We start from the raw sequence: 72,089 nt of genomic DNA on the forward strand, positions 1-72,089 counted from the left end.
TATCATTTTCCTTCTTGAATAATCTTTTCACCTCTGTTCAGTTTTGCATATCATTCAAGCACTTCTCTGATGCCACTCTTCACAGAGCATCTTGTTCTTCTGTGGTTACCAGCCAGGATACCCAGGTGTAGCATTGAGGTACCCAGCTTTGAGGCCACAAGCCCAGGCACGCATGACTCATAACCAAGTCCCACCAACCCTGTCACACAGTCAGTCACGGCTGACAGAGGCCTCAGCAGAGCACCAAGCATGAAGGGCGGGTAGTGCGTGGAAGGGTTGAGTGTTCTGTTCTGTGCGTGTGCGTGTGTGTGTGTGTGTGTGTGTGTGTGTGTGTGTGTGTGTGTGTGTGTGTGTGTGTGTGTGTGTGTGTGTGTGTGTGTGTGTGTGTGTGTGTGTGTGTGTGTGTGTGCGTGCGTGCGTGCGTGCGTGCGTGCGTGCGTGCGTGCGTGTGTGTGTGTGTGTGTGCGTGCGTGCGTGCGTGCGTGCGTGTAGGTGTCTGTCTGCGTGTCTGTCTGTCTGTCTGTCTGTCTGTCTGTCTGTCTGTATGCCTGCCATTGCCAGGATACAGTGTGTCAGCCATGATTTGTGCATGCGTGAGTCAGTAAGGGAGTGTGATATCATGCCCTGGAGTGGGTTGAAGCCTCTGGTGTACATTATGTGAGGGTTTGTGTAGCGTGCTATTGAAGTGCACTGGGGTAGTGAGGGAGGTTGCATGACCACTCCCAGCTTGATCAACAATACTGGTCACATGTAATGTCCCTTTCTTTTTCTCACCCTCAATGTATTTGAAATACATATTTGAATTCCTTCTGAGTATTTTGTCATTTGAGTTACACTGGGCTGAACTACACTCCAATGTATTTTGCATTTTCAAAATATTTTGATTTTCAAAATACAAAATACTTTTCTATGCCATTTTTTTATAGCGGTTCACATTTTGTGGCCCCCATTTCACCCTACATTGGTATCAGAAATCTGATAGCACTATGGTGTGATAAGAGTGTCCCCCAAATGAACTAAATATACATGTAAATGCAAAAATGTTGATAAATCCTTTGTTGAGGAACTTGATAGGATGGTGATGTGTTGTTGTCTCACCTAGCTATCTTAAGATGAATGCACTAATTGTAAGTCGCTCTGGATAGGAGTGTCTGCTGAATGATGAAAATGTTCATGTAAATATAAAAATGAACAATAGCAAAGCATGCTGAGTATTATTCTAATGAGCTCCGCCCCAAAACAAGGCCAATAATAATACCCGGTGTGCTTTGCAGTAATTTGGTATGTTAATTTTGGTATGTTAATTTTCGCATTCACTACATTTACATTTTGGTCATTTAGCAGATGCTCTTATCCAGAGTGACTTGCTCAACGAAGGTAGACAAACAGCAACATATCACAGTCACGTTTTTGTAACTGTTACTGAGAATATTGTTGCTGTTCGGGCAGGCTGCTTGCAAATTTATTTTTAATAAAACTCATGACAAAACACAAGTATACAAGCATTTTGTAGTTTCTTTTGATACATTGATCTTTATGGTATTTTGTATGTGTAATTTGTAACTGTATTTAGCAATTTGTACCCATTGCTGTTTCTAACCTTCTTTGCCTTTGCTCTCAAAATCTCTCCCTTCCCCTATCTCCATCTCTCCCTCTCTATCCCTGCAGCCCTCTCTCCCTCTCACTTTGTCATTCATGGAGCCCAGTCATGCGGAGTAGATGATCTGTGATTCTGCCTCAGACTCCATGTTGTGCTGGAATGACCCATTATTCCACACCAGGGCAAGCAGCATGAGTGCATACATATGAACAAGGGACTGCTCCCGCCGACTCTGAGACTGAGAGAGCACTTCTCTCCCTTTCCACCACCCCACCCCTCCTGAAGCAGACCTGATGAGTTCAATCACTAGGGGAAGACAGTACAGATACTGTGAGGAGAGAGAGGGAAAAAGAGAGGGAAAGAGGGGGAGAGATACTGGAAAAGGAGTCCATCAACTGAATGTCATTAAGTTGAAGGAGATGATGTTTCTAATGGCCCAATGTTTCTTGGTTAGACATGGTGGGATAATGCCAATGATTCTGGTTGCAGCTGATTTCTATGCTAATGTGTCTAAATAGCTGTGAGTTATGGCAACAAAATGCTCATGTTTCGCCGCTTATGACGATTCTAATTGGATTGAGAAGAACATAGAAATTGTGCCGTGAATGCAGTCAATAAACATTAAATAGACATCAGGAGGACATCATGTTGCACTGTTCCTCGGGGCAGATAAATACCATGCCATATGCGGGCCGGCAGTGCGGTCATTTAAATTATCACCCCGGATATTAGAATTAACCACAACTAGCAATTACAGAAGGCTAAGGCTATTAGTGAGAAATGTCAATCTAATTATGCATGGGGATGGGAAATTATCAGGTCATTCAGGAGAGAGCCTGGCCCAACGTGGAGACGTTATTGTCCATGCCTGCCACATGCCTTACGTGGAAAATCTACCAGCTGTTACTCTGCAAAGGTCAACCTGCCATGCCTGATAACATTCATGTTCTGCATTCAATTATGATCATCGGCTGCCAAAACAATTACAGAAGGAGCAGGGGAGAGACAGAGGGGGAGAGGGGGAGATCTGAGCCAAGGCTTCATAGCTCTGTTGAGATGGGTAGCCAGTAGCTGAGTCTTGACAGTATTGTGATCAGGCATTGTTAGAGGCATACGTTTAACCTGGGCATGAACACCAACACGCTACTGGTGATCTAAAACCAAAGTGGTGCCTCTGCTATTGATCTTCGAGTCACACTAATAGGGACTATCTTCAATTTCCTCTGACTGCATTCATTGGACCCAATCGGAACCATTTTGGCCGACCAAGTGATTCTTAAATATCATCTCGATCGGAGTGGATTTGCAAAAGGGCCTTGAAATCCCGAGTGGGGCTTGCTGAGTGTTTGGATGCGAATAAATGTCTTGTGTGGATCTGAGATAAACTCTCTCCAAGTGTCTGTCCCTGTGTGTGGGGAAGTCTGGGTAATTGAGTTGGGGAAGAGGCCATGTTTTTAATATTCACAGGGAGTGTCGTGTGTCTTGAGCTGGTAATGGAGCCATTTGTTGCTGCCATTTGTCATTTGAATGTCATTAGAACAGCAGTGCCTACTGTTTGTTGTGAATATTAATCTGTTTTACAACAGACTGAGGACTTAGACTGGAACATGAATTAGACGGAAAAATATCAAGACGCATTTCAGTTACATTTTTAGTCTCCTTTCAAGATTCTCAAATGCGGGTTCTTCAATAGGAGATAAAAGTCAAGTCTTTGTACTGTATCCTTACTCTGGGAAAACATGAATGTCCAAAATCAATGCCAGGCATTCAAATAAGATTCTATTTTTCCAATTCGGGAAATACAGAGAGTGGATAGACAGTGGTAGGGACAAAGACTGAGTGGCCGAGACCAGCCTCAAACTTCTGTTGCCACGGGGCTGTGTGTTGTCCGGAGTCAGGAGCATTAACGCCGCGCCAGACGTCAACACAATAAGACTCATTCTCAGACATTTTTCTTGTCTGGTCTTGTTCAGCGGTCATGTGTGCCCTGGCAGTCTCTGTCTAAGTATGCTGACTGTGACCGATTCTCTAAAACCCCAATTCAAATCAATAGCACCTTTCCACTCCCAGTGTGGTTCTGTGCGGGTCGCATTGGCATAAGAAAACACACTCTTCTTCTATTCATTATTCATTCCCAGACCTCCCCTCAGGTACTCATAACATGGCTGTCCTCGTTGACATTCCGAGATGGGGGTCGGAGCCCCGGCTCTTCCGGCTAGATTGAAGAGCACACTGCGAAGGCACAGGGTGACAGAAGAGAGGATTAAACAAGGGTAAGAGGCAAAGACAGGAGAAGCATCACCTTATTATAACCTGACCCCAGGCCACAGGTCTCACCCAGGGGAGGCACACAGAGCTTCTGTCACACACATACCATAGTACATACTGTTTCAACTCTTGCTTTGAGAATATTGGACATACAGCATGTTCGCATTGGTTAAAAAAACATTTTTTTTTACCTTTATTTACAGTTGAAGTTGGGAGTTTACATACACTTAGGTTGGAGTCATTAAAACTTGTTTTTCAACCACTCCACACATTTCTTGTTAACAAACTATGGTTTTGGCAAGTCGGTTTGGACATCTACTTTGTGCATGACACAAGTAATTTTTCTAACAATTGTTTACAGACAGATTATTTCACTGTATGACAATTCCAATGGGTCAGACGTTTACATACACTAAGTATACTGTGCCTTTCAACAACTTAGAAAATTCCAGAAAATGATGTCATGGCTTTAGAATCTTCTGATAGGCTAATTGACATAATTTGAGTCAATTGGAGGTGTACCTGTGGATGTATTTCAAGGCCTACCTTCAAACTCAGTGCCTCTTCGCTTGACATCATGGGAAAATCAAAAGAAATCAGCCAAGACCTCAGAAAAAAATTATAGACCTCCACAAGTCTGGTTCATCCATGGGAGCAATTTCCAAATGCCTGAAGGTACCATGTTCATCTGTACAAACAATAGTACGCAAGTATTAACACCATGGGTCCACGCAGCCGTCTTACCGCTCAGGAAGGAGATGCGTTCTGTCTCCTAGAGATGAACGTACTTTGGTGTGCAAAGCGCAAATCAATCCCAGAACAACAGCAAAGGACCTTGTGAAGATGCTGGAGGAAACAGGTACAAAAGTATCTACAGTGGGGAGAACAAGTATTTGATACACTGCCAATTTTGCAGGTTTTCCTACTTACAAAGCATGTAGAGGTCTGAAAAAGAAAAAAAAATACAGAAAATCACATTGTATGATTTTTAAGTAATTAATTTGCATTTTATTGCATGACATAAGTATTTGATACATCAGAAAAGCAGAACTTAATATTTGGTACAGAAACATTTGTTTGCCATTACAGAGATCATACGTTTCCTGTAGTTTTTGACCAGGTTTGCACACACTGCAGCAGGGATTTTGGCCCACTCCTCCATACAGACCTTCTCCAGATCCTTCAGGTTTCGGGGCTGTCGCTGGGCAATACGGACTTTCAGCTCCCTCCAAAGATTTTCTATTGGGTTCAGGTCTGGAGACTGGCTAGGCCACTCCAGGACCTTGAGATGCTTCTTACGGAGCCACTCCTTAGTTGCCTTGGCTGTGTGTTTCGGGTCGTTGTCATGCTGGAAGACCCAGCCACGACCCATCTTCAATGCTCTTACTGAGGGAAGGAACTTGTTGGCCAAGAATTCGCGATACATGGCCCAATCCATCCTCCCCTCAATACGGTGCAGTCGTCCTGTCCCCTTTGCAGAAAAGCATCCCCAAAGAATGATGTTTCCACCTCCATGCTTCACGGTTGGGATGGTGTTCTTGGGGTTGTACTCATCCTTCTTCTTCCTCCAAACACGGCGAGTGGAGTTTAGACCAAAAAGTTCGATTTATGTCTCATCAGACCACATGACCTTCTCCCATTCCTCCTCTGGATCATCCAGATGGTCATTGGCAAACTTCAAACGGGCCTGGACATGCGCTGGCTGGAGCATGGGGACCTTGCGTGCGCTGCAGAATTGTAATCCTTGACGGTGTAATGTGTTACTAATGGTTTTCTTTGAGACTGTGGTCCCAGCTCTCTTCAGGTCATTGACCAGGTCCTGCCGTGTAGTTCTGGGCTGATCCCTCACCTTCCTCATGATCATTGATGCCCCACGACGTGAGATCTTGCATGGAGCCCCAGACCGAGGGTGATTGACCGTCATCTTGAACTTCTTCTATTTTCTAATAATTGCGCCAACAGTTGTTGCCTTCTCACCAAGCTGCTTGCCTATTGTCCTGTAGCCCATCCCAGCCTTGTGCAAGTCTACAATTTTATCCCTGATGTCCTTACACAGCTCTCTGGTCTTGGCCATTGTGGAGAGATTGGTGTCTGTTTGATTGAGTGTGTGGACAGGTGTCTTTTATACAGGTAACGAGTTCAAACAGGTGCAGTTAATACAGGTAATGAGTGGAGAACAGGAGGGCTTCTTAAAGAAAAACTAACGGGTCTGTGAGAGCCGGAATTCTTACTGGTTGGTAGGTGATCAAATACTTATGTCATGCAATAAAATGCAAATTAATTACTTAAAAATCATACAATGTGATTTTCTGGATTTTTGTTTTAGATTCCGTCTCTCACAGTTGAAGTGTACCTATGATAAAAAATTACAGACCTCTACATGCTTTGTAAGTAGGAAACACTGCCGATTTTGCAGGTTATCAAATACTTGTTCTCCCCACTGTATATCCACAGTAAAATGAGTCCTATATCGACATAACCTGAAAGGCCGCTCAGCAAGGAAGAAGCCACTGCTCCAAAACCACCATAAAAAAGCCAGACTACGGTTTGCAACTGCACATGGGGACAAAGGTCGTACTTTTTGGAGAAATTTCCTCTGGTCTGATGAAACAAAAATAGAACTGTTTGGCCATAATGACCATTGTTATGTTTGGAAGAAAAAGCGGGTTGCTTGCAAGCCGATGAACACCATCCCAACCGTAGCAGCATCATGTTGTGGGGGTGCTTTGCTGCAGGAGGGACTGGTGCACTTCACAAAATAATCATCAGGCAGGAAAATGATGTGGATATATTGAAGCAACATCTCAAGACATCAGTCAGGAAGTTAAAGCTTGGTCTCAAATGGGTCTTCCAAATGGACAATGACCCCAAGCATACTTCCAAAGTTGTGGCAAAATGGCTTAAGGACAACAAAGTCAAGGTATCGGAGTGGCCATCACAAAGCCCTGACCTCTATCCTATAGAAAAATTTGTTGGCAGAACTGAAAAACCGTGTGCGAGCAAGGAGGCCTATAAACCTGACTCAGTTACACCAGCTCTGTCAGGAGGAATGGGCCAAAATTCACCCAACTTATTGTGGGAAGCTTGTGGAAGACTTCTTGAAACATTTGACCCAAGTTAAACAATTTAAAGGCAATGCTACCAAATACTAATTGAGTGTATGTAAACTTCTGACCCCCTGGGAATGTGATGAAAGAAATAAAAGCTGAAATAAATAATTTTCTCCACTATTATTCTGACATTTCACATTCTTAAAATAAAGTGGTGATCCTAACTGACCTAAGACAGGGAATTTTTACTAGGATTAAATGTCAGGAATTGTGAAAAACTGAGTTTAAATGTATTTGGCTAAGGTGTATGTAAACTTCTGACTTCACTGTATTCGTCATTATCCTTCTTACCTGACCCCATCTTTTTCTAAAGTCCCTATGTGTGAATGTGTCACAAGGTGGAAGGTGACATGTTCTGGGTCTGGGTTAAGCAGGCAGAGTGAAGCAGAGGCAGACAACGAAGGACCGTTTTTAACATTTATTAATTAAGGCATGGTTTTCTATATTTACGTTTCAAACACATTCCAGTCTCTCATTTCCATTCAATTGCATTGTTTCCATAAATATAATTTATTTTAACTCTAAAACCATGCTACTCAAAATCATCTCAAGACTCAAAATCATCTCAAGACCATTTCATCTCACTAAAACTACCTCCATTAGCCATGCACTGACCAAACGAAAGCCCCACATGCACTAGCAAAACCTGGGATCCGCCATGCTATGGACTGCATTCACTTCCTGTGGGTGGCCGCTTAGAACAGAAAAACAGGAGGGTTTAAATACACAGAATCCAAATCACTTGACTCATCAATTATCCAAAATAAATTCTTCATCTAGATTTCATGCAAATAGATCACACAAATGACATCAAGCGAGCGAGCGTGCTTCGGTAAGAAGCGTCTTTGGACCCAGAGGCCCCTTTATCTCTGGATGAAGCAGACCACCATTGTCCCTGTTCCTAAGAACTCAATGGTAACTTGCCTAAATGACTATCGTCCCATAACACTCACATCTGTAACCATGAAATGCTTTGAAAGGCTGGCCATGGCTCACATCAACACTATCATCCCAGACACCCTGGACCCACACCAATTCGCATACCGCCCCAACAGATCCACAAACAATGCAATCGCTACTGAACTCCACAATGTTCTTTCTCACCTGGACAAGAGAAATACCTATGTGAGAATGCTGTTCATTGGCTACAGCTCAGCATTCAACACCATAGTCCCCTCCAAGCTCATCACCAAGCTTCGGACCCCGGGACTGAACAACTCCTTCTGCAACTGGATCCGGGACTTTGATGGGCCAGCTCCAGGTGGCGAGGGTAGGTAATGTCATGACTGGCCTGTTAGGGTCAGGTTACCCTGGACCACACTCCTACAAAAGACATTTGTCACATCCGCCAGAGGGGGAGAGATCGAGAGGTATGGAGGTGGGAGTTTTATGACACCTCCCGCCCATTGTAAATCTTAAGGTAGCAGACAAAATCCCTTTGTCCTCTCAGTATGGAGGAATGGAATGTATGATGGGCCTATGGAGAACCCACCTCAGAACAGTAACATGCAATAAATGGACTTTGGGACAGTATGTTTCATCAGCCAAAATGGTAGTAATGACGATAGATGCAATATGAAAATGAATGTCGTTTTTGTTATGTTATTAAAAGTTAAATGACGACGTTATAACGAAAACATTGTAACTTGAAGAGTTTTCACAATATGTACCTGATGTTTGCATACTGTACATTGTGGGGAAACTTTCCAGATTTTATAAAATGGCCAGATTTTGTAAAATGTGCAGATTTTGTAAAGATGAAATGTGAAGTTAGTTGTCTGAATTGGATCTGTATAAAATCCAGACCTTGCCACGTAACTAGTTACGCCCAGAAAACTTGCCCTGAAGGCGAAAACGGCAATTTCTGACCCGAGAGTTATAAAACATGTTGAGTTAAGAATTAACATCATGACTAGGTGACCAAGCGCTGCAGCCAAGGTCTGAGTAGTCAACAACCCCAAAACGCAACATGAGGTTAAAGATGACAAAGGAACCTTTTAACAATCTATGCTATGGATGAGTAGCTGTGTCTAAGAGGGTGAATTCAAGCAGGACCACCTGGTTATTCTCTCCAAGGAATCGTGTGTCTACACTGCTTTCGTTCCCACTCTGGAACCGCCTATATGGCTGATTAGCCGTCCTCAGAAAACCCCTCTTTCAGAACAAGTGCGAGGAAACAGACCACTAAGAGAAAGGACACTGACATCAAGTGGACAATCAGAGAGTTACACCCGGTAACAACAGAAGTGTCGCAATCAGAGGAGAAGTTGAAACTCGGTCCACGAGGAGATGCCTCATTGGAGACCTTCAACACGTAATTACATCATTATATTCTGACCCATAAGAGCGGCAGTTTGGGGCAAGGTTAGGGTTAAACTAAGCATAGTTTACAAATGTAACCAAGTGTGGTTTTCTCCCGTGCTCTCTCTCTCTTTCGCCCTCTTTTTAAATCCCCGTTTTGTGTAACACGTGTCATCTTGTGTTGGCCCGCTAGGGACGGCTTTCATTGTACTAAGTTCTAATCAATAGCTCAGACTGTGTGTATGTGTATCTTATATAATCATTTTAGCTTGTTAATAAATAAATAATCAACTCAATTGGTGTGGTACGGACTTATTTAGTTGGACTCGGGTTTGGGCAGATTCCCGGATGATGCGATGTTCAGAATGAGACTGTAGAGGAAATTAATGAATTAGTGACTGTTGTAATATCGGTATTCTGATATTCTTCGAGTTTGGGAATTTGGGAAAGAGAAACTCAATAAAGCCAAACTTTCCCATGGTACCCCAGGTTACTGAGTTAATAATTACATGGTTCATTTAATCACGTAATTATAAACAGTTAATCATTTGATGAACAGCAGTCGTCAACAACAATCCAACGTCACGACAGTAACAACACATCTCATCTGCAAACACGGGGGCCCCTCAGGGGTGTGTGCTTAGTCCCCTCCTGTACTCCCTGTTCATCCACAACTGTGTGGCCACGCACGACTCCAACACCATCATCAAGTTTGCTGCTGATGCGATGGTGGTAGATCTGATCACCAGAAAAAGTCCCACCTGTCTCTAAAAACGAGCTCTCTGAGAAATGCAGAGTGTGCCAAATCTTCAAACAGAGCCAGATTACCCATCGCTCATATGATTTACCATTATCGCCGTTTTTTGGTTTCACTTTCACATATACCTCTAACTTAACAAATGACTGTGCTTTATATGGATTATTATCGTAACAAATTCACTGATGTTGTCAAATTATATAGCATGCCAATATATGTGGCATGAATTCACAGTGACATCGAACAAATAATTTAATTATTAGCTTAAAGAAGGATTTTTAAGACTTGAGACAATTGAGAAATGGATTGTGTATGTCTGCCATTAAGAGGGTGAATGGTCAAGAGAAAATATTTGTGTCTTTGAACGGGGCATGGTAGAAGGTGCCAGGCGCACCGGATTGAGTGTCAATAACTGCAACCCTGCTGGGGTTTTCACGCTCAACAGTTTCCCGTGTGTATCAAGAATGCTCCACCACCCAAAGGACATCCAGACAATTTGACACTGTGGAGTAGAAGCATGCCTGTGGAATGCTTTCGACACCTTCTAGTCCATGCCCTGACGAACTGAGACTGTTCTGAGGGCAAAAGGGAAGGTGTTCCTAATGTTTTGTACACTCAGTGTATTTTTCCTATTCTACTCTTGACAAGCAGTTCCCTTATTCCACCACTTGGCTCTGTGCGTACGCCTGGTCAAGGCTGTGCGCAAACTTACGCACACTCTCAAGCAAACATTCATGTTGATAAATCTCACACTTTGCATGGCAATGACGCATTGTTTACACACAGATTTGTGCCTTAGGAGGATTAATACATGAGGCTCCTGGCACCAGACAACACTACATCATTTTTATTATTCTCTCAAAGCCCAAGATGACTGAGGTATGTGTTCACAGGTAGCATACACTCTGAATATAAACATGAGGCAAACATTAATTTCCTCATGAAAGCACATACATTTAATATGATGATGTGAAATGTACATGTTCGAATACATCACATGCATTCACTGTTACATCTCCATTAATGTACACTAGAAAACATATTCTGGCTTATTCCTATCATCTACCCTGCAGTTATATAAAATGAAAACCTCTGATTTAAAAAGAGTAAGAATCTGAAGACTCAGGAGCGAGAAGGTTGCATTTACCTTTTTTGAAAAGGTTCCCTTCCCCCTTCCTTCCTTACAAACATATTACCTCATCAAATTCTGGAAACATACTCCACTTCTCACTCAATCACAACCCTTCTCTCATGATCTTCAAGGAGGTAATAGTGACTCTATTTCAACTTTTACAAGCGTAATGAGAGATTCTTCTCATTTCCGACCCTGCTTTTAAGTGTTAATACACACTTAGAATACAGCAGAACAAATTCAATGTCTTGATTATGACTCATGTAATGGGTTGGGAGATGGCAGGCAGACGGAAACTGTGCAGACTGTGGGTTAGCCCAACCAGGGGTAGAGAGACCCAGCAGACACAAGGCTCAGCCAGGACCTCGGATGTGGAGACCTGCTTCATGAGGTGCTTCATGAGGTGTTGCTGGACAGGGACAACAGGCTTTCGCTCATGAGGTCATCCGTTTTTCATTTCTCTGACATGGCCGTGAAACATGAGTGGATGTCATCGGCCTGTCAGGGACACGTTGTGGCTCTGAACTGCTCTGGTCGGGTAAATGGGGCAGAAAGGACGTCACATTTTCCCCTCTCTGCCATGACATGACCACTAACAAGTCTGAAATGACCCTGTAAGGACATAACAGGGTTTTTCCTTAAACACCATTTATGTCATTTCCCTGCATGCCCTCCACGGCTCTTTCCAACTTAGACCAAACAGTTTCCAAAAGTAAATGGTTTACTGTCAACAAGTGTCTAATGTGTTTTGGTGATGTGTGATGGCACAAAAATGTGGACATTTCACAGCTAATAAATACTATTGAATTTTCCTCTTGCTCTATAATGGCATTTTAGGACAAAGAAGATTGTTCTTCTACTGTAAAGGACATGGACACAACCAGGGGCACAACTGTCACTGGGGACAGGGGGGACATGTCCACATTCTGGAATTGCATTTTTCCCCCCCACCCATTGGAAAATGATACAAAATGAGGCAACGGTTTGCTTTAGGACCATGCGGATGCCTCCGAGCGGTTGGGTAGGCTGTTTGGAGTGTTAATCCGACTCAATCAAAACTAATAATAATTATGTACCCCCCCCCCCACTTCTAAAATCAAAGTTGCGCCCCTGGACACAGCAAATGACTAATGAGGACCGCTATACATTTTTATGTTTCTACCCAGACCATGACATTTTTGATATCATAAATATATAAACAGAATATAATGACCTACACTGAGTGTAGAAAACATTAGGAATACCTGCTCTTTCCATGACATAGGCTGACCAGGTGTATCCAGGTGAAAGCTATTGATGTCACCTGTTAAATCCACTTCAATCAGTGTAGATGAAGGGGAGGAGACAGGTTAAAGAAGGATTTTTAAGCCTTGAGACAAACTGAGACATGGATTGTGTATTTGTGCCATTCAAAGGGTGAAGAGGCAGTGGTGTAAAGTCCTTAAGTAAAAATACTTTAAAGTACTACTTAAGTAGCTTTTTGTTGTATCTGTACTTTACCTTACTATTTATATTCATGCCAACTTTTACTTTTACTCCACTACATTCCTAAAGAAAAGTATATGTTGTACTTTTTACTCGTTACATTTACCCTGACACCCAAAAGTACTCGTTACATTATGAATGCTTAGCAGGACAGGAAAATTGTCCAATTCACACACTTATCAAGAGAACATCCCTGGTCATCCCTACTGCCTTTGATCTGACAGACTCTCTAAACACAAATGCTTAGTTTGTAAATGATGTCTGAGTGTTGGAGTGTGCCCCTGGCTATCCATAAATAAATAAAAAAACAAGAAAATTGTGCTGTCTGGTTTGCTTAATATATAAGGAATTTGAAATAATGTATACTTTTACTTTTGATACATATGTACATTTTTGCGTTTACATTTACTTTTGACACTTAAGTATATTTCATACCAAATACTTTTAGACTTTTACTCAAGTAGTATTTTACTGGGTGACTTTCACTTTTACTTGAGTCATTTTTTATCAAGGTATCTTTACTTTTATTCAAGTATGACAATTCGGTACTTTTTCCACCACTGTGAATGGGCAGGACAAAATACTTAAGCTTTGAACGGGGCATGGTAGAAGGTCCCATCCGCTACAAGACCATGGTGCTTGCCTACGGAGCTGTGAGGGGAACGGCACCTCAGTACCTTCAGGCTCTGATCAGGCCCTACACCCAAACAAGGGCACTGCGTTCATCCACCTCTGGCCTGCTCGCCTCCCTACCACTGAGGAAGTACAGTTCCCGCTCAGCCCAATCAAAACTGTTCGCTGCTCTGGCACCCCAATGGTGGAACAAACTCCCTCACGACGCCAGGACAGCGGAGTCAATCACCACCTTCCGGAGACACCTGAAACCCCACCTCTTCAAGGAATACCTAGGATAGGATAAAGCAATCCTTCTGCCCCCCCCCCCCCCCCTTAAAAGATGTAGATGCACTATTGTAAAGTGGCTGTTCCACTGGATGTCATTAGGTGAATGCACCAATTTGTAAGTCGCTCTGGATAAGAGCGTCTGCTAAATGACTTAAATGTAATGTAAATGTAATGTAATGTCCCAGGCGAACCGTTTTGAGTGTGTCAAGAACTGCAACACTGCTGGGTTTTCATGCTCAGTAGTTTCCAGTGTGTATCAGGAATGGTCCACCACCCAAATGACATCCAGGAAGGAAAGGAACAAAAAGACATTAAGGGACAAAGACTGGACACTGGAAAATTTGAAAAACTTTGCCTGATCTGATGAATCCCGGTTCCTGTTGTTTCACGGTGATGGGAGTGAGGACTAGGGTATGGAGAAAACAACACGAGTACATGCATCCATCATGCCGTGTATCAACATTGCAGGCTGGTGGTGATGGTGTGATGGTGTAGGGTGTGTTTTCATGGCACACCATTGGGCCCCTTGATAAAAGTGGAGCAACGTTTGAATACCACAGGATACATGAACATCATTGCCAATCCGGTGCATCCCTTTATGGCAGCAGTGTATCCATCTGCAAATGCATCTTTTAGCAGGATAATGCCACATGCCACAAGGCTAGGATTGTCCAGGAATGGTTCCACGAACATGACAGCGAATTCAGCTTACTGCAGTGGCCTGCCCAGTCACCAGATCTCAATCCAATTGAGCATCTATGGGATGAAATGGAACAAGCTATTCGGAGTAGAGAAACACTACCAGCTAACTTGACATAACTGTGGGAAGCATTGGAGTCAACATAGGCCAGCTTCCCTGTGGAATGCTTTCGACACCTTGTAGAGTCCATGCTCCAAAGAATAGAGGCTGTTCTGAGGGCAAAAGGGGGTGCAACTCAATATTATGAAGGTGTTCCTAATGTTTTGTACACTCAGTGTATATAGTCCTAATAAGGGCAGCTATAAACAAAAGGATGTCAGATTGTACGAAAGTCAATTTTCAATTTATTTAGAATCAAATTCAGCTGTCTAACTCAGCACAAGAAAAAAAGTGACCTATTTTGACACAACTGTTTCTGTACTGTAGGCTATTCAAGTCAAATCAATCAGTTGAAGCTCTGGTGTGCATTCAAAGATCCCCAAGGGCATTCAATTAGACAAGTATAAAGCAGAGTACAAATACAGTGTGGCACATTTAGAATACATGCAGGGTAAACCCAACCATGTGAAAATGGGAAAGCACATGAAAGATAAGAAACAAACTTCCAATTAATATAATTGGGCGGTTTATGTTGCTTGGTTAATTTGTATATTCTTAATACACTTATTAATCAATGACCTCTCATTTATATTTCAGCCAAATAGTGTATAATTGTAATTCATTCAAATTAAACTGGTGACAAAATCTTAAAACTTTGAACCTAGAGCGTTTATAACAAGTTCTTTCTTTTGGGGGGCTGAAGACAAAAGCTCTTTTCAAATATGATGCCAAAATTGGAGGGGAAAATGTTATTTTAGGGAACAGAATACTGCAGAGACAGAACAGAGTAATTCAGTCCATTCTGGCTAATGCTCTAATGCTGTCACTCCTACATTAGGAGTACAGACATATGTGTGTGCCTCTCTATCCCACTCTTTAAGCATCCCTGCTAAGGGTCATTGGACTAGCAACTTGGTCATTTGCTCATTCAATTTGGACAATGGTTTATTGTCCATCTACATTCAGAGCAACAACATGAGCAAACCATCTGCATAATCACAGCCAAGTGGTTCGGAAGTCTTTATATAACCTTACAGGGGTAGGTAGATTTTAAAAAATTAAGTAATAAATTCTAAATGCTATATTTTGACTATTTTCCTCTCATTATCAGAAGTGTGAATCAATATGAAATGGAGAAACATTGGGTTGATTCACTCAAACAGCAGGACACACAGTATCTGTCAAATCCAATCATTTTCCTATTTCTATGAAAACACTATCAAAATACAGAGCAGGGCAATCTATTCCCTGGAGGAAGAATCACAGAGAGGGGCTACAGAGTCCAGTATTCCACAGCACTTTAGTGTCCTAGCCTCGCACAGTCAACAAATCTCAAGCAGCCCATCACTACAGGAGAACAGGAGTCAGCCAGCGAGCAGGCCAAACATCACATTACTCACATTCACTATAGCATAAAGATGTGTCCTACAAACAAAACATCACATCTGTCAACCCCGGCAATGCTTTGTGGAGATTGTCATAACAGTCTGTAGAAGGATAGCGGTCCACAATTCAGTTTCAGCTGGTTGATCTAAGGACAGGGCCGGTATCCACAAAGCATCTCCCAAAAGGTCCTAGGAATCCTGTTAAAACCTGTTTTAAGACAAAAGAAACTCCCAGCCCGGACTAGGTTTTAGGATGATATTAAGACACTGCCCAGACAATGTCTGAGCCAGGAGTAAAATCAACTCATAAAAGTTTTTCTCAGCTGGTAATCACGACAGTTTGAGATACCGCAAAGGAAAAAATAGTGATGACGCTCATTGACATTGTTGCAAATAATGGGGAATAACTAATCGCGATGCGGTATCGCCAGTTGTGAACTCTATAGAGTCTAGGGTTGCAAAATTCCAGTAACTTTCACCAAATTCCCTGGTTTTCCAAAAATCCTAGTCGTAGGATTCCCAGATTTCCTGCTGATTCCCTCGTTATTCCAGGAATCTTCCAACCAGGAATTTGGGGATAGTTACTGGAATTTTGCAACCCTAATAGAGTTTATAGCAAGCTTCAAACAACCAAGGTGAATGTGACTGTACATCAAATGTTGTAATGGTAACACGTTTGATATCATTTCCGCCTGGCACGACCACTTTGCCTACTCTTAATTCTTGCCTTGTATGTTGCCATGCATAATTTAATACATTCTGATATTTTGATTTGATGGTTGTTAGAAGCGGAATTTTGACAATATACCGTTATATCAACACACTCAACGTCTCCTGTTTAACAACTCTAAATCTTCTTGGCGTGGTAGGAATCAAGTCAATTGCAGATAATGCTGCATAACACGTTTGAAAGGTCTATCATCAACACAATCAAAGCTACAGCCCCCATTCAGTCTATGTAATTACATTTTGAAATCATCATTGTATGTATAATAAATCACTTTGTTTAATGAAAATAACAAAAAATATATATGTTTATATATCTTTTATTTCCCTGAGCCTCCTTTGCCCGTTGAAATGCTCAATCTCATCATGTGGGCGTTGGGAAACAAATTTGAAGATATTTGCATACACAGCCCTGGTTGGCTGATAGGATGGTCTAGAGCCCACCCCTTTACCTAGATGAACAGTCATTGGTCTATCATAATCAGATCACATTCTGAAGTCATGATGTGGGCCAAAAGTTCCATCGCACCTGAACAGGCTGAAATTCCAGGCATTCTTTTCAAAAAAGCTCTTACGTGAAAAGTATTATCATCATTTTCACAATTTAAGAGTGTTGTTTCGACCTCATAGTGTGGAAATATAAAAACAAAAAAAAAGAAAATCACATTTGAATTGCACTGCACTCAGCTGTTATGATCCGTTTTCTATTCTGAGATGCTTTGTGGATACGGCCCCAGGATAGCGCACTGACTTGTTGTGTGTTTAATTACTTCCCCTCTCCTCTAACCATCAGGTTTGTCTTTCTAATCAAGCATGGCTTCTTTCTCCATCAGAGCAGGAGTGTAATGCTGTAATGCCTACCCCAGATCAATACCAAGGCAACATGTGGTTGATGTTGTTTAGTAGTACACAGATGGCCCAGTGGAGTTGCGGAGAAGGCAATCAAATTAGTTAAGATTGATAATGAGTCAATTGGGACTCTTAGCTCCTAAATTGCCCTGTTATATTCCATTCCGCTGGGCAGATGGATCTCTTCAAGGCCTGCTCTCAGATCAGTCCGCATCTGGTGTAAGTGTGTTGAAAATGACATATGGTTGTCTTTATGGTCCTGGCCTAGAATCAGTCGGTGTGCCGTATTGGCTAATGATAGTGTATATTGCACCTTCAGAAGCTGGACTGAGATCAGATAGTCTATAATCTGAACACGATGGAATCGTTATCAGGTACTGGAGATAGGAAAGGAGAGCTCTCAGGCATAAGTCAATGAAAAGTCAAAGAAAGAATAGTCTCAGCTTTCATATGTTGTTGAGATTCTATTTAGTTTTTCCACAATTAATTAAACATTTAGACATACATACTGTAGATTCACAACTCGACAAAGACTTATTGCACAACAGTCAAAACAGTTGTTGATATTCTACGTATCACTCAACACACCGACTATTTTTTTATTTTTTTTATTTCACCTTTATTTAACCAGGTAGGCCAGTTGAGAACAAGTTTTCATTTACAACTGCGACCTGGCCAAGATAAAGCAAAGCAGTGCGACAAAAACAAGAACACAGTTACACATAAACAAACGTAGTCAATAACACAAAAGAAAAGAAAAATCGAAAAAACTATGTACAGTGTGTGCAAATGTAGAAGAGTAGGGAGGTAGGCAATAAATAGGCCCTAGTGTCGAAAAGAATTACAATTTATCATTAACACTGGAGTGATAGATGTGCAGATGATGATGTGCAAGTAGAGATACTGGGGTGCAAAAGAGCAAGAGGGTAAGTAGTAATATGGGGATGAGGTAGTCGGGTGTGCTATTTAGAGATTGGCTGTGTACAGGTACAGTGATCGGTAAGCTGCTCAGACAGCTGATGCTTAAAGTTAGAGAGGAGGATTTAAGACTGCAGCTTCAGAGATTTTTGCAATTCATTCCAGTCATTGGCAGCAGAGAACAGGAAGGAAAGTCGGCCAAAGGACGTGTTGGCTTTTGGGATGACCAGTGCAATATACCAGCTGGAGCACGTGCTACGGGTGGGTGTTGCTATGGTGACCAGTGAGCTGAAATAAGGCGGGGCTTTACCTGGCAAAGACTTATAGACTACCTGGAGCCAGTGGGTTTGGCGACGGATATGTAGAGAGGCCCAGCCAACGAGACAATACAGGTTGCAGTGGTGGGCAGTATATGGGGCTTTAGTGATAAAACGGATGGCACTGTGATAGACTACATCCAGTTTGCTGAGTAGAGTGTTGGGGGCTATTTTGTAAATGACATCGCCAAAGTCAAGGATCGGTAGGATAGTCCGTTTTACGAGGATATGTTTGGCAGCATGAGTGAAGGATGTTTTGTTGTGAAGTAGGAAGCCAATTCTAGATTTAATTTTGGATTGGAGATGCTTAATGTGAGTCTGGAAGGAGAGTTCACAGTCTAACCAGACACCTAGGTATTTGTAGTTGTCCACATATTCTTAGTCAGAACCGTCCCGAGTAGTGATGCTAGACGGGCATTTAGTTGAGCTTGCATTTAAGAGCAGTTGGAGAGCACGGAAGGAGTGTTGTATGGCATTGAAGCTCGTCTGGAGGTTTGTTAACACAGTGTCCAAAGAAGGGCCAGAAGTGTACAGAATGGTGTCTTATGCATGGAGGTGGATCAGAGAATCACCAGCAGCAAGAGCGACATCATTGATATATACAGAGAAAAGAGTTGGCCCGAGAATTGAACCCTGTGGCACCCCCGTAGAGACTACCAGAGGTCTGGACAACAGGCCCTCCGATTTGACACACTGAACTCTATCTGAGAAGTAGTTGGTGAACCAGGTGAGGCAGTCATTTGAGAAGCCAAGTCTATTGAGTCTGCCGATAAGAATGCGGTGATTGACAGAGTCGAAAGCCTTGGCCAGGTCAATGAAGACGGCTGCACAGTAGTCTTTTATCGATGGCGGTTATGATATCATTTAGGACCTTGCGCGTGGGTGACGTGCACCCATGACCAGCTCGGAAACCAGATTGCATAGTGGAGAAGGTACGGTGGGATTCAAAATGGTCGGTGATCTGTTTATTAACTTGGCTTTCGAAGATTTTAGAAAGGCTGGACAGGATAGATATAGGTCTATAACAGTTTGGGACTAGGGTGTCTCTCCCTTTGAAGAGGGAGATGACCGCGGCAGCTTTCCAATCTTTGGGGATCTCAGACGATACGAAAGAGAGGTTGAATAGGCTAGTAATAGGGTTTGCAACAATTTCGACGGATAATTTGAGGGTCCAGAACGTCTAGCCCAGCTGATTTTGCAGTTCTTTCAGAACATCAGCTGTCTGGTTTTGGGTGAAGGAGAAGTTGCTGCAGGGGGTGCTGAGATGTTGGCCAGGGTAGGGGTAGCCAGATGGAAAGCATGGCCAGCCATGGAAAAATGCTTATTGAAATTCTAGATTATGGTAGATTTATCGGTGGTGACAGTGTTTCCTATCCTCAGTGCAGTGGGCAGCTGGGACGACGTGCTCTTATTCTCCATGGACTTTACAGTGTCCCAAAACTTTTGGGAATTATTGCTACATGAAGCAAATTTCTGTTTGAAAAAGCTAGCCTTAGCTTTCCTAACTGACTGAGTATATTGGTTCCTGACTTCCCTGAACAGTATGGCATACTGTTGCCTGCAGTCTTCTTCTTCCTCTTCCACCCTTAGATCCACAATGGCAGGCATAGGGTAGACAATGTATGAACTGCAATATGATAATCAATATACTGTTCATAGAAATACCAGCCTCGAGGCCTGTTTGACCCTATACAAACCGAGGTAGAGGATCCACAACACAACCACAACTCCTTCAACCACCCCTGACATTACTCTTGTCTCTCCAGCTTATGCTGCTTGTTTGCTGTAATTAAACAGAACAACAACGTACCATGAGGAACTGAGCGGGACTGTAAAGGGTCCGTTTGAGATGTGCCTGGGTCCTGATGGGGGATAACAGCACTTCAATCCACCTCATTAGGCCTTTAACAGCCCAAGGCGTAATGAGAGCAGGCAGCACGACCAGGGGGCCCCGGCTCAGACCTCAGGTAGCATTTATGAGCATATCACTCAACGTGATGAGGAACAATAGCATTAAGGTTGATGGGGAACAGTAATGCAGGTTCACTGGGCTAATGGTTAGGGCAATGTAATGCAACATTAGCACTTCATTCTAAAGAGACAGGCTTGTTGAAAGCCGTTACGTGCCAATTACTCAAGGGCCTGCAGTTCTGCTTTTGTGATGGGAGCAGGTAATCCAACATCCTACGGAGGGAATCAGGACATGCAGGATTTCGATTGGGAGGACTTTTTGACTATAGCAACTTGTTATTATACCACAATCCATTTCTATGTCATTCATTTGGCCTGACGTCTTTGTATTCCAATTTCCCTGCCTTAATTATTTATTGACCAAGATGAGAGTGGGAATCGGGCATTGATCAGGGGCATGGAAGTGCTGTGGGTTCACACAATTCTGTGAAAAGGGCTAATGATGGCACCTGCCCACTTTCTTCCTTGCCCTCCTCCAAATGATGCCCCTTGCTTGACTTATTCCATCCCTCCATCTCTCCCTCCCTTCCCGCGTGCCAGCCTGCGTGACCCTGTAGTGACGGATTTCTCCTGTAGATGGGTGTTCATTAAAGCAGGGCTGTCAGCAGGCCTGACCACGCAGGGAACACAGTGTGATCACAGGTAAAGGCTCCAGCAGTGCCAGGGTGTCGTTCACTAGGCAGCGCCCTCCTCGTGCTGCTGCATGTCATGCCTGTGTGTCTCAAAGACGGGGAGAGGAGAGGAAAAGGAGAGTGGGCGCAGGCAGCTGCATTAGAGCCGTGTTCCCCATCAACCGTTCACGGGCCTGAATACTGTCCTCTTATCAAAGCCTGATTAATAAACCCATTCCACAGAGAGAGAGGGGGGGGGATGAATCACCGTCTAATTACCTCCTCCTCTGCCTGCTCTTCCCTCCATCCACCACTCAACCTCTCCTTCCCTCCATATCTCCACATCACTGCCTCCACTGCATTTTGTTACATTCTCCTAATGTTCCGTCGCCCCATGCTCTGTCCCTCCGTGGACACCCTGTAACCATTTCCCCCATCAGGTAAACAGAGTGCTAGCCTAAGATAAAGTATGCATGGCAGAATACACATTACAATGTTTAGCAAATGGTGAGACACTGTTGTGTATTTGGGCAGAACTCCTCAACACAGAAACAAAGGGGGGTGGTCCTGAGATGGCCGCCAGCAGGGAAGACATATGAACCTGAGAAAAATGTCAGCACAGCCAGTGGGGAACCACTGGGCAGGATATGAGAACTTCTTTGCCCACCAGTCACTCAGTGTGGTACAGGGAGGTAGGGGGGCAGAGCAGGGGTCAGAGTGGTGTCTCATGATGCCCTGTGCATATGGGGCTTCCTTATCTCTCAACACCTCACACTGTACAGAGTTACTGAAACAACACCTACACAGACAATATTGAATGTGACCCAGTCAGTGTCAATTAAGATAAACATTCCTTACCAGTGGGAATGTAGCTAGCCTTGCACCAGTAGTGCCTAGGCTCTGCCTTTTAAGTTGTTTATCCCATTGCTACCACCACCACCAGCACAGACCTTCGTAAAGAGTTTCATTCATTCTAAGGGAACAAGAAATAGGGCTGAGATATCGCCTGCAGGTAAGTTATTATGTGCAGGGAGGGTGTTGTTTGCCTTTATTCTGTATTTGAACAGATGCTCAGTGATTGGGCCATAAAAGCACAACTTCAAAAAAACGCCTTCACCCTCATCATCCCTTTTTGGTGTGGAGAAATAGCCAGTGTATTTATTTATCCGGTGCCTTGTGACTGAAATTAGCTGGCCGTGCTGGGCTCCTACTGATAGCTGTCTACTGCCTCACCTCTGTAAAGCCAGAGCCAGCAACCAGCAGGCTTCCTTTCCAACAGACAAAAACACAAATATGAATTGTTGTTATTATTTCTCCCTCTCTCTGCTTTGCCTTCACATCCAAATGCCGTCTGCCCATCAGTTGTCAATAGAGGACCCAAGTTCCTGTAAATCTGTCTGTTGATACACAGGTAACTGCCAAAATAAAGGAAACTCTTGGGTAAACGAAGGATACAAAGTATATTGAAAGCAGGTGCTTCCACAATTGTGGTTCCTTAGCAATTCCTAAGCAATTAACATCCCATCATGCTTAGGGTCATGTATACAAATTCTGGGTAGGCCATTATTTTGGCTACCATGGCTATGCATGAAAACGATGTAAATCATATGCCATGGACGTCTCAGTAACCAGATCTCAACACAATTGAGCACTTATTGGAGATTCTGGAGCGGCGCCAGAGACAGCTTTTTCACCACCATAAACAAAAGACCAAATGATGGAACTTCATGTGAAAGGATGGTGTCACGTCCCTCTAATAGAGTTCCAGACATTTGTAGAATCTATGCCAAGGTGCTTTGGAGCTGTTCTGGCTCGTGGTGGCCCAACGCCCTATAAAGACACTATGTTGGTGTTTCCTTTATTTTGGCAGTTACCTGTACATCCCATAAAGTGCAAACATTAAATGCTCAATTTCCTAGCAGTGGGCCAGCTAATGCATTTATCCTCTGCAAATAGCAATGTCACGCTAACTCTGGGGAGAGACGTCCGCTGAATGTTATGAATAACCTGATCAAATTACACAGTGAAAGCAAGCGGGGAATACTAAGGCTAGCGCTGGTGCCTCCCAGCACATAAAACTGAGCCAGGTTAGGCCTCCCGGGTGGCAAAGCGGTCTAAGGCACTGCATCGCAGTGCTAGAGGCATCACTACAGACCTGGGTTGGATCCCGGGCTGTGTCGTGATCGGGAGTCCCATAGGGCACAATTGGCCTAGTGTTGTCCGGGTTAGGGGAGGGTTTGGCCGGGGGGCTATACTTGGCACATCGCACTCTAGCGACTCCTTGTGGCGGGCCGGGCGCCTGCAGGCTCACCTCGGCAGTCAGTTGAACGGTGTTTCCTCCAACACATTGGTGCGGCTGGCTTCCGGGTTAAGTGGACGGGTGTTAAGAAGTGCGGTTAGGCAGGTCATGTTTCGGAGGACACATGCACCGACCTTTGCCTCCTGAGCCCGTTAGGAAGTTGCAGTGGAGACAACATTGAAATTGGGGAGAAAAAGGGGGTACTTTTAAAAATAAAATGACAAAAAGAACTGAGCCAGGTTAAGACAACCAGCCAGGTTAAGACAGTTGTTATGTGTGGAAATAAATGGAGACGTTTAGAAACACTACAGGTATTTCCGGATCCTGTGTTTTCCCTCAGGACTCATCTGTGGTATGAAATAATAGTCAAGGAAATGCTGTAATTATCACTATATTATTCAACAAAACATGAACATTAATATCTCCAAATATTTTGTCTATTAATTTACCCTCAATGAAGTGAAAATGTATGTACAGAAGAAAATATTGCTTCAGCCTTTTTGTTCTTGGCTAAGTTTACTCTCTGGCTAGCTGTAATAAAATGCATGACTGTTCATTTTGATAAATACTGATTTCAATCATAGTAAATGGAATCCGTGCGTGTGTCACTTGCCACAGCCAAGGCTGAGGTAGTAGTGTATTTTCAGTACACATGGAAGGGAGAAAAGCACGCTGTCGTTCTGTTTCACTGAAACAAGTCCCTGAAAGAGTTCTCTACATACTAACTCAATTATAAATCCAATATATGTTCTCCATATGCCAAATGTCAAACTGTGTCTGAGTTATTCCTGAGTACATACAGAATCAGTTGGTTTTGGCCTGATAGCCAGAGTGAAGCATGCTGGGATAGGTGCAACACAGCTGCGTCTGTGACTGGAGATTGATAAAGAGATTATAGTCCTAGTGGTCCTGACCTCAAACAAAGGTCATACAGGTCAAATAAATGTTCTCTATCTGTAGATGACATACAGTAACTGTATCCTACAACTACTGTTTTCATTAATAGGTTCCTAGTCGTTCAAACCTGGTAACCAGGTGCATGGAATCATTCTTCTTACACATCAAGAATGTTTGGATTCATGTACTCAACAAAATATATATATATATAAACTCAATGTCATAATAAATCAAACAAGCATAATAATTCAGACGTGGAATCTTCATTGCTGCAGCATGCTAATACAGCGGACATATTGCCACACAATACATGTATCTAAATATGGCCTTGGTCCCTCAATACACAGGAGATGGAAAACAGCTAGATTTGCTCGATGAGCTGAAAAGCACGACTCCACGAAACAAGTCAATGGATAAGTGAACAGGGTGTTTTTGAGCTGTGACATTGTATATGTGATGCTGATTTTTCTCAGGTGCATCTCTGGGTTTTAACCTCCACGGTCCAACTGTGGTTGGAAATGTCATCACCAACCAAACAGTAAAAGCAGCACACAGAAGAAGAAACTCCCATTCATCAAATGTCCTCCTCAGCCATTGTTTAAAAGTCGGATGTGATTGTGTCCTCATTGAAATTCATGAGGTGTCTGTGTGCATGATGATGCATTATTGCCACTCAGGGAGAAATGACTCTGTGATGAGGGTGTAGCCTGTAGTCGTGTTCCTGGAGTAATTTGTCTGAGTGTTATTTCAATGGGGTGGAATGGCTTCTCATTATGGGCCTGTTCTCTCCCAATAATACGGACCTCATAGCTGCTGTACCACTGCTGCGAGATGCATCCCACACAGAATTATGATGAGGTGGCCATTTAACACCCATGATTTCACAGTGCTCAGGCAATCCACAGCACAGCAGAAGGTGGGCAGATTAGCCAAGCTATGCCCGTTTCCTTTCACCCTGCCAACCCATGTGGTAAAGTATCTTGTGCCTGTGTGCTAGTCACGATAGCTGGCAGTGGTCCAAAACAGTCTGTCTACTCTGACACACTACCCTGTCTCATTATGACTCGCTGAAATAGAGAGAGAGAGAGAGAGAGAGAGAGAGAGAGAGAGAGAGAGAGAGAGAGAGAGAGAGAGAGAGAGAGAGAGAGAGAGAGAGAGAGAGAGAGAGAGAGAGAGAGGAGCATGTCTATGCGATGGCAGCACAATTGCGCCACAGGGAATTTTAATCAATTAGAAACGGAGGGCTAATTAAAGGCGGCATTGTGTTTACTGATTCAGAGCCGCCGGCTCAGTGGGAGCAGAGCAGAGGGGGGGATGTAGACGCACACAGCAGGCAGGGCCCAACACACTCTGCCCTGGGTCGGATTTTGTTCACCACTATAGTACAGCCGCGTGTCTGTCATAGTCTGGGAGGAGAAGAGAGCTGACCCACTGTACTGTATCTCTTTGGCTGAGACTGACTGTTACCGTTTTGAGGAGGTTGTATAGGCCTATTATCAAGCGGTGTTAATGAGAGAAAAATGGCACTGAGAAATTGCTGACTTGATGAAAGCTGTTAATAGGCAAGAATGTTGTTGAATGTAAATGAATGTATTTGCCACATACACAATAAAGGCCTTTTCCTGATGTAACGTTTTCCTGACAACCCCGAGAGTGAAGGTAATTTCATTCTCTCTACATGCTTGACTGGTCCAGGGAAGAAAAAAAATCAATAGACACCATTACCATGGTTTTCAGTTAAGATGTGATGGATATGCCTGGTGTTCTTGTGTGTGTGTGTGTGTGTGTGTGTGTGTGTGTGTGTGTGTGTGTGTGTGTGTGTGTGTGTGTGTGTGTGTGTGTGTGTGTGTAAACCTAATTTGCCATTGACTAATGAAGATTGAAGAACCTCATGCTTATCTTTAAGCAGAGGGCTGTCAGGGGTTGATTACATCTTAAAATCAGTAGTATGAGAGCTGAGCTGAGATATGAGTAGCAGCGTCTTGTGTTTCATCCTGTCACTGTGTCGAGGCTCAGGCTGAGGAATGGTACTTCACCTGACCTCGTGACCTCATAGGTTAACCAGTGGAAGGAGGAGGAGAGCTGAAGGAGTCAGACAAGTCACTGGAGTGGATCATGCTCCGTGCAGCCAGACTTTTCCATCTGCCGTTTGCTTCAAAATTCAAATTCATTACTGATTATTAACCACGGGCCTGCCTTCTCTCTGCAAGTCTGTGACACCCTCTTCACTCTCACACACACATTGTCCAATCACATGTGCCTTAGCAATGCCCTGAAACTTCTTTCTGTTATGACACTTTCTTATATCAACATTAGGCCTTTGCTTTATTGCAGGGATTGGCAACATGCGGCCTGCATGCCAAAACCGTTCCGCAAGTGATTTTTTGGGGCCCCCAAAGTTTTTTGTAAATAATAATAATAATCATTGGGAATTTTTAGGGGGAAAAAATATAGTAAAATTACCTGGAATTCTGCCAAAAAATATGAATTTAGGAAATCTGTTCCCAAGTATTCCCACGGAAAAAAAGAGACATATATACAATCAAGTATAAAATGATTACTATTTTCAAATGCAATCTCTTATTGGGCTTAGTGGTGGTCAACTTGCATGTACAAATTATTATTTTGATGTTCTGGCCCCCTGACCATCATCGTCCCACAGCTGAATCTATTTGCCTGCCCCTGCCCTATTGTTACCCATATTATTTCCATCTGGAATATATAGAGACAATATGGTTTTGACATTGCCGTCCTATTTGGGATTCCCATCCCATTCTCCCTGGGTCAACAGGCATGTAGATCCTGCTAAGGTGCCTCCGGGTTGGCTTTCATTTCGCGACGAGAGCACTTTGCATCTCTCATTTCAGGAACACCAGGAGGCAGCCTTTCCCACTCCTCCTGGTGCTGAGAGCCATTGTGTCCCACTGTGATCTATAGATCAGCACGACCCGCCCTGATGGACTGCATAACCATTGGTAAAAACAGAATTATCTAGGTGGCTCTACACACAGAGCAGCCTCTCAGATCAAATAATATAGTTCGGCAATGCCCCACTGTCCAGTTTATTTTTTCAATTGAAAGACTGGACTGTATGTGTTCTGAAAATGCTTACATGGAGGGGGGTTTCAGTAAATTTCAGTAGTGCTGTATCCTCTCCTCTGATAATTGTAATAAACTGTTAAAAATGTCTCTGTGCCATTGAAGCAAACAAATGAGCTTAATAAGTTTACAGTGTCTGTGGTGTTATGCCAGGTTCCCATCAGCCCAAATTAAGATCTCTACATCTCTGACACCTGTTAGTGGTGTTGATATCTTCCTTGAAGGCATCTGTTCATTACGGAAGACTCTGAAATTAGACACTCTATTGCACAGGTGCATATAAACAGCAGTTACTGTATATGAGGTACGGTTTAAACTGAGATATCCATATTGATTCATCATAAATTTATGACTCAAGACCTCCATAATTCCCTCTAACCGAAATACTGTATATATTGACAGTTAAATAAACAACAGTAGAAATATGGTTTATTCAAGAATCTCCTCTCCGCTATCTGTTCCTCAGGATTCAAGGCTGCTGACAGCATCAGCCCTCAAGTCTAAATCAATATAACAGGTTCTTTGAGGCTCACATACACCTGCAGTGAAGGGTAACCTTGACACACATCCCACAATGGAGAGGGAGAAATTAGGGAGGGAAGGAGGGAGGGAGCGCAAGAAAATGAGAGGAGAGTGAGACAGAGAGAGCTACCCAGTGTGACCTCTCTAGGCAACAAAGGCCTCTTTTAAAAACAGATGGTAGATTCTGGCCGTGAAGAAACCAACAGATACTGATGAACCAGAGGAGGGAATTGTCTAACCCAGAGGCGCAGGAACACACACACAACTGGTAGCCTCTTCGTGTGCAAAACAGAAAACAAAAGAAATGTTCACAAGTGCACTTACACAAGGCCAACCAGGCTAAATACCCCCTGACATTGTGAATGTGTGAGATATTTGTTTCTCTGATGAAGGTAAGGGTGGTGATGCCACTCCATAAAGACAGTCCTAATTGTTTCCTTGGAGACAGGCAGAGACTGCCAGTGTGCTCACGGATCACGGCTCCACGTTTACCTCACTAATAGAACACCTAACAGGCCAGCCAGGAAATAACTCTCTAGGCTGGGATACTCTGTTGGTACTGGGTTCTCTGCTGAGGTCAAACTGTCTTGAATTGTGTCTATAGCTCTGTACTGTACTGTCTCTTTACGTACGGCAACTCAAAACTGTTTACCTCCACAAGTCTGGTTAGGCTCTGTTGGTAGTTTTTAGGTGTACTTCTGCCTGTCCATATAAAACTAGCCAGTGAGATGAGGGCTCTTAAATTAAACATGCACTGTGCTAAACAGTCACAGGGATTATTTGGCTAATGCTATTTAAACAAAAGCAAAATAAAAATAACCCCTTCAAAGACTCAGAGGGGGTATCAAGTGACTCAAGGATAAGGCTTTTAGATTTAGCAGGGAACTAAATCGGCAGCAGTGAGCTTACATTTTAACTGAGGCCCTGCTCCTTTTGAAGTCAATTTGATTTCAAAATAAGCATTACTGCTTATCTTGTATTGGGTAAAACATTGGCAATGTTAGTTTGAAGACTTAATCAGTGTTTCATCTTTGTTACTGAAAATAAACATCCATGTGAGCTCAATATTCCTAAGAAGCCTGGGTTTGCTATTGTTATCCTCTGTATAGCAGCTATGTGGCCATGGCAACATTCCGATTTAGTGGGCCTATTGATTTTACCATCTGAGCACTTTGCAGATCTTATTAGACATTATTCAGAGCAAAATGTTGCTCTTCATCTTCTGATCCAAGGTCCTAACTTGGCAGGGCAGTAACTTGCTCTCCATTAGAGTAGAAGGCTTTCTCCACACAAACACTCATTTTCTAAAGCTGATATAATCAGAGTACTAGGATAAAGCCAAGAAAAATAACCTTACTGTGGTGGTCTTTGTGCACTGTAATCAGCCTAGTGGGTAATTTACTCACACTCATTCTCCACCCCCTCCCTTTGTGACATGTACATGAGTCTGAGCACTATCCATTATGATTCATTGAATTGCTACCTTAACATGAACAAATTTTTTGAATGTTTAGTGCCTTTTGACTTATGTTAACTTAGGCATTTACAAATTCCTTGTAAATAACCAGAGATGTTGGCAGATGAACGGTAGACTCAAGGTCCTCCAGTGAGAAAATAACACTTCCCTCACATCCTTAAAAGGGAGTAATGGGCCTCCACTCCCCATAGGGTTGATTTTAGAGGCTTGTTTTGATTTGTTAAGATTAAATATCAACCGCTCTAAAGCCCCCAGGATGGCAGCCATGCCCCCCATTCTGACCTTTACCTGCTAATCAATACAATGAGCCCTCCAGGAAGAAAAGTAGACACGAGTCTTGCATTTGCTCCAAACCAGTAAAATTTTCCTCAAACGATTCAGTAGTTCCAGAAGACCTACATGCAAATCAGCTTTAGTTGTGCCGTTCATGTCGCCGAGATCCTGTTGATTTGCTTTGTTAACTTCTGATTAAAACCATTTCTCATAAACCTCAGTTGATTGATGAGTCCTCATGAGACATAACGTACACTAATTAATTTAATGGTGTCTGTAGCCAAGGTCAGAGACGTCAGTGTATACAGCTGATTTGGATCTCAAATCCTCTAACAGGAACTGGCCATCCGCCAGCATGGCGGTTCTCTCCACTCAATCACCCAATAGTCAAGAGTGCCAGGGTTTGTTAGGCCTCAAGATGACCACCAAGAAGCAGACCTCATGTAGACTACCTGTTGATTTCCTTCCAAGAAATCAGACAGGTCAGAGTCAATGAATTGCTCAAAATGAGCAAACCATTGAGTTGTTCCCTGACCAAATTCTAATTGTTCAAAAGCACAATAAGGCCACAAAGACTTAACTTACAACCGAATCACCTCACTAGGGGACAGTTACCCTAACATGCATTAAAACTGCACATTCAAATTCAATAAAATGGCATAAAGTGACCTCAGCTTAGTGAACATGGGATTGTGCCACAGGGGAAAGCTGGCTGTGGCACCACCAGTAGGCCTTTGACAACAGGAAGAGTTCTCATGCATTCTAGTTCATTATTACTAGGCAACAGCAGGGTAGAGGCGCTCTGTTCTGGACACTACTCATACAGAATGGAAATTCATGAAGGTCACATTTCTGGAGAAATCCTTTATAAAAACCTGTCAAATATCATAGAACAAAGATGAACACCAAACGAATCATTCACTGTGAAGTATTCCATGCTGTTTAAACATTTGTTTCTTATTTAGATGGGTTGTTTGGTGTGATGTGGATCTGAGATGGCTTGTAATGACTCAAAGAACAGTCTTGATACACCCCCTTGGGGCTGACTAAAAGGCACACTTGTCTAGGCATTGGCACAAATGGCTATTCAATAAAACAATCCATGTGCTTTAATAAGACGTCACTGGAGAAACCATAAGGGGTCTACCACTGTCAGTTTACACTTGTGGTTGAACAAATAGTATCCTAAGTCGTGTCAATGTCAACAGTATTTATTTTTTTAATAAACAGGTCAAGTATTCATATTTCCCATTACAATGAAAGGCTATTCATCTGAACTATACAGAGAGCAGATAGGAACTCTGATATATACAGTCCTTTGGGATAGATACGAGCATGACCAGTTTATTTCCTGCTCCTCTTGGGAAGTGCAGCCAAATCCACTAAGGCACAGTACAGGTGAAGGGCCACCTGTAGACTGGGCTCTGGTCCAGTGCTGGTCCGCTTCCTTTAGGCAAGGGCAGGAAAGTCTTCTGGGTCGTCAGGGTTTGGGGCCTGTCCCTGCTGGAATCGGGCCTAAGGAGAATCAATCAGTCAACTTATGGGATACCTGTGTATCAACACACGGGTAAGGAATATGCTGCCAAAGGCCTATTGCAGTGCTATTCACAATTGAATGACAGGCAGAAAGGCGAACTGAACCTGCCCACCATCCTTTCTGCCTTTGGCAATGGTTACAAACCCCTGATGTATATCTAACAGGACCCATTCAGTCCAGACATACCTTCTCAGGAGGCTTCTGGGGAGAAATGGTCTCTGGCCGTGTGGCTGGGCCACCTCGTCCACCTCTTCCTCCTCCTCTGGTACCCCGTGAGGGTCGTCCCAGACTGCCAAAGTCAATCTTCAACTTGGCTGTGATGTCATTGGCAGGGCGACGGAGGGCTGCAGCGTCATCCTCCTCAACCCCCTCCTGTTGATCAAGAGAAACAAGCACCATATAAATCAGTTTGCTGTAATTCAATGAGGTCGAAAAGAAAAAAGCAGTGATATTAACTTCTTATGGCTGCAGGGGCAGTATTGAGTAGCTTGGATGAAAGGTGCACAGAGGTGCCCATAGTAAACTGCCTGCTCTTCAGTCCCAGTTGCTAATATATGCATATTATTATTCGTATTGGATAGAAAACACTGAAGTTTCTAAAACTGTTTGAATGATGTCTGAGTATAACAGAACTCATATGGCAGGCAAAAACCTGAGAAAAAAATCAAAACAGGAAGTGGGAATTCTAAGGTTGGTCGATTTTCAACACAGCCCCTATTGAACACACAGTGGGATATGGATAAGTTTGCACTTCCTACGGCTTCCACTAGATGTCAGTCTGTAGAACCTTGTCTGATGCCTCTACTGTGAGGTGGGGCCGATGGAGACAGGAAATAGTCAGGTCTACCATGAGCTGACCATGCGCGTTCACATGAGGGAGCTCTGTTCCATCGCACATCCGAAGTCAATGTAATTCTCCGGTTAGAACTTTATTGAAGATTTGTTCAAAACATTCTTAAAATTGATTCAATACATCGTTTGACTTGTTTCTACTGACTGTTACGGAACTTTTTGACATTTCGTCTGCTTTTAGTGAACGCGCTCCGTGACTTTGGATTTGTTTACCAAACACGCTAACAAAAATAGCTATTTGGACATAAATTATGGACAACACCGAACATTTGTGGAAGTGGGAGTGCATTCCGACGAAGATCAGCAAAGGTAAGTGAAGATTTATAATGCTTTTTATGAGTTTTGTTGACTGCACAATTTGGCGGGTAACTGTATGGCTTCCTTTTGTGGCTGAACACTGTTCAGATTGAATATTGTGCTTTTGCCGTTGAAATCTGACAGCGGTTGCATTAAGAACAAGTGTATCTTTAATTCTATGTAAAACATGTATCTTTCATCAAAGTTTATGATGAGTATTTATGTTATTTGATGTGGCTCTCTGCAATTTCTCCGGATATTTTGGAGGCATTTCTGAACATGGCGCCAATGTAAACTGAGGTTTTTGGATAAAAATATGAGCTTTATCGAACAAAACATGTATTGTGTAACATGAAGTCCTATGAGTGTCATCTGATAAAGATCATCAAAGGTTAGTGATTCATTTTATCTCCATTTCTGCTTTTTGTGACTCCTGTCGTCTTTGGCTGGAAAAATGACTGTGTGATTTTGCAGTGACCTAACAATCGTTTGTGGTGCTTTCGCTGTAAAGCCTATTTGAACTCGGACACTTGTGGGATTAACAACAAGATTACCTTTAAAATGGTGTAAGATACATGTATGTTTGAGGAATTTTAATTATGAGATTTCTGTTTGAATTTGGCACCCTGCACTTTCACTGGCTGCTGTCATATCATCCCTTTAACGGGATTGCAGCCATAAGAAGTTAAGCATCCTGTTTTTGCAGCATTTGTGCAAGATTCCTCACCTCAACCTGTTTCTTGGACTTGTGGATGACCACAGAGTCAGAAGGCACAATGGTATCAGCCTTGCGCAGGTTGAACTCCCTCTTGGGCCGGTTCTGTTCCTGTAGGGCTTTCCACTCATCCAGAGACATCTCCACGGAAACCTCCACCACTGCTTCCCCCTCGCCTTCAGTCTCCGGGGCACTGCAGAGAATCAACATGGAATGGATGGATGGAAATCTAATACAACCTGAAACTCATTCTATAACTAGAGTAAATGTGAGCATTTCAAATGATAATGTCTGAGTTCAGGGTATGTATAGACCAGAATATGTATTGAGTATCGTAGAGGATTTGCATAAAGTAGTAAGCTACACATGTATATTATTTGCACTGTCTCACTGTGTGGTCTGATTAACATTGCTGCGCTGGTCAGTCACTTGGCTCGCTCACCGATTTGCTCCAGTCTCTGCGGAATCCGCCACCTCATCTCCATCCCCTCCCTCAGTGGGAGCCCCATCAGCGGCAGCACTAAAATCGCATAAACAGTATAACTACAGTAACAATCATTCAAGATAATTCATATGAAAGTGCTGATGAAGACGTGCCAAGTAACATTGGTTGAGACCCACCTCAATGAGACCCAAAGGAATATTTTGCCTCTCATTTTAATATTTTTTCAAGAGACAAGCCACAGCATGGCTAGTTCCATCCAAATCTCAGCTTGTTGACAACTATTTGAAGTCTGAACAACTTCCGTATGGGATTGTACGTTTGAATGAGAGCACTGGCTTTCAACACTCCCATTTGATTGGGTCCGAGTAGAAATTATATTGCCCATCAGGAGGGGCATTTTCTTGTTTGAGCTTTGTTTTGTCCCAGTCTTTTCCGACAGTGTTGGACAATGTTTTAGTAGCCTATGCGGCGCTACCTTCACTAGCTAGCTTGTTGCCAGTCAGAAACATTGAAACCTGTTTGGATCAACGCAAAAAACATTTGACTGGTTTTCACCTAGACTACTGTACTAACCCCCTTTTTATAGTCTTCCTGAGGAAGACTTCAAGGCATTTGAACAGAATGTGAGAAGCCTGGGTTTGAGGCTACTCCTACTAATAGTCCAAAATAGGACGGCAGAGTACAAATATAGCTACTCACACACTGAGGCACAGTTAAATGTCTCACATTTACAATCCTAATGTGCTTACTCACCTCATGTGGTCCCTCATGGATCCCCAGTTACGTGGACCACTGCCCCCTCGCTTCTCCTCTGGCCTGACACCACTGCAACAGGCAAAAGTTTAAATGTCATCAACCTCAACTATTTTGTCATAATCCAAGTACAACACTCACATGCATTGTGAAACAGACAAACTTGATTTAAAAGCAATGCGTTAAGTATTGCTCTTACGTTCTATCGCTGCCACTGTGGCGCTCAAACTCCCTTTTGCCTCTCTGGTCAAAGCCATCTGTGGATCTGAAGTTGCTGTTGCCGCGCATTCCTCTTCCACGGCCACCACCTCGGCCCCTTGCGGCACGCTCACCCTGATCCACAGGCCTGTTTGGGGGGGGGGGGGGGGGGGGGGGGGGTAGCGGTTAGTTAACATAAAAACTTAAGTCTCACGTAGCCACCTGTCCATTTTAATAGTCAGGCAAAGGCACACATTTCAGCAAATAAACACCAGTTTCTAAATGGATTGTTTAAAATAGGTTACCTTGTTTACAGGTTAAAGCTACCATATAACTTACTGGGCGACCTGACCAAATTCTCACAGAAATATAAATTACTGATCTCATTCTCATTGAAAACAAGTCTATGCAGCGATAGATCTGTTCCATTTCTAAGCTTCCATTCTTAAGTTGTTTTTGCATCTTACTTTCGGTTTTGTGAACCAGCTTCAAAACATAGACAAAACCAGTAGATGATAGGAATACATGGAAGATGTCAGCGCTACGGAAAAATGTTGGTTTGGCCATTCTGGCGATTGTAATTTACATAGGCTTTTTAGGGCAAACCAGGGCTTTTGGCATAGCTAGGTTGCTATGCAGTAGCCGACCAGCAGAGATTGTGACGTCACGCTCCAGACCTGACACTTGGGTAGGGCAATAAAATATATGGTGTGATGATATTTTGGCTAATTTGATGGTAGGGCAACATTTTGTTTCTGAAGTTCTAATATTGTTTATGAGTTGTGCATGAGCGTAGAAAGGTAAAAAAAAAAAATCCACGTGGTTTTAGTAGGCTTTCTCCATTATGATGGTTTTATTCTCAACCAAACGGATAGTGAAGTTGACCAACATGGTAATTTATCACTGCATAAAAATACCTTTAGACCATTGTAAAAATCTGTACCAGTTCTCACAATATATTGCCCAGCCCTACACTTGAGGCATGCTTCAAACAGAAAAAATTATTTTGTTACTGAAAACAAATTTTATAGCGGTTTAGATGGTACAGTGAGTCATTCTCTACACTGCTTGTTTAAGTGAACTATTAGAATTTTAGCGACCAGGAAATGGTGGAGCGATCTTTGCATATTGCACCTTTGTTTAATTTGTTAAATTAAATAATTCAGTAATCACCAGTAAGAAACTGCTAGCCATTGGCTGCTAACAGCTGAGAAGTGTTAGCTAAAATGGCAAACACACAGTCAACTTCAGGAGTACAAAACATTAGAAATTAGGCCATCACCCTCTACTGGTGAAAGTAAAAACAGACAAATTCACAGTCAAAGAGACTATTATATTCAGTCAAGGGAAGTTAATTTTTTATAGAGGCATAAGAAAAGTGATAAACAGTGCCAGAAATTAAGAAAAGTATTATAATGTTGGAATTAAACAGTCAACTATGCAAATGAGCAAAAGCTGCATGCATTAAGGAAATAGACGCCTGGCTCAAATAGCCAGTCTAATGCGTTCTAGTTGTGTTCAGTTTATTAATCAAAGAAACACCTGAGATATTAATTGAAGTTTTGGGGTAAGGAGTAGGGGTGTGCCGAGTACTCAGACAAAAGGAGAATCGTTAGGGATATGAGGAATTTGACGGATACAACGTCATTATCTGTAATCTGAGAAAGTTGCTAAAAAAAGGTAGCATTTCTCATGTCACTCAAACCGTGCAGAATACATAACCCCAACTGACCGATTCAGCTGCCAGTAAAGACACCGGCAGTGTGCTGCCTGCTGCCATGATTGATAAGAACAAACATCTCATCTCTTGTTGTCCAGGACTCACACCACCTCTCCAAACAAAATCAGTAGCTAGGCATTATTCCAGCTATCGATCTGTTTATATTTTCAGCTGGATTTGCTGAGGCCATGTTGTGGCAGTTGTTTGTGTTTACTACTTTGTCCGGCAACTAAATTCACCAGACACGCATGTCTCCCTTACTATGATTATTTCTCCGACATGTTTTCCAAGCGACAGATCATTAGAAGATAAAATTACACATTTAAATAGTTAATTTTGATTGTACAAATGTTGTAGCATAGGCTACATGTTAGGAGAGAAATTTTGCACCTCTCGAAAGTAAAACAATGTAGCCTAGGCTACTAGGGCAAGAACATCTGGAATAAATGCAGGCAGCAGTAGCCAGCCAAGCATCATTTATGAACCCATTTTGTTGATAAGACTATGAAAGTAATGTGCATTTCAGATGTCAGGATCGTGAGCAATGTGTGAATGAGTGAAGGAACAGAAGCACTTGAGTGATGGTGCAGCACTTTAGTACAGGCTTTACTGCACTTCTGGGTTTTCCGAACACAAGTAAAGACAATTATGAGTAGCCTATCAAGTGTGAAACAGATAGGATTATAGGTATGACGAGTTCAGCACAACCCTAGTAAGGCGCATGATGGCTCCACAGAAGGCACTGGTTGGCTAGTTGGAGTGAACATGCATACAACTATACAGTTCTCTCAGCTCTGCAAAGTGGGGTTAGCATAGATAGAAAACTGAAGGAAATTGCACATGTTACTACTTGAATAGCCTATGGCTGTTCACACAGGCAGTGTAAAATTATCAGAATGGGGCTATTTCCATTGATCTTCTGGAAAAGAACACGTGCCCTTTAATCATCCTGTCTTTCAGAGCTGATTTAATTGGTCAAAAGACGAATTTGTGTAAAAGCAGCCAATGTCATGTTCAATCGGTCAACCAAGAAAATTCCCACCTCTAGTGTATAACTACCTTTCAATTGAGTATCCTAGCGGAGCCTCACTGTCGTTCTGCCTCCGATCCCGGAAGGCAACTCGTCGCTCCCCCCTCTCCTCCACCTGGCCAGGTGCACCTCGAGGAGGATACTTCTGACCTGCACAAAAATGACAAATTATGTAATCACCCTACACCCCCCCCTCTAAACTGGCCACTTCAAAAAGGCCTCCATCTACTATAGGTTACTAGCTAAACCTAACTAGATTGCTAGCATGTGATTGTAAGCTAGTGCTAACTATATCAATCTATACCTTGTTAGCAATTCCGCGAAAGTTCCTGTGAAAATAAAAAGTTAACTACCTAACACAACCCCCATGTTGCACTGAAGTTAGCTAGTTAGAAATCTAACTAGTTAGCTAAAAAGGTAGTTAAGTTAGCTACTACGCCAGCCAGACGGCGAACAACATGTGCATAATAACGTGGGGAGTTCCATAACACATGGATGGACACGCGACGGACAGGAATAGTTCATTTCTATCACAAGTGTCAATTACGCAAGTTTGACACGCCTGAAATGTTTTAGATAACTAACGTTACACGTTAAATGCACCTGACACGTGCCGTCAATACTGCCCATCTTCACGTCAGCTAGCTAGGCCTTCACCCATTGCATTACCCTGTAAAACTTTTGCCTGTGAATGGTTGCCTTCCACAGCATTCAAGGGAGTTCTCTTGTCCTTTTGAGACTCCTTCTTGACAGGTTTGGATGTTGAATCAGTTCTTCTTGGCTCATCCTTTTTCTTCTGTTTTTCCACCTGCGCCTGGCGAATAATATCGAAAGGGTCGGCCTCGTCGTCTAAAAGCTGACCAAAACGGTTTGTCACGGCGCACCCAAAACCAGCACTTTCGGTGGGATCTTCAATTATACCCTTCATGTTGAGAATGTTTTTCAAAATCAGCTGGAAGAAAACCTGGGTTACATACAATGCTAAAGCTAATGACGTTTTTTTACGAACCGAATGATTCAAGAACAAACATATTGACCTGTGATTAAATTATGAACATCCCCTGCATCAAGTTAGAACCTGGCAGGCTACAGCATTTGAGCATGCGGTATTTCCAAAATGGCGGATCATTTATATACAACCCTGCCCCATAATATTACAATATTATTCATGAGGTGTTAAAGAAACACACCACGTTAACGTCATCATAGCGTAAAGGCATGCTTTTGGGTAGGGTTTTTTGGCACCTATTTCTATCATTATCAATTAGGTTTTCTGCAGGTAGAAATTTCATAGATGTTCTTTAATTGACACAAGCTGTCTCCAAACAATCAATGGGCATATTCGATCACTTTTGTCAAGAGGTTGGTCACCGCCATTCAAAGCCTGCTGCAGCATGCCATCCTGCATCCCACTGCTGGCTTACCTCTGAAGCTAAGCAGGGTCAGTCCCTGGATAGACCAGATGCTGCTGGAAATGGTGTTGGAGGGCCAGTAGGGGGCACTCTTCCCTAAAGAGATCCCAGGTCAGTGACGGGGACATTGCCCTGCGTAGGGTGCTATCTTTCAGATGGGATGTTCAATGGGTGTCCCAGATCTCTGTGGTCATTAAAAATCTCATGACACTTATTGTAAGAGTAGGGGCGTTAACCCTGGTGTCATGGCTAAATTCCCAACCTGAACCCATTTCATAATGGCTACCTAATCATTAGCATATATCACCTCTCCAGCTGATGTGTTCTGGCACAAAAATGGTTGCTATGCATCACCCAGGTGCGTACTACACATTGAATGAGGTGAATTTCACCCTACTATGTAAAGTGCTTTGAGTACCCCAGTCAGTAGAAAAGCACTATATAATGCCTATTAACTATTATGGGGATAAAAATTGTCCAACTCACAGATTATCCATTACATTGACCAGATACTCAAGTGGTAGCTCCAATAATGAAAATAAATATCTTTAAAAAAGGAAGGCAGTCGGGAGGAGTAAACAACAGGCACAACTCTGAGTGTTTATTCTCTAAATTCCCAGAGTGTCACGTGTCCTACTTATATCAGTACACCGGTAACTACATAAGCATTACGAAACTTCTATTAGAGTAAATAAGCCATTCCATAAAAATAATCAACAAATACCTTTGAAACGGCCTGTGTGGCATCCATGAGAGTCAAAATGTACTACGAGTAAATAGGATAATTTTGGTCATAACGTGAGTCTCGTCTAAAACAGAGTTTGGAACATCCGTGCGTCCCAACGGGTAAATTAAGGTTGGGTTTTGATTTGACGATGTCTATTTACCCACTAACATTGTGTGTACCGCTGCGGTGATTGCTCTCTATCCAATAGCATAGACAGTGAGACAGACCTGCCCAGCAGCTCTGACTTTGTTTACATAATACATGTTGCACATTTTTTTACTTAAGAAATAATGCACCAAACACCGTCGCTAGATATCAAATTGCGCAATTAAAACATCCTCTGGAAAAAACGTCAAAATTCATCGCAGATTTATTGAGTTATCTTATATTCATTCTTGGGGTTTGATGAAGTGAAATAGGCTACAGTACAGAAGTCCAGAGATATTCCCTAGTTATGTAGAGATCATGACCGCTACATGATCATGATCTCTACATAACAAGGGCTGTTTTGTCGAGATCACGAGAAATTATAAATATGACTGGATCTATTGATGATAGATTGACAGTATAACTTAAGCGACAGCCCATGGTGGATCAGCACATACTTTTTTTTATTGATGGCTACACTAAGGGATGGTACATTTCATTTTAACATCATGCTTTCATGTGTTTGGAGCTAATTGTCATTAATAAATTAGAATGTTATCAGCGTAATGTCCCTTACCTTGAGCTAAGACTTCGTGGTTCAACTAAGCCCTCGTGGGGTATTTAAGCCCTGAATGATGCCTGACAGTCAGCACGTCTCCCAGGCTGCGTGCCACCCCCAAAACCACAGCCAATCGCATGCAAGGAACAGCACAGTTAACTTTGCTAGTATTGTGAGCTAGGAACCAGCAGGTGAAGAAACAGGATATGGAGGGAGGATGGCGTGGTTACATGTGCTCTGCGGTTGTGAGGCCGGTTGGATGTACTGCCAAATTCTCTAAAACGAAGTTGGAGACGGCTTATGGTAGAGAAATTAACATTAAATTATCTGGCAATCGCTCTGGCGCACATTCCTGCAGTCAGCATGCCAAAACTTGAGACATCTGTGATATTGTGTTGTAACAAAACTGCACATTTTAGTAGGATTGTTTTGTCCCCACAAAAGGTGGACCTGTGTAATGATCATGCTGTTTAATCAACTTCTACACCTGTCAGGTGGATGGATTTTCTTGGCAAAAAAGAAAAGCTCACCAACAGATGTGAACAAATTTGTGCACAAACTGAGAGAAATAACCTTTTTGTGCGTATGGAAAGTGTCTAGGATCTTTTATTTCTGCCATTGAAACATGGGATCAACACTTAAATACCAGAGATGTTTAATTTTCTTTTGTGTATTCGTTTCAAACTAAAATTAAAAATAAGAAATATATCCCTTAATTTAACCAGGTGTTGATCTTATCTTTTGCACAGTGCTGCTGCAAAAAATACATTTTCATCAAACCCCCAAAACAGAGAAAATAATACCAGGAGGACTCGAGAGCCTTGAAAAGGCCTGTCTTGAACAGTGGAGGCGCCTTAGAGGAGGAAGAGGAAACCCCAGGAGAGGAGACCCCATAACCCCAATGAATTTCATACAAATGTAAATTTGAAAACATTTAAAAAGTTGCCTTCTTAGATAAAACTAAATATAAAGTAATTGATTAAAACACTTTTGCAAATAAGGTCTACATTAGCATCAACAGCACTTTGTAGGGTAGCACCATTGTGTAGCCAGAGGACAGCTAGCTTCCATCCTCCTCAGAGTACATTGATTTCAATACAAATCCTAGGAGGCTCATGGTTCTCATCCCCTTCCATAAACTTACAGTGACAACTTCCAGAGGAGGTCCTCCAACCTATCAGAGCTCTTGCATGAACTGCATGTTGTCCAACCATTTTACCTTTATTTAACTAGGCAAGTCAGTTAAGAACAAATTCTTATTTTCAATGACGGCCTAGGTACAGTGGGCAGAATGACAGATTTGTACCATGTCAGCTCGGGGATTCGATCTTGCAACCTTTCGGTTACTAGTCCAACGCTCTAACCACTAGGCTACGCTGCCGCCCCATTGTGTAGCGGTTTGGCTTGGAAAGGTTCTTTTGACTGGTCACATACAGCTGATGTGTTGTGCATTGAAGTCTACAGCTGATGTGTTGTGCATTGAAGTCTACAAGCAAAGGGAAGAGGTGAAAGGAGGTTAGAGCATAACGTAGATGCGAGAAATACAACGTGGCTCTATGAAACTGAACTGTGTTAACGCATGATCAGGTGTATTCATTCTGCCGATTCTGTTGAAAAACGTTTCTTAAACAGAAGCAAACGGAACAAAACGGGGATAAACATAGCTGAATTTGTCCAATAGAAACTCTCGTTTGCAACTGATGGACTAATGATTACACCATCTATCAGCTAGATGCAGGCAAGAGTGTGTAAGGTGGTATTGAATGTAACTGTGTCACATCAAATTTGTCTCGACCTGTGTGTACCTACGTTGTAAACTTTCATTCATAGGCTAGGTTGTAGCAATCTCAGGATGGGTATAAAGAAAATTAGAGTATCATGTAGTAGCCTAAACCTATTGTTGTTACATTTAACTGGGTGAATGGAATATGAATGATAGTCATCCAATATGCAGTAATAGAAATAAAGTCATGCTCATGAAAATAAATTAGTACTCCCTCAACTAAAACGGCATTGACCGCCACAGGTCTTAAAGTATAAAAAAAACCTGTCTCACTTTTTCTTAAAGATTACCACCCTAAGGTTGTTTGTTTATTTACAGATCCTGAGCACCAAACACTTTCAAAATTAATTTCAATCAAATGAAACTGATATCTGAATTCTCTAGGAAAAAATATGACCACTATCCATTCATCATTAAAACCAGTTAAATGTAACTAAATGTAATTGAAAATGTCATCTACGTATTCTCCAAAAGTAATTATTTATCATGAGCGATCCATAAACAATAACTAGCAACGCTGCATACTCAAAGACAAGGTTAAAATCTCACCTTTCTGGTAAAAATAGTTATATATTGCTGAGGTGTAGTCACTTTGGAGGACACAAGCTCAAGTACACAGTACAAATATGATAATTAAATATTTTATGCATTTCCAATTCAACAAAACTGAATGAATAAGTCTTGAAATGGCTTATACACTTTCTAAATATAACAAAATCAAATAAAACTAAGATTTCACCTTCCTTACAACTAAAATATATATTTGTATGTTTAGTTACAGAAAATTTTCTGAAGGTCTCTTGATCAAAACATCTGCCCCCATCGCTGTGAACGTCTCACAGAGCTCTAGCTTGTCCATTAATGACAAACAAAGTGTGTTTAAAAATCGGAATTATTTTAGATTAATAGCTATATATCGATCTCTGCTACCCTGATGAAACCACTCTTCTACGGCATTACGATGTAATGATTGCAGCCACGTGCTTTGTCAATAAGGGGTCGACCGATTATGATTTTTCAACGCTGATACCGATTATTGGAGGACCAAAAACAGCCGATACCAATTAATCAGACGATTTTTATTTTTTATTTGTAATAATAACAATTACAACAATACTGAATTAACACTTATTTTAACATGGATAAAATCAATTTAACCTCAAATAAATAATGAAACATTTTCAATTTGGTTTAAATAACGCAAAAACAAAGTGTTGGAGAAGTAAAAGTGCAATATGTGCCATGTAAAAAAGCTAACGTTTAAGTTCCTTGCTCAAAACATATGAAAGCTGGTGGTTCCTTTTAACATGAGTCTTCAATATTCCCAGGTAAGAAGGTTTAGGTTGTAGTTATTATAGGAATTATAGGACTATTTCTCTCTATACCATTTGTATTTCATATACCTTTGACAATTGGATGTTCTTATAGGCACTTTAGTATTGCCAGTGTAACAGTATAGCTTCTGTCCCTCTCCTCGCACCTACCTGGGCTCGAACCAGGAACACATCGACAACAGCCACCCTCGAAGCATCGTTACCCATCGCTCCACAAAAGCCGCGGAGCAAGGGAAACAACTACTCCCAGTCTCAGAGCGAGTGACGTTTGAAACGCTATTAGCGCGCACCCCGCTAACTAGCTAGCCATTTCACATTGGTTACACCAGCCTAATCTCGGGAGTTGATAGGCTTGAAGTCATAAACAGCTCAATGCTTGAAGCACAGCGAAGAGCTGCTGGCAAACGCACGAAAGTGCTGTTAGAATGAATGCTTACGAGCCTGCTGCTGCCTACCATCGCTCAGACTGCTCTATCAAATCATAGACTTAATTATTACATAATAACACACAGAAATACGAGCCTTTGGTCATTCATATGGTCGAATCCGGAAACTATCATTTCGAAAACAAAACGTTTATTCTTTCATTGAAAATGAATTATTTTCAATGAAACAATATTATCTAACGGTTGGCATCCCTAAGTCTAAATATTGCTGTTACATTGTACAACTGTCAATGTTATGTCATAATTATGTACAATTCTGGCAAATTAATTACGGTCTTTGTTAGGAATAAATGGACTTCATACAGTTCGCAACGAGCCAGGTGGCCCAAACTGCTGCATATACCCTGACTGCTTGCACGGAACGCAAGAGAAGTGACACAATTTCCCTTTTTATAAGAAATTCATGTTAGCAGGCAATATTAACTAAATATGCAGGTTTAAAAATATATACTTGTGTATTGATTTTAAAGAAAGGCATTGATGTTTATGGTTAGATACACATTGGTGCAACGACAGTGCTTTTTCCGCGAATGAACTTGTTAAATCATCACCCGTTTGTCGAAGTAGGCTGTGATTCAATGAGACATTAACAGGCACTGCATCGATTATATGCAATGCAGGACAGGCTAGATAAACTAGTAATATCATCAACCATGTGTAGTTAACTAGTAATTATGTTAAGATTGTTTTTTATAAGATAAGTTTAATGCTAGCAAGCACCTTACCTTGGCTCCTTGCTGCACTCGCATAACAGGTAGTCAGCCTGCCACGCAGGCTCCTCGTGGAGTGCAATGTAAGGCAGGTGGTTGGAGCGTTGGACTAGTAACCGGAAGGTTGCAAAAACGAATCCCCGAGCTGACAAGGTAAAAATCTGTCGTTCTGCCCCTGAAAAAGGCAGTTAACCCACCGTTCCTAGGCCGACATTGAAAATAAGAATGTGTTCTTAACTGACTTGCCTAGTTAAATAAATGTGTAAAAAATACAGATTACCGATTGTTATGAAAACTTGAAATCGGTCATTCCGATTAATCGGTCGACCTCTATTGTCAATGGCTGCGATGTGGGACTCAGACAGGAGTTCGGCAGTTAGACGAGCTAATGAAATGGTAGGAAAAACATCCCAGCTTTAAGTCCTTTCAGATTTCACATCCTATGTCACACAGGCTCAGAAAATACTACTGTGTCCGTGGGAACCAGGGCTATCGCTCAATGCAAGCCATTAAGATCTACGGTGTCTACAGATCGATTTCTAAGTGATCATGACGGTAACAAGCGGTACCAGAACATCTAAGAGGTTTTAAAAAGGTATACCCAAGTCTTTCCTCCATCATATGAAACTGAACATCTATGAAGTAAGCCAATCCTATTATGCAGAGTGATCATGTGAGCAGTTTTCTTCAGTGATCCTGTACATTCTGTCCATGGACTGTTTTCTGGTTGAACTTGCACTTATGAACTTTCAGATTTAGGATACAGGTATAGGCATTCCCACATTTGTTGCACACAAATGCTTTGATACCAGTGTGCACAGGCTGGTGAGATACTAAAATGACTACTCTGGGAGAAACTCTTGCCACATTCATTACAAGCATATGGTCTCTCCCCTGTGTAAGTACGCATGTGTATTTCAAGAGTAGCCTTAAACATGCAACATTTCCCACAAATGAGACAGTTGAATGTTTTTTCTCCTGTGTGAGTGCGCATGTGCTGATCCAACACAGATCTGTAACAGAAGCCTTTACCACAGTAGCTGCAGGCATGCGACTTTGGCCCAGTGTTCTGCGGTCTTGAACGACGTTGAGATGGCAGGTGAATCATCTTGTGTTTCTTGACATAGGCATGCGAGGTGAAGCCTTGCCCACAAATATCACACAAGTAAGGCTTTTCACCAGTGTGACTGCGTTGATGTATCTTAAGGGTTGTTGAACGGGTGAAACCTTTACCACAAGTATTACAAACATACAATGTCTGCCCTGTGTGAGACAGCTTGTGTCTTTTGAGATTGCCTGGGTTACTGAACCTTTTGCCACATAGATCACAGGCAAAAGGTTGTTCACCAGTATTGTATGAACATATGTCATTTGAGCCTAGCTGCATCAGGGAGATATTTGCCACAAACGTCACAGACGTACCGGTGGTCTCTTTGCCTGGTATGGATGAGGGCCATATGTTGTTTGAGAGCACTTGCACCCCTGAAGCATTTGCCACATGAATTACAGACAGGTTTTTGTCCAGTGTGGGTGGTTTTGTCTTTCAAAAGAGTGTGGGAGATGGAAACGCTTGCCGCATACATCACAGACTAATGGTTTCTCTCCCGTGTGGGCAAGCGCATGTGCATTGAGCTGGCTTGCCCGACAGTAACTCTTGCCGCATAAACCATAGACAAAAGGTTTCTCTCCAGTATGTAAAGTCATATGACCTTTGAGACTGGTTGAAAGATTAAAACGTTTGTGACATATGCTACAACCAAAACGTTTTACTCCGGTATGAATGGTCAGATGATCTCAGAGTGCGTGCACATGAGAAACATTTCTCACATACACTACAGACAAAAGCTTTTTCTAGACTAACATGGCCTTTTCTAATGTGGGAGGTCATATGTTTTTGGAAATTGGTTACATCCCTGAAACCTTTAGTACATACATCACAGCTATTTTTGCTCTATGAGTTGTTCTCTGATGACTGGCTAAAGATGAAGATGAACAGAAAAGCTTGCCACAGGTTTCACAGCAATACTTCTCCCCCCTTCTCCCCTATGTGGTCTGCCTTATGACATCTAGGAGTTGTTCTCTGATGACAAGATAAGGATGAAGATGAACAGAAAATCTTGCCACAGGTTTCACAGCAATACTTCTTCTCCGAGTGCTCTGCCTTATGACGTTTCCATATTGGCCATGACCGAAAGGTTTTTGGACTCAAAGAGCAGATGTATGTCTTTTCCGGGTGATCACTGAAGTTGTGCCGTTTTAGCACATGTTCCCCACTGAACGATTTTGTCACATGTTGTGCAGGTGTGCAGAGTTGGGTTGAAATCCCTGTGTTTGACCAAACTTTTTCTCAAAGCAAACTTTTTCCCACAATCTGTGCATTTGAAGGGCTTGTCTTTAGAATGCACCACCAAGAGGTGATTATTACACCCAGTCTTCGTACCAAAACCTTTCCCACACTGTGGGCAGCTAAAGGGTTTGGTGTGATGATTACGGTGGGCTTTAAGCGTGCATCTCCAATTGAAATACTTTCCACAAGAGTCACAAATGAATGGCCTCTTCACTGCTCTGGCATCACCTGCATCTGACTTTTGGTCTGTATTTGAAGAATCACCATTCTGGACATCTTCTCCAATCCTGCCTGGCTCCATGTTTGAGGGCTGGCTGTCTTGTTTCTCTGGGTCTGATGAAGGTGAGAACTGGGGATTAAGGTGAACTTCCTCTTGATGATCAAATTCAGAGAGCAATACGACATCTGCAACAGAGGGTCATTGTCGTTGTTGAGGCGTAAATGTAACACAAACTACTGCATTACATGTATGAATAAGATGGTGGATATTAACTAACAATTCTCATAAATAATTTAAACAGCTAACAAAGAGTAACAGCTAAAGATAAGTATTCCTCAACAGTCTAAAGCCCTATTCAACGGTACTATAGAACATTGGTTATGTAGTTATTACGCCAGCATGTTTTTCCAGAGCATGATTCGAATTGGCTTTAATTTCAAAGAAATTAAATAATATGTATGCATACATTTAATTAACTGACATTTGCCAATTTATCAATTAATTGGCACAATAAAAATCAGATGAATCTTTTAAAAGAGAAATTAGCACTGGGAAAGGTGACGGGCTATATGACAAAACAGATCATTCATCTCATCTGTTGGCTACGTGCATAGCACTTTGTTTAAAGCATCAATTTGTTCCCCTGATCTTACCCAAACTGCAGGTAGCACATGGTAAACGCTGTAATACCCCTCACAGCACAGGGATGTCGAGTCACACGGGATATAGTATTACCAGAAGATCTTGGGAGTTCATCAAAAAATTGTAGTTTATTCAGCCTGGAGATTTTACTCTCCAGACATGTGAAAATGACTGATGTGGCAGATTCACAAAGGACTAAAATTACGACAGCGGTATTTTGTAAAGGTTACATCACCGACCTCGCCCAGTAAAACGAATCCCGTCCGAATAGGGCTTAATTGGTGGCATTTTACCCAATAAATGCATAGGAACACTCATTTTAAATGGGGGTGTAACTGATTGTCCTGAGTATCCTTAAATCATAAACACTGACTCAGAAAAGTTGGCTTAATGCTAGTTGTGCCACAATGTCATTAGCTGACTGATTCAAGTACTACGTTTCATAAAATTACAGCACACGTTATGGCTAATTGACTATACCCTATTCAGTGTCATCCTGCCCATACCTCCAGTAGGTTCCCCTCCACACTGGGCATCTTCTCCATTCCTGCCTGAGTTTGGCTCCGTGTTTCTCTGGTTGTCTTGTGTCTCTAAGGCAGGTGAGGTCTGGAGGTTAAAGTCATCCTCCTCTTGATGAGCACTCTCAGAGACGGGGTCAGTGCAGTCATTGTGGAAATGAAGACTGTCTCCTAAAAAAAACAGTATGTGTATAAAAAAATATTTAAAAAAAGATATGCATCAAAAACACCACATCAAAATAGTCCATATTCGAAGTTAACTAGCTAAGAATTTAACTCCAGTGTTTGAAACAATGAACTCCCATCGCAAAACATATTCCTTTAGTCATAAATATGGCAAAAAATCAGCCTAGTATTTACATCATACAAATACACGTGCACTATTTGTTGTTACCATTATCTGGTGAGGTAGCTAGCTAAGTGGGTCAATTAGGAGTACAAATTGCATTAGACGAGAACACTTGCTGAATTTGGATACATTTCACACAATTAGCATACTTCAGCACACACACACCTTTGAATGACCAATGATTAATTGATCAAATGAAAGTGAAAATCTTTATTCTGATATAGCCAGAAATAGGGCTGGGCGAAATGGCCTAAAAAAATCTCCTTGAGTTTTTCCCCAACTTACAGGCGATACACAATATTTTTCTAGATGTTTTAATGTTCTCTAAATAAGCTTTGTTCTACAAGTAAAGATCAAATACACTTCATTTCAAACAATCTGCAATAATCTAATGAATTCGGGGCTTGTGAAATTATACCTTGGCTAAATATAAGCCTTCCACCACCACCACTAATAATGTAATTGTGCTATCAAATAATTTTACTGATCTGTTTGTCAAGTCTATGAAAATGCCTTTTTTGTTACAACTTTAACCAGAACCATGCATAATGCACGTTCACTAATAATGACTAACTTCTTGTAGCAGGCATTATAGAAAATGAACACAGGTCTCGAACAATCTCTCAAGCACAAGCCCACATGCTAGCTTGTGAGTAGCCAGACAATCTTTAAACTAATCATTATATTTCAAGTTATGCCAACTTGGATCTATTTGCTAGCCTACAAGGCAGAACAGATTAATTGTTATGAACACACCTTTCTGTCCGTCTCCAACTGTTTGACCAGAATGCTAGCCTGTCCACTTTGTTAAGATGTTAAAAAGAAGTGGCCTACCTTATTTCTCAGAATGAGAACGACTTGCCAATTTAATAAATTGTGTTTTATGATTATTGTTCACACAGATAGATAGATTTCTTTTAAATGTAAAAAAAAAAATTGAGACAGCTAGTATAACAGTCTTTGGCTAGAGTGCAGCTAGCGCTACTTCAATGCTGTGTGACAAACTGTGCATTCATTTTCCACAATCAACATTCATTGATACTACTGTTTCAGGAGTGTCTACTCTGCATGTAATTTTCGCAGTTGAAACATAAAAAGGGTATGGTTAGAAAGGTAACTTCTCTATCACAGTAAAATAATGTCTCAATGTGTTTCGGTGTCCATGTGACCCATTCTGTTGGACCAAACTTCAAATGCAAATAGCGAGTTGAAATCGCTTGTCAGAGGTGAAGAAGTGATATCTCATCTTTGTTGTGTGAGTGGCAGGAGCTTGGTGTGTGTAAACAGAAGACTTAGGCTATGTGGTTAGCACTTTGTTTTAAGCATCAATTTGTTCCCATGATCTTACCCAAAATGCAGGCAGCACATGTTAACACTAATACCCCTCAAAGCACAGGGATGTTGATTCACACAGGATATAGTATTATCAGAGGACCCTGGAGTTTGACAAAAAAAAAAGGTTGTTATTCAGGCTGGAATTATCACTCTCCTGCCATGGGAAAATTACTGCCATGGCAGATCACACGGGACAAAAATTGCAGCTGTGGTGTTTTGTGCTCATGGACATTATTCAATTACCCAACCTCCCCCAGTAAAACTAAATATGTCTGAATATGGCTTAACTGTAGCCATTTTCTAAATAAATGCAAAGGAACATTAAATGGGGTTTTGGCTGATTATGTTTAAGTATACTCAGGACAAACACTGACTCAAAGGTTGGCTTAATGGTAGTTGTGCCACAAAGTCATTAGCTTATTGATTCGAGTACTACGTTTCATAAAATTACAGCACACATTATGGCTAATTGACTTTACCATATCCACTTGTATTCAGTGTAATTCTGCCCATACCTCCAGTAGGTTCCCCTCCACACTGGGCATCTTCTCCATTCCTGCCTGAGTTTGGCTCCGTGTTTCTCTGGTCGTCTTGTGTGTCTGAGGCAGGTGAGGTCTGGGGGTTAAAGTCATCCTCCTCTTGATGAGCACTCTCAGAGACGGGGTCAGTGCAGTAGTTGTGGAAATGAAGACTGTCTCCTAAAAAAACAGTATGAGTACTGTATAACTTTTTACTTTTTTAAACATGCAACAAAAACAAAATCTAAATATTCCACATTTGAAATCAGATAGCTAAGAATTTAACTCCAGTGTTTGATACAATGAACTCCCATTGCAAAACATATTCCTTTTTAGTCATAAATATGGCTAGAAATCAGCCTAGTATTTCATCATACAAATATGCGTGCACTGTTTGTTGTTACCATTATCCGGTGAGGTAGCTAGCTAAGTGGGTCAGTTAGGAGTACAAAATGCACTAGGCTAGAACAGTGGTTCCCAAACTGTGGGGCGAGATATCGGCAGGGGGCGTCACTACAGACCCGGGTTCAATCCCATGCTGTCGCAGCCGGCCGCGACTGGGAAACACATGAGGCGGCGCACAATTGGCCCAGTGTCAGGTTAGGGGAGGTTTTGGCCGGACAGGATGTCCTTGTCCCATCGCGCTCTAAAGACTCCTGTGGCAGGCCAGGCGCATGTACGCTGACACGTGGACTGTGTTCCCTCCGACACATTGGTGTGGCTGGCTTCCGGGTTAAGCGAGCAGTGTGTCAAGAAGAAGTGTGGCTTGGCAGGGTCGTGTTTCGGAGGACGCGTGGCTCTTGACCTTCACCTCTCCCGAGGCCGTACAGGAGTTGCAGCAATGGGGCAGGACTGTAACTACCAAATTGGAAATCACAAAATTGGGGAGAAAATGTATTTAAAAATACAAAGTAACAAATATAAAATAGAATGCAAAAGCACATCATCAGTGCCTCTTGTCATTGCATAACTTAGAGAACTATTTATAACTTGTCAGACGTGTCCAGATCAACTAGCCCATGTCAGCGAACGGTTTTTTAATTTAGGATTTTTAGCTCATAGATAGGTGTTGTAATTTTTTTGCCACTCAAATCACATGAATACACATTAGACATGGCAAAATGTATAGAATAGCAAGAAAGTTTGCTTAAAAACTAACAATTCTTCTTTGCACCCCATGACAAAATGTGTAGAATAGCGGGAAATAAGCTTTAAATCTGCTAAATTCTCTCCACCAACAAGAGGGGTATGAACAGTACTTGTACCCATAGAAATAGACCAGGGTTTTGTTATAAAGGTTCACTTCTCTATTACAGTAAAATAATGTCTCAATGTGTTGGTGTCCATATGTCCGGTTGTCGGACCAAACCTCAAATGCAAATAGCGAGTTGAAACCGCTTGTCAAGAGGACGAAGTGATTTCTTTGTTGTGTGAGTGGCAGGGGCTTGGTGTGTGTGTGTGTGTGTGTGTGTAAACAAAGGAAGAGGCAAAGTGAAAGGGGAATACCTAGTCAGTTGTACAACTGAATGCATTGAACTGAAATGTGTCTTAATGCATTTAACCCAAACCCTTTGAAGTAAGATGTTTTACTCTCGCCAAAATATGCCCAATGCTTTTCTGTGGGCTAATTTTGGACTTACGCTTGTCGCCCATCTTCCCGCCTTTGGGAATAACAACTCCCATAGTTAGGGCGGAGACATGGGCATTTCGTCATTATATACAGATCTCTGGTGTAATTGGGAAGGTGCTAACAGCACAGAAGGAGCGACGGAGACAAGACCAAAAAGACAACATGAGAACAAGCGGACAGAAACGCTCATTAAAAAAAAATGGGGAAAATTGCGATACAGACATTTGGAATATCACGGAAAAACATACATTGCCCTGCCAAAGCCAGAAACACTTTGCTAATTTGTCAAGTATTTCTGATATGATTTAATCAAATTTGGAATAAGGCTGTAATGTAAAAAAATGTGGAAGGAGTCGGGGGGGGGGGGGGGGGGGGTCTGAATAGTTTACAAATGCACTGTACATACTCCTCGCAACCACTCTCCTCATCTCCTTATGAAAACCCATTGGATGAGAAGCCAGAGGTCCTGGGCCTAAAACAAACCTTTTGGTCTAACAGCCACTGTGGGAGTTAGATTTTTCTTAAACTACCAACCACTGATTTTTTACCAGTCAAAATATATATTTTACACCACCCCCCCAAAAAAATGGCACAGATGAGCATGCTTGGTCATGTTTCTAAAACAAATGTATTACTAGTTAGAAGTGTTGTGGTATATTGCTCAATGTTATTTCATAAAAACATTTTTTTTAAACTACATATCACAAGACAAAATATTCTGCTACCGAACCCTTTAAGGGTGGGAGCTTGTGAGCCAAACAATGTAAATAGCCAATAAGGACAAAGTTTAGTCAATTTCCACACAATTGGGTGTAATATTATTATGGGATTCATAGTTTGTGTGATTATCTACCAGCTACGAAACAAAGCTTTGGAAACAGCTACTGCAGCATTTACTTTGCTATTAATGTGCTCATACTTTACTTTGAACGTTTTTGTATTTTCAAATTCAAGTTAAATGCTTGCACTGTGGAGCCATGACCACCCACCAGCGTTGCTGATGAAATAGACATCTTACCCGCCAATGCCAAAATCTACCCGCATTTGGCGGGTGTTAATTTTAGGCCCTGCAGAGGTCCCTCCCCTCTGACCTTTTGAGAAGGAGACAAGAAAATCTTCCCTATGGGTGTGTACCTCTTGGTGCTCCTTCCTCTGTCCCCCTTGCCCGACTGACACGCCTCTGGGCGCTCATGCCTGTGGCAGTCTTCTCCTTTTCGACCATGATCACATTCATTAACATTGCCATTTTTTCCAACAATGTTTTACCCAACATCTCCATGAATGATGAAAATTGTCTCTGAAAGATTAAAATATGAAGTTAATGACCTAGCAGGTTACCTAGGTGGGCTAACGACAGTTCAATCACAGATGAAAGGGGAAGTATCTTTGGTTCAGTAAGTAAGTAGCTAGCACTTGACAATGACTCAGTTCCATTACACATAAGTCATTGGACTTAGTTTTGTTAAGACGCCAGACGCTCAGTCTGCATCGCTTGCGGTACGGTTTTGTTAGCATAAGGACCTTATCTTTCATATCACCAAGAAATCATTTTCAAAAAACAAAAGGGTAAATTGATACACACCTTGATAGGGTTAGAGTTCCCACACGGCCATATCTATCTGTTACAGAGCTTGTTTACAGAAAAGAGACCTGTTCTATTTAGCTATCTAGCATGCTCCAACCACCTGTGTGTAAGCGTAACTGGGGAAGTGTAGTCTAAATCCAATTTTATTGGTCATATACATGTGTTTAGCAGATGTTATTGCGGGTGTAGCAAACTGTGTTTCTAGCTCCAACCGTGCAGTAATATCTAATTCACAACAATACACACAAATCTAAGTAAAGGAATGGAATTAAAAATATATACATATTTGGACGAGCAATGCCAGAGCAGCATAGAGTAAGATACATTAGAATATAATCCATATATACGTATGAGATGAGTAATGCAAAATATGTAAACACTATTAATGTGGCCAGTGATTTCAAGTCTGTGTATATTGTGGAAGTGTAGTTTCGTCGGATTGAGGACCACATAGCTGTTGGATCTGTGAAAAACTGAAGGATTCTTTCTACCTGATGAAATTTATGGGCAATATGTTTCGAAAACCGTATCGCAAGCTATGACTATTTACGTTTCTAAACACACAGCGTCGGGATTGTAGTTCAGATGAGGCAGTCATGGGCGAAGCTTGGCAGAAAACTGTAGGGAGAAGGCCGCATAGTTTGAGACTAGTAGGTAACTAACGTTAGATGGTCTATATTCATTACGTATTGTAACGGAAACCGTTTAGGAAACAAATAGAACCAAGCAGCGAGGAACCTAATGGAATTTGTCAAATATAAACTCAGATCCATACAGCTATGCTTGCCTCAATCCGACGAAACCACACTTCCACAATATACACAAACTTGAAATCACTGGCCACATTAATAATGTTTACATATTTTGCTTTAACGTTTCTCATCTCATATGTATATATGGATTCTATTCTATAAACTCAAGTTTATATTTGCGTTTGAAGTACACGGTTTTAAAAAATTGCAGGATTCTGGTAAAAGTTTTTAAATAACAATTTGCTAGCTAGCCAAGTTTGTCGTCAGTCGCCTGCAAACTCGTTTTTCCAACGGTAGACGACCAAATGTGTACTCACTGTATTGATTTTGTTAGCACGTTGAAGCCTACTCTTCAGCAAAATACTTTCCTCATTCTGCTGGACCAACTTTAGAGGCATAACAGTAGCAGAGCACTCATTGAGGAGTCTGCCCATCTCCGCGACTGACGCTGCAACTAATACCTCGACAATGGTAGATAATTGTCTCTGAAAAGCCTCGTTACTCAACATTCCTGCAAACTAGCAATTATTAATTTAAGATTGATGAAATATGTTTATCAAAAAGTATTGAATAGAATTATAACTTAACTGCTGGCAAGTAGCTACCAATGTGAGGAAATTTTCCGGAAATGTGTGTTATTCTTCTTCTGTGGGTTTCAAGGCTGACCACAAACCAAAAAGGTGTATTGCCGCCACCAACTGGACGGCTTGAAACCAAAACATGACCAATTAAAAAAAAAATCCATACATAATAGGGAAACTAACTTAATCCACCCAAATCAAAATAGTACACTGACAAAACAAAACTACCACTTCTCCTTCTTTCATATCTCTATATCTCCCTTATCAGGTTCTAGGACCCGAGAGGGTGGTATGGCTCCATGTAACTCCTTCGCAGAGAAATCTTTCAGCACCAGGAACCGTTCCGCAGCATCCACAATGATTTTTATCTTCCTGGATCTTCTCTCCACTTGGCAGTGCCATTAATCATCATAGCTATAAAGGCCACCAAGTCCACCTTCTTAACCTTTAAAATGTCAGGATCCTGCTCGTGAAAGGCAACCCCTGCAGCCTGCAGTGAAGGCCTATCCACCACCATGGACTCTTCAGGTGCACCATTCAAACCCTTAACCTTTTTAACAGCTGCTGCATATGAAATGCTCTGGACAGCCCTGACTTTGGCCACCTCACGCTCTTGTCACATTTTCATCACTTATATAACACATGATATGATCTATCCACAACTTTGACACCTCGGCTTATCCCTTCTGCAAACACTTGAAACATGACCAAATGCTTTACGACGATCACACTGCATTGGTCTTGGGATAAATGCTCTGACTCTGTAGTTAATATACCCTAACTGCACTTGAGTAGGGAGAGACACCATATAAAAAAAGAAAAGAACAGAGACTCTTCACTTTTTCTTTATTCACCACACGATTAATCCGACGTGCATCAATCACTCCAGGAATATTTTTTAACTCTTCAACATCGATTTACCATGAGACACCAGATATAACCCACTTGAGGGGTGCCCTGTTCCTAAGAGACACACACAACACTTCAAACTTATCAAATCGGGTGAGACGCACACATGTTTCTTCTGATCCGCGGAAACAAAATAAAATTCAAACAAGCCCGCCTCTCGTGATCCTCACAGACTTCACTCTACCCAGCACTCCAACAGTTTGAATATTAAATCCAAATAAAATTGTATTGGTCACATACATGTGATTAGCAGATGTTATTGCGGGTGTAGGGAAATGCTTGTGCTTCTAGCTCCAACAGTGCATAAATATCTAACTAGTAATATCTAACAAATTATACAACATATACTCAATACCCACAAATCTAAGTAGGAATGAATTAAGACTATATACATCAACTCAGCAAAAAAATAAAATGTCCTCTCACTGTCAACTGCGTTTATTTTCAGCAAACTTAACATGTGTAAATATTTGTATGAACATAACAAGATTCAACAATTGAGACATAAACTGAACAAGTTCCACAGACATGTGACTAACAGAAATTGAATAATGTGTCCCTGAACAAAGGGGGGGTCAAAAACAAAAGTAACAGTCAGTGTCTGGTGTGGCCACCAGCTGCATTAAGTACTGCAGTGCATCTCCTCCTCATGGACTGTACCATATTTGCCAGTTCTTGCTGTGAGATATTACCCCACTCTTCCACCAAGGCACCTGCAAGTTCCCGGGACATTTCTGGGGGGAATGGCTCTAGCCCTCACCCTCTGATCCAACAGGTCTCAGACGTGCTCAATGGGATTGAGATCCAGGCTCTTCGCTGGCCATGGCAGAACACTGACATTCTAGTCTTGCAGGAAATCACGCACAGAACGAGCAGTAAGGCTGGTGGCATTGTCATGCTGGAGGGTCATGTCAGGATGAGCCTGCAGGAAGGGTACCACATGAGGGAGGAGGATGTCTTCCCTGTAACGCACAGCATTGGGATTGCCTGCAATGACAACAGGCTCAGTCCGATGATGCTGTGACACACCACGACAGACCAAGAAGGACCCTCCACCTCCAAATCGATCCCGCTCCAGAGTACAGGCCTCGGTGAAACGCTCATTCCTTCGACGATAAACACGAATCCGACCATCACCCCATGTAAGACAAAACCGCAACTCGTCAGTGAAGAGCACTTTTTGGCAGTCCTGTCTGGTCCAGCGACGGTGGGTTTGTGCCCATAGGCGACGTTGTTGTCGGTGATGTCTGGTGAGGACTTACCTTACAACAGGCCTACAAGCCCTCAGTCCAGCCTCTCTCAGCCTATTGCGGACAGTCTGAGCACTGGTGGAGGGATTGTGCGTTCCTGGTGTAACTCGGGCAGTTGTTGTTGCCATCCTGTACCTGTCCCGCAGATGTGATATTCGGATGTACCAATCCTGTGCAGGTGTTGTTACACGTGGTCTGCCACTGCGAGGATGATTAGCTGTCCGTCCTGTCTCCCTGCAGTGTTGTCTTAGGCGTCTCACAGTACGGACATTGCAATTTATTGCCCTGGCCACATCTGCAGTCCTCATGCCTCCTTGCAGCATGTCTAAGGCACGTTCACTCAGATGAGCAGGGACCCTGTGCATCTTTCTTTTGGTGTTTTTCAGAGTCAGTAGAAAGGCCTCTTTAGTGTCCTAAGTTTTCATAACTGTGACTTTTTGCCTACCATCTTTAAGCTGTTAGTGTCTTAACGACCGTTCCACGGGTGCATGTTCATTAATTGTTTATGGTTCATTGAACAAGCATGGGAAACAGTGTTTAAATCCTTTACAATGAAGACCTGTGAAGTTATTTGGATGTTTACGAATTATCTTTGAAAGACAGGGTGTCCGACCATCACAGCCTCCCGGGTGGCGCAGTGGTCTAGGGCACTGCATCGCAGTGCTAGCTGCGCCACCAGAGTCTCTGGGTTCGCGCCCAGGCTGGTCTGGGTTCGCGCCCAGGCTCTGTCGCAGCCGGCCGCAACCGGGAGGTCCGTGAGGCGACGCACAACTGGCATAGCGTTGTCCGGGTTAGGGAGGGTTTGGCCGGTAGGTATATCCTTGTCTCAGTATGTAAAAAATAAAAATGTAATAAAATGTATGCGCTCTACTGTAAGTCGCTCTGGATAAGAGCGTCTGCTAAATGACTAAAATGTAAATGTAAATGTAAGGGTGCTGAAAAAGGGACGTTTCTTTTTTTGCGGAGTTTATATTGATGATGTGGTGATGGTGATGACAGAGCGGAACGAACTAAGAATCAGTAGAATAGTATAGAATACAGTATGTACACATGAGATGAGTAATGCCAGATATAAAACAGTGGCGTCTGGTAAGACAAGGGGTGGCGGACTATGTATTTTTGTAAATAACAGGTGGTGCACGATATCTAAAGAAGTCTCAAGGTTTTGCATGCCTGAGGTAGAGTATCTCATGATAAGCTGTAGACCACACTATCTACCTAGAGAGTTTTCATCTACATTTTTCGTAGCTGTCTACATACCACCACAGACTGAGGCTTACACTAAGACCGCAATCAATGAGCTGTATTCCGCAATAAGCAAACAGGAAAACGCTCACCCAGAGGCGGCGCTCCTAGTGGCCGGGGATTTTAACACAGGGAAACTTAAATTTGTCTTACCAAATTTCTATCATCATGTTAAATGTGCAACCATAGGGGAAAAAATTCTGGACCACCTTTACTCCACACAGAGAGACGCAGACTAAGCTCTCCCTCGCCCTCCATTTGGCAAATCTGACCATAATTCTATCCTCCTGATTCCTGTGTACAAGCAAAAATTAAAGCAGGAAGCACCAATGACTAGATCAACAAAAAAGTGGTCAGATGAAGCAGATGCTAAGCTACAGGACTGTTCTGCTAGCACAGACTGGAATATGTTACGGAATTCCTCCGATGGCATTGAGGAGTACACCACATCAGTCATTGGCTTCATCAATAAGTGCATCGATGACGTCGTCCCCACAGTGACCGTATGTACATACCCCAACCAGAAGCCATGGATTACAGGCAACATCCACACTGAGCTAAAGGCTAGAGCTGCTGCTTTCAAGGAGCGGGACTCTAACCCGGAAGCTTATAAGAAATCCCACTCTGCCCTCCGACGAACTATCAAACAGGCAAAGCGTCAATACAGGACGAAGATCGAATCGTACTACACCAGCTCTGACGCTTGTCGGATATCGCAGGGCTTGCAAACCATTACAGACTACAAAGGGAAGGACAGCCGAGAGCTGCCCAGTGACACAAGCCTACCAGAAGAGCTAAACTACTTCTATGCTCGCTTCGAGGCAAATAAGACTGAAACATGCCTGAGAGCACCACCTGTTCCGGAAGACTGTGTGATCACGTTCTCCGCAGCTGATGTGAGTAAGACCTTTAAACAAGTCAACATTCACAAAGCTGCAGGGACAGACGGATTACCAGGATGTGTACTGCGAGCATGCGCTGACCAACTGGCAAGTGTCTTCACTGACATTTTCAACCTCTCCCTGTCCGAGTCTGTAATACCAACATGTTTTAAGCAGACCACCATAGTCCCTGTGCACAAGAACACTAAGGTAACCTGCCTAAATGACTACCAACCCATAGCACTCACGTCTGGAGCCATGAAGGGCTTTGAAAGGCTGGTCATGGCTAACATCAACACCATTATCTCAGAAACTCTAGACCCACTCCAATTTGCATACTGCCCTAACAGATCCACAGATGATGCAATCTCTATTGCACTCCTCACTGCCCTTTCCCACATGGACAAAAGGAACACCTATGTGAGAATGCTATTCATTGACTACTGCTCAACGTTCAACACCATAGTGCCCTCAAAGCTCACCAATAAGCTAAGGACCCTGAGACTAAACACCTCCCTCTGCAACTGGATCCTGGACTTACTGACCGGCTGCCCCCCAGGTGGTAAGGGTAGGTAACAACACATCCACCACGCTGATCCTCAACACAGGGGCCCCTCAGGTGTGCGTGCTCAGTCCCCTCCTGTACTCCCTGTTCACTCATGACTGCACGGCCAGGCACGACTCCAACACCATCATTAAGTTTGTCAATGACAAACAGTGGTAGACTAATCACCAACAACGACGAGACAGCCTATAGGGAGGAGGTCAGAGACCTGGCCGTGTGGTGCCAGGACAACAACCTCTCCCTCAACGTGATCAAGACAAAGGAGATGATTGTTGACTATAGGAAAAAGAGGACCGAGCAAGGCCCCATTCTCATCGACAAGGGTGTAGCGGAGCAGGTTGAGAGCTTCAAGTTCCTTGGTGTCCACATCACCAACAAACTATCATGGTCCAATCTCATCAAGACAGTCGTGAAGAGGGCACGACAAAACCTATTCCCCCTCAGGAGACTGAAAAGATTTGGCATGGGTCCTCAGATCCTCAAAAGGTTCTACAGCTGCACCATCGAGAGCATCCTGACTGGTTGCATCACTGCCTGGTATCGCAACTGCTTGGCCTCTGACCGCAAGGCACCTCAGAGGATAGTGCGTACGGCCCAGTACATCACTGGGGCAAAGCTTACTGCCATCCAGGACCGACCTCTATACCAGGTGTGGTAAGAGGAAGGCCCTAAAAGTTGTAAAATACTCTAGCCACCCCAGTCATAGACCATTTTCTCTGCTAACGCACGGCAAGCAGTACCGGAGCACCAAGTCTAGGTCCAAGAGGCTTCTAAACAGCTTCTACCCCCAAGCTATAAGACTCCTGAACACCTAATCAAATGGGTACAAATTTCTTTAGCCTCCTGAGGTTGAAGAGGCTCTGTTGCGCCTTCACCACACTGTCTGTGTGGGTGGTCCATTTCAGTTTGTCAGTGATGTGTACGCCAAGGAACTTGAAGCTTTCTACCTTCTCCACTACTATTCCGTCGATGTGGATAGGGGGGTGCTCCCTCTGCTGTTTCCTGAAGTCCACAATCATCTCCTTTGTTTTGTTGACATTGAGTGTGAGGTTATTTTCCTGACACCACACTCCGAGGGCCCTCACCTCCTCCCTGTAGGCTGCCTCGTCGTTGTTGGTAATCAAGCCTACCACTGTAGTGTCGTCCGCAAACTTGATGATTGAGTTGGAGGCGTGCATGGCCACGCAGTCGTGGGTGAACAGGGAGTACAGGAGAGGGCTCAGAACGCACCCTTGTGGGGCCCCAGTGTTGAGGATCAGCGGGGTGAAGATGTTGTTACCTACACTTACCACCTGGGGGCGGCCCGTCAGGAAGTCCAGGACCCAGTTGCACAGGGCGGGGTCGAGACCCATGGTCTCGAGCTTGATGACGAGTTTGGAGGGTACTATGGTGTTAAATGCTGAGCTGTAGTCGATGAACAGCATTCTCACATAGGTATTCCTCTTGTCCAGATGGGTTAGGGCAGTGTGCAGTGTGGTTGCGATTGCGTCGTCTGTGGACCTATTGGGTCGGTAAGCAAATTGGAGTGGGTCTCTAGGGTGTGAGGTAGGGTGGAGGTGATATGGTCCTTGACTAGTCTCTCAAAGCACTTCATGATGACGGAAGTGAGTGCTACGGGGCGGTAGTCGTTTAGCTCAGTTACCTTAGCTTTCTTGGGAACAGGAACAATGGGGGCCCTCTTGAAGTATGTGGGAACAGCAGACTGGGATAAGGATTGATTGAATATGTCCTTAAACACACCAGCCAGCTGGTCTGCGCATGCTCTGAGGACACGGCTGGGAATGCCGTCTGGGCCTGCAGCCTTGCGAGGGTTAACACGTTTAAATGTTTTACTCACCGGCTGCAGTGAAGGAGAGCCCGCAGGTTTTGGTAGCGGGCCGTGTCAGTGGCACTGTATTGTCCTCAAAGCGTGCAAAAAAGTTATTTAGTCTGTCTGGGAGCAAGACATCCTGGTCCCCGACGGGGCTGGTTTTCTTTTTATAATCCGTGATTGACTGTAGACCCTCCCACATACCTCTTGTGTCTGAGCTGTTGAATTGTGACTCTACTTTGTCTCTATACTGGCACTTAGCTTGTTTGATTGCCTTGCGGAGGGAATAGCTACACTGTTTGTATTCGGTCATGTTTCCGGTCACCTTGCCCTGGTTAAAACAAGTGGTTCGCACTTTCAGTTTCACGCGAATGCTGCCATCAATCCACGGTTTCTGGTTTGGGAATGTTTTAATTGTTGCTGTGGGTAAGACATCGGCAATGCACTTTCTAATGAACTCGCTCACCGAATCTGCGTATTAGTCAATGTTGTTGTTGGACGCAATGCGGAACATATCCCAATTCGCCTGATCGAAGCAGTCTTGAAGCGTGGAATCAGATTGGGCGGACCAGCGTTGAACAGACCTGAGCGCGGGAGCTTCTTGTTTTAGTTTCTGTTTGTAGGCTGGAAGCAACAAAATGGAGTCGTGGTCAGCTTTTCCGAAAAGGAGGGCGGGGGAGGGCCTTATATGCGTCACGGAAGTTAGAATAACAATGATCTAGGGTTTTACCAGCCCTGATAGCACAGTCGATATGCTGATAGAATTTAGGGAGTTTTGTTTTCAGATTAGCCTTGTAAAAATCCCCAGCTACGATGAATGCAGCCTCAGGGTGTGTGGTTTCCAGTTTACATTAAGTCAGATAAAGTTCGTTCAGGGCCATCGATGTGTCTGCTTGAGGGGGAATATATACGGCTGTGATTATAATCAAAGAGAATTACCTTGGTAGATAATGTGGTCGACATCTGATTGTGAGGAATTCTAGGTCAGGTGAACAGAATGACTTGAGTTCCTGTATGTTGTTATGATCACACCACGTCTCGTTAATCATAAGGCATACACCCCCGCCCCTCTTCTTACTGGAAAGATGTTTGTTTCTGTCGGCGCGATGCGTGAAGAAACCAGCTGGCTGCACCGACTCCGTTAGCGTCTCTCGAATGAGCCATGTTTCCGTGAAGCAAAGAACGTTACAGTCTCTGATATCTCTGGAAAGCTACCCTTGCTCGGATTTCATCAACCTTGTTGTCAAGAGACTGGACATTGGCGAGTAGAATGCTAGCAGAACATTGTCCGTTTGGCACGCTCAGGGAAGAGTTGAACAGAGATCGGATTGTAGTGGGAATAAGAAATATAAAACTTTCTGAAAAGTTACAGTTGGATTCCCAGCTTACCTTGTCCAAAGCTATAAACCAGGTTAGGCAGAGTGAGACAGTAAAAAGACAGCAGACGATACTGCGCAACAGCAGCTCCTTGCAGAGCGAAGAGAGTGAGGAAATACATGTATTTTCATCCCGAGCTAAAAAAACGGAGGGGAACACAGAACAGAGACAGACGTGGAGAAAACAATCACAGACAGCACCAGTAGCTAGTTCAAGTGTTTGTCGCAAATGTGGGAAATCCCCTTTCCACAGATGGAAAGATTGCCCAGCAAAGGATGCGGAATGCAGGAAATGTCACAGGATAGGATACTTTTCAGCTGTCTGTCGATTAAAGCAAATGCATGAGGTCTCAGAGGAGGTACAGCAGGACAGCATCTTTCTGGGAGAAGTAAAGGAAAACAATGCTGGCTGGCATTCAGACATTAAACTCAATGGGGAGGTTGTGTCATTTAAACTAGACACTGGGGCAGCAGTGACAGCTATCCCAACTAGGCTGTATAGCTATAGCAGAGATGGCCCTTTGCTCTCTACAAACAAAAACTGTACGGGCCCAGTAATAAGATTTTACCAGTGGTAAGGCACTTGGCGATTAAACTGGAGAGTAAAGACAAAAGTGCCACCCAGCCTGTCTTCATCATTGACTCTCTAGCCAGATCGTTGCTGGGGCAGCCAGCAATTGAAGCATTGCAACTCATTGAGAGAGTGAGCAAACTGGAGGACCCAGGTGAGGTTTTCAAAAATAAATTCCCAAAAGTGTTTTCTGGTCTAGGAAGCATAGAAGGTGACTACAAAATCCGCCTGAAAGAGGATGCTGTCCCGTATGCCCTTACCACCCCCTGCCGTGTGCCTATCCCTTTATTGGCCAGAGTAAAGGAAGAGTTGGGGAGGATGGAAGAAATTGGGGCGGTGTCTAAAATAGAGAGTCCCACAGACTGGTGTGCAGGGATGGTAGTGGTCCCAAAAGCAAATGGGGACATAAGGATCTGTGTGGACATGACTAACTTGAATGAGGCACTCTGCAGAGAGAGACACATCTTACTGTGGAGCAGTCACTGGCTCAGTTGGATGGCTCACAAGTCTTCACAAAGCTGGATGCCCGCTCAGGTTTCTGGCAGATACTGCTATCATCAGAGAGTAGGGCACTCACAACGTTTATAACACCGTTTGGCCGTTACTGTTTTAATGTTTTGCCATTTGGAATCACTTCCGGTCCTGAGCATTTCCAAAGACGCATGTCCCAGCTGTTGGATGGGCTGAGTGGCGATGCACTTGTGTGCGGAAGGGACAGAGCAGAACATGATGTAAGGCTCACAGCAGTTCTGACCCGACTCCAGGAGACTGGCCTGACACTCAATGAAAAATGCACTTTTGCACAATCAGAGGTCTTGTTCTTAGGACACAAAATCAGTGTAGCTGGAATAGAGCCGGACCCGGAGAAGATCAGCACTATCACAGATATGCCCACGCTGCGCATTGGTCCTCCGATCCTTCCTACTACTCCTCAGAAGAGGAGGAAGACGAGCGTTACATTTACAAAAATCAAAGTGTTTATTCACGAGAACGTTCTAACATCAAAAATGCAAACCCAGTCTTTATAACACACACAAACAAGTTCAAATCTTAAACTACGCCTTGCTTAGACATCTGTGTAGTGTTTTTCCACTACACAGATACATTGTTTAATCTGCAACATGTTTCATAATTTTCTGCAAGCCTAACAGTTTCTCCCCTCCACGGGTGGAGACAGAATGTCCTGTAAGGAACACAGTAGTCCAGCTTGTCTGTCGATAGCTCATCTTATCATTTGTTTCACACTTGCACCCTGCTTACATACTAAAAAGGAACAAAAGGTCCTTGTTCTAATTTGGACTAAAACTATACACATCATCAGATTATAGTTTTATGATTCTAATACATTTCATACAATTATATGGTTTCAGAGTGGAATTATTTAATCATTATCTTTAGACATACAAATTATTTTATCAATCCACCCTTAATGACTAAATAATACACACTGATATATCAAACACTATATGGAAACATAAATGTTATACAAGAATAAACCAAACCAATACATTCAACACTCATCAATGACTGTCCTAGGACTACATCCAATTATGACCCTTCTTTTCAAGATTTTCGTCATAATCTTCATAAAAAAACTGCCTAAACATAAAAAATGGTCTCATCCAACATGGGCTCCTCGTAAGTGAAGGAACCAGAATCATCTACTAGGTTTGGAGGCCTGTATTCATCATCCCACTGGCCAGAGCTCGGGATCGGTCCGTATCTCACCATCTGTTGCGTCATCGACCTCTCCAGAGTTCTGGAAATGAGACCTCGCATACACGGAATCAAACAACAGCCACATAATACCAACACAGTCATACATGTGAAGGTTGCCCATAACACAGTGATTATGAAATTTTTCCATTTCACAAACATAATGTCAAACCAATTTGTTAGAGAATTATCCACCCCAGAGTTCTCTACTAATTCGTGAGCTAATGTGGTTAAACCAGACAGGGCCTTGGTCACTGATCCATATGGAGCTGTGTTATTAAAAAATAAACGTACAGCAATGAACAGCAATCATTCTATATACCCCGCCCTTTTCTGCCAATAATATATCGAGAGTCAGTCTATTTTACCAGGTCATGAGGGAGGTGGCGGATAATTGGTCAGAGAACCCCTTTACTGCATCCCCAGTATCATTCACGAATCTCTGTTGATTATAATTGATGTAATTTATCCAATCCACATTTTGATTTGTTGTCAACCACCAAAAGAACGTAGTGGTATGGTCTTCACCTATTTGATTCATAGCTTTGTATTAAATCGGTAACTTCCCTGAGGATGCCAATAGCATCCATTTAGACAAAGCTACTCCCATCCTGGTCAAAACTCCTCATGTGCCAACTAGAGCCTCCTATAACTGGCCTCTGATGACTAACTCGAACTGGTTGGACCAATAACCCCGGGGCGCAAGTTCCTAACCACCCTTTTTGGTAGTTTCTGTCGTATGCGTCCTTTGCTGGTACGAGCCCACCCTACATCAGTTATAGGTGCTGCGAGGTTAAGCATTTTATCCTGTACTTCCAAACCTAAGTCAGTCACATTAACGATTACCTTTCAGTCATTAAAATCCTCTGAGTTCTCGGTGCCATTCTTGTATCTATAACCCTGGTACTCATCAGAAGTTAAAGTGAACCAAGGTGGGTTGGCCGAGTACTTCAATCTGGCCATCCCAATCCCTGTACAGTTATTTGCTTTCCTAGGGAATTGTTTAATGTTTACCTTAAATCATACATCTTGATCTTCTTTGACTCCTTATTCTGTAAGTCACTCATCAGTGTATTATATAGTTTATATTTTACTTCTTATCAATGGCAATGGTGTCATATAATTAGTACCGGCAGGTGGTGCATCTGGATGTATCAGAAAGGTTACCAAGACTATGATGCAGCTCAGAGTCCCTACTCTTCCCAAAAACCCTCTCCTGCTCTTAGTCGGTCTGCTAGGTACCACCCCATACTCACACTTCTAGGATCACCCACAGTGACTTCGTTAAACTGCATGACATAGATTCAACTTAGAAATGTTGTATCATTCTTAGCAGCTCATAGCATTAAGTTTTGATTGCTTAGTTGACTAATGTGGTCCATGATAACCTATTTGTTTTTACAATGACAGTTATTAACATTCCTCCCATTCAAAACTGACCTGTTTTTACTCAGCATCAGTTCCCATATTTAACTCAATCCTACAAAGAAGAAATGTTATTTTTCCAGCAATCTGACTTTCCATGTGATACGTCACAAACATTTCACAGTAGATTCTGTTATATTTTACTCAGTCTCTGTTCAGGTAAAGATCTTAGCCACTGTGAACAAATTGAAAACACTCCCTGTTCACGAGTCAACTTAGCTCAGCACCTGGCAAGAAAGAGTAGCTAAACACACACACACACAGCTTGGACATTTCTTGTGTCAGATGAGTCTCCTCCAGCTACTGTCACAGACGCCAAGTCTATTACATTGTGGTTATCCCTGGCAATGTGATTTTCAACTTCAGTCACAAATCAACATGCCAGAGACCCTCACAGCCACAATAAAGGAGAACTCCACACTGCTTTAGCATCAGAAAAACCTTAATCTCCTCTTTTGCTTCTGTCCTTCCTCTCCATCTCCTTCCTCTCTCACATTCCTTTTCCCTTGCCTCCCTTCACTCTCCCGGTTTAACTTGAGGTATTTCCCTCATTAACTGCTACGCTTATATCAGGAACTCTCAAGAGCTCTGAGGAAGTTTTGGTCTGAAATATAAAAATATTATATGCTACCAATAGCGGATGTTAGTGATTAGCCTGTGGTTTTATGTCAAAGACCCTGTAATCTCACAGCAGGTGTGAGGAAAATCAGCTGCAGGTTATAAAAGTGTTGATTAGTCTAAGAAACAACTCAGAACACACAGTTTCACACATACATCTCTCAACGTTAGCAAGACAAAAGAGCTGATCGTGGACAACACGAAATGGAAGGCAGAGCACGCCCCCATTCACATCGACGGGGCTGTAGTGGAGCGGATTGAGAGCTTCAAGTTCCTCAGTGTCCACATCACTAAGGATCTATCATGGTTCAAACACACCAACACAGTCATGAAGAGGGCACGACAATGCCTCCTCCCCTTCAGGAGGCTGAAAAGATTTGGCATGGGCCGTCAGATCCTCAAAAAGTTCTACAGCTGCACCATTGAAAGCATCTTGACTGGCTGCATCACCGTGTGGTATGGCAACTTCTTGGCATCCGACCACAAGGCGCTACAGAGGGTAGTGTGGTCGGCCCAGTACATTACTGGGGCCGAGCTCCCTGCCATGCAGGACCTCTATACCAGGCGGTGTCAGAGGAAGACTGTTCTCTCTGCTACCGGACAGCAAGCAGTACCGATGCACCAAGTCTGTAACCAACAGGATCCTGAACAGTTTCTACCCCCAAGCCATAAGACTGTTAAATAGTTAGTTAAATAGTTAACCAAATAGCTACCCGGACTATCTGCATTGACCCATTTTGCACTAACTTTTTTGACTCATCACATATGCTGCTCCTACTGTTTACTATCTGTCACTTTATTCCTAGTTATATGTACATACAGTTGAAGTCGGAAGTGTAAATACACTTAGGTTGGAGTCATTAAAACTTGTTTTTCAACCAGTCCACAAATTTCTTGTTAACTATGGTTTTGGCAAGTCGGTTAGGACATTTTCCAACAATTGTTTACAGACAGATTATTTCACTTACAATTCACTGTATCACAATTCCCGCGGGTCAGAAGTTGACATTACACTAAGTTGACTGTGCCTTTAAACATCTTGGAAAATTGCAGAAAATTATGTCATGGCTTTAGAAGCTTCTGATAGGCTACTTGACATCATTTGAGTAAATTGGAGGTGTACCTGTAGATGCATTTCAAGGCCTACCTTCAACCTCAGTGCCTCTTTGCTTGACATCATGGGAAAATCGAAAGAAATCAGCCAAGACCAAAATTATTGTAGACAAGTCTGGTTCATCCTTGGGAGCAATTTCCAAACGCCTAAAGGTACCACGTTCATCTGGACAAACAATTGTAAGTATAAACACCATGGGACCACGCAGCCGTCATACCGCTCAGGAAGGAGAAGCGTTCTGTCTCCTAGAGATGAACGTACTTTGGTGCGAAATGCAAATCAACCCCAGAACAACAGCAAATGACCTTGTGAAGATGCTTCAGGAAACAGGTACAAAAGTATCTATATCCACAGTAAAACGAGTCCTATATCGACATAACCTGAAAGGACGCTCAGCAAGGAAGAAGCCACTGCTCCAAAACCACCATAAAAAAGCCAGACTACGGTTTGCAACTGCACATGGGGACAAAGATCGTACTTTTTGGAGAAATGTCACCATCCCAACCGTGAAGCACGGGGGTGGCAGCATCATGTTGTGGGGGTGCTTTGCTGCACGAGGGACTGGTGACTTCACAAAATAGATGGCATCATGAGGCAGGAAAATTATGTGGATATATTGAAGCAACATCTCAAAACATCAGTAAGGAAGTTAAAGCTTGGTCGCAAATGGGTCTTCCAAATGGACAATGACCCCAAGCATACTTCTAAAGTTGTGACAAAATGGCTTAAGGACAACAAAGTCAAGGTATTGGAGTGGCCATCACAAAGCGCTGACCTCAATCCTATAGAAAATATGTGGGCAGAACTGAAAACGCGTGTGCGAGCAAGGAGGCCTACAAACCTAACTCAGTTACACCAGCTCTGTCAGGAGGAATGGGCCAAAATTCACCCAACTTATTGTGGGAAGCTTGTGGAAGGCTACCAGAAACGTTTGACCCAAGTTAAACAAATTAAAGGCAATGCTACCAAATACTAATTGAGTGTATGTAAACTTCTGACCCACTGGGAATGTGATGAAAGAAATAAAAGCTGGAATAAATCATTATCTCTACTATTATTTTGACATTTCACATTCTTAAAATAAAGTGGTGATCCTAACTGACCTAAAACAGGGAATTGTTACTAGGATTATATGTCAGGAATTGTGAAAAACTAAGGTTAAATGTATTTGGCTAAGGTGTATGTAAACTTCCGACTTCAACTGTATCTATCTCAATTAACTCATACCACTGCACATCTTATACCCCTTGTATATAGCCAAGTTATCGTTACTCATTGTGTATTTATTACTACTTTTATTATTACGTGTTGGACTTTTCTGTTATTTCTCTATTTTCTTTGTCTCTACGTTGTTGGGAAGGGCCCATAAATAAGCATTTCACTGTTAGTCCATACCTGTTGTTTACGAAGCACCAGTCCACAAACGGTGTTGTTCAAAACATCACCACGTACCAGCAATATATCCAGAATTGTATCCAGCCAAACCCCCTTGTGCCTATCTCAATTCCCATGTGAGCCGAGATGCTGCATGACCTGTCAGAGCAGCCGTAGGCAGAGACCCAGGCTCTCTCCTTGCACTTTTATTGGTCCTGAAGAAGGACTCTGTGCCACCTCCAGAATGTAATGACAGATGACAGATGCCCACCCAGACCCTCCCCTATAGGTTTAGGTTTTGCGGCCGGAGTCCGCACCTTGGGGAGGGGGGTACTGTCACGCCCTGACCATAGTTTGCTTTGTATGTTTTGTTTGGTCAGGGTGTGATCTGAGTGAGCATTCTATGTTGTATGTCTAGTTTGTCTATTTCTATGTGTTGGCCTGATATGGTTCTCAATCAGAGGCAGGTGTTTGTTGTTGTCTCTGATTGGGAACCATATTTAGGTAGCCTGTTTTGTATTGTGGGTGATTGTTCCTGTTCCTGTGTTTGTGTTGTCACTTTACGGGACTGTTTCGTCTTCATTCGTTATTTTGTTTGTTTCAAGTATTCATATTAAAATGGATACTCACCACGCTGCATCTTGGTTCGACATTTCTTACCCCTCGTCAGAGGAGGACAAAGAATTCCGTTACAACTGTAGTATACTGTAGTATTTACTATAATGTTTTATTATCTATCTTTTTCTCCTTGAGAAAACCTACTGGAGGGTCCAGTCAGGGCTGCGCTGGGGGCATGGAGATCGAGCGACCAAGGCAACGTGAGGGGGAGTGTGATCAGAGAGATTACAGTAATACCACCCCTCTCTCCATCTCTATCTCTTGTTGGAACACTAACCCTTATTCTCCAACCCTTCCTCCTCTATCCACCCAACCATACATAATCAAGGAATACCACTTCTCTCCTTCCAAATCTACATAATTTTGTCCTCAGATCTCGACCCCTTCCACTTGAACAGCACACTACGATCTGTGTTTCTCCCTCAACACAGAAAATCACTCTGTAGCATGAACCGCTCTCAAACAGACAGGCAGACAGATGCATGTACACATACACCGTTTTAGCACAAAAGCTTGTGTGGCCCCTCTGACTCTGTGCTGAGCCATTGATCATTGTAAAAGCACAAACTGGGACCTATTCAGTTCCTGTGAGGCTGACTCACTGAATGAATCTATTTTCTGTGTTTTCAACTGACTGCATGGAATCTGACAATCTCCACCCCCACCTAAAGAGAGTCAGGATGGAGAAGTGAACAGCATCAAAATACATCATTGAAGTTGATGATGATTTACTCTACAAGGAACACATTCATACCTATTTGGGGGCTTTTTTCTCCCCAATACTTTTTCTGGAAATGTTTTTTTCTTAAATAAAATAAGCAAACAATACTCACCTTCAGAATCACATCCATAAGACTTGCACATAGAGAGATGGAGATAGAGATGGAGACAGAGAGAAAACCTAATTGTAAATCAAATACAGCCACCAGAGGTGGAGCCAAGTCAATCCAGTTCACATTCCAACTCCAGGGAGACATCATTGCCTAATGATCTGATATTTTCCCACTCCCCCAAAAAAGATATACAGTACCAGTCAAAAGTTTGGACACACCTACTCATTCAAGGGTTTCTCTTTATTTGAACTATTTTCTACATTGTAGAATAATAGTAAAGACATCAAATCTATGAAATAACACATATGGAATCATGTATATATTTTTTTATTTCACCTTTATTTAACCAGGTAGGCTAGTTGAGAACAAGTTCTCATTTGCAACTGCGACCTGGCCAAGATAAAGCATAGCAGTGTGAACAGACAACAACACAGAGTTACACATGGAGTAAACAATAAACAAGTCAATAACATGGTAAAAAAAAGAGAATCTATATACAATGTGTGCAAAAGGCATGAGGAGGTAGGCAATAAATCGAATAATTACAATTTAGCAGATTAACACTGGAGTGATAAGTCATCAGATGATCATGTGCAAGTAGAGATACTGGTGTGCAAAAGAGCAGAAAAGTGAATAAATAAAAACAGTATGGGGGTGAGGTAGGTAAATTGGGTGGGCTATATACCGATGGACTATGTACAGCTGCAGCGATCGGTTAGCTGCTCAGATAGCAGATGTTTAAAGTTGTTGAGGGAGATAAAAGTCTCCAACTTCAGAGATTTTTGCAATTCGTTCCAGTCGCAGGCAGCAGAGAACTGGAAGGAAAGGCGGCCAAATGAGGTTTTGGCTTTAGGGAGGATCAGTGAGATACACCTGCTGGAGCGCGTGCTACGGGTGGGTGTAGCCATCGTGACCAGTGAACTGAGATAAGGCGGCACTTTAC

General features: G+C 42.7%; 1 protein-coding gene across 2 annotated transcripts; it reads right to left on the bottom strand.

Moving 5' to 3' along the window:
- Positions 1-30,894: 30,894 nt before the first annotated feature.
- LOC129818414 (intracellular hyaluronan-binding protein 4-like) lies at positions 30,895-54,891 on the bottom strand. 2 transcript variants are annotated; one of them, XM_055874261.1, is made up of 11 exons: positions 54,578-54,891; positions 53,058-53,220; positions 50,291-50,473; positions 48,080-48,262; positions 37,276-37,396; positions 34,498-34,644; positions 34,299-34,370; positions 33,543-33,620; positions 33,113-33,293; positions 31,423-31,608; positions 30,895-31,214 (listed from the first exon to the last, which is right to left on the bottom strand). In XM_055874261.1, the coding sequence occupies exons 1-11, from the start codon at positions 54,767-54,769 to the stop codon at positions 31,149-31,151; spliced, it is 1,572 nt and encodes a 523-aa protein (XP_055730236.1). In that variant the 5' UTR covers positions 54,770-54,891; the 3' UTR covers positions 30,895-31,148. The 2 variants fall into 2 exon arrangements, with proteins under 2 accessions (XP_055730236.1, XP_055730237.1); XM_055874262.1 differs by lacking the exons at positions 48,080-48,262; positions 50,291-50,473; positions 53,058-53,220; positions 54,578-54,891 and adding an exon at positions 37,916-38,362.
- Positions 54,892-72,089: the final 17,198 nt, after the last annotated feature.

Source organism: Salvelinus fontinalis, chromosome 21, assembly GCF_029448725.1.
Source record: "Salvelinus fontinalis isolate EN_2023a chromosome 21, ASM2944872v1, whole genome shotgun sequence".
Lineage (NCBI taxonomy): Eukaryota > Metazoa > Chordata > Actinopteri > Salmoniformes > Salmonidae > Salvelinus > Salvelinus fontinalis.

What these genes read in the sequence shown, in the direction of transcription:
- LOC129818414 (XM_055874261.1), bottom strand. Translation starts at nt 54,769, where the DNA reads ATGTTGAGTAACGAGGCTTTTCAGAGACAATTATCTACCATTGTCGAG. An exon ending in CACAGTGGCAGCGATAGAAC is followed by an intron (nt 34,371 to 34,497) that starts GTAAGAGCAATA and finishes TGCCTGTTGCAG; the next exon opens with TGGTGTCAGGCCAGAGGAGA. An exon ending in AGTCCAAGAAACAGGTTGAG is followed by an intron (nt 31,609 to 33,112) that starts GTGAGGAATCTT and finishes CTTGATCAACAG; the next exon opens with GAGGGGGTTGAGGAGGATGA.